This window comes from Lissotriton helveticus, chromosome 8 (genome assembly GCF_964261635.1).
Source record: "Lissotriton helveticus chromosome 8, aLisHel1.1, whole genome shotgun sequence".
NCBI lineage: Eukaryota > Metazoa > Chordata > Amphibia > Caudata > Salamandridae > Lissotriton > Lissotriton helveticus.
Genome location: NC_136069.1, coordinates 627,324,823 through 627,396,911, shown reverse-complemented (window position 1 = coordinate 627,396,911; position 72,089 = coordinate 627,324,823).

Below are 72,089 nucleotides of genomic sequence, written 5' to 3'. Positions count from 1 at the left end.
TCCAGATGAGAATAATCTTCTCTTTTTCTAATTGCACATTGAATATATATAATAACGGAGGTGATAATTTTGACATTTCCCAAGTTACAAACAAAACTGTAAGCATGTTTATGATTAAAAAGTCTAGAATAGAGGTTTTAAAAACAGTTTCCGTATATCTATATATAATTTACAAAAGAGGATAAAGTGCATAGGTATTTGCGCAGATCTTCCATCACATAGGCATTTAGGTAAAATTATTATTCCAATTTTTCATCTTTGGGAATGCTACTAAAAGATGTAATATATCAAACCTTAACCTTGTTAAGAAGAATCAGTGCTGTATATTTTTTACCGATGTTAAATATACGGGTAGACCAGACACAGCCACCCGGTCATGATAGGAAACAACACTTCCTTTGAGAATGTCAACTCTATCTCCTTTATTTTCTGCAAATTTAAGGTAACTTGTCCCCAAATTTAAGGTAACCCTTTTACTAAAATCTTGAATGTTTAAGGTATTCTTATGATCAAGATCAATTCTGCAGCAAAGTAATAGTGTTGAGATATGCTCCAGCCATGGAATTTTCCTAATACTATAAAGTTTCAGACAATATATTATAATTTCTTTTGAGAATTTGGATTCGTCCTTCGACCATATCCTTTGCCACAGGAACAAGCCAGCTAAATTTATTGTATAGCTTAAAAATGGGGCCAATAGCTCTTTATGTACTATATGATTTGCTGTACCCTGGGGGACCGCTAATAGTCTTTTAAAGAATTTATTTTCTAGAATTTGTAGTGTGGCAAAAGATGTTCTCCCCCAAATTGCGGCCCCATAGCAAACCCCAGTAATACACTTGCTCCGATAAAGAGCTAATATTTTTCTTATGGGCTTGTTACCTAGGGGTCAATTAGGATGGCGGACGGATCGCCACCGCCATGCAGGTGGTGGCGATCCGTCTGCCATCTGTGCCCGTCCGCCACCAATTTCCCCCCGCCATATTACAATGGCGGGGGGGACCGCGCAGACAGAAACACCGTCCGCTGCTTTTCCGCCACCCCAGCCGCAAGGCGACTGGGGCGGGAAAGGGTTCATATGGCTGGCGGTGTCTTCCAGACACCGCCAGCCATATTACAATGGCAGGATTCAGATGCCTTTGCACATGGGGGTACTGCGTTTCACAGTACAACATGGCAGGCACCGCGCTGTGCCTGTCATGTTGTGCTGTGAAACGCACAACATGCATTTTTTACATTGCGGCGGACGGGGCTTGTAGCACCGTCGGCCGCAATGTTAAAAATTCGGGATGCACCCGCCACTGTGGCGGGTGCATCCTAATTCAGGGCACGGTACCCCAGCCCTTGTGGCGGACGGTCCCTGCCCCAGACAGGATGGCGGATGGACTTTGTCCGTCCGCCATCCTAATCAACGTCCTAGTTTTGTGTAGCAAATCTAAAAATACTTTCTGTTGCTTTTAAAAATGTCATGCTATTTAGTTTCATGTGCAAATTCCATCGTCCTGTATTACTAAAAAGCATACCTAAATGTGAGAAAGTAGAGACTCTATTTATGACAACCCCGTCGACTTGATGTTGTTTGATCTTAGGTCTATTTTTCTCACAAGTCATCACAAAATGTTTTTAAGTTTAACTGTAAACTTTTATCAGTCATAAATTTAACGAAGTTGTCAATTAAAAGTTGCAGCCCATTTGCTGTCCTAGAAATTAGGACAGCATTGTCCGCATACAAAAGGACTGGAATCGGGCGCATACCCACTTTTGGTGAATCTGCTGGTAAGGATTGTAAAAAAGAGTCTACACTGTTAATATAGGGAGAGAATAAAAAAGGCGCTAAGAAACAACCTTGTCTTTTGCCACGTGTGACTCTAAAAGCTGATGTACATTCTCCCCTTTTCCCATAGCGTACTTTAGCAATTAAAAGTTATACATTTGGGACAGGTAGTTGATAATTTCTATAGGTGCGCCTTGATCCTTTAAATTGTTTTGCCATAGCGTTTGGTGGTTAACCAAATCGAAAGCGCTAGTTAAGTCTACAAAGCACAAATGTAACGCCCCTTCCTTTGCTAGGATGTATTTTCCTATTAATAAATCTAAATTCAGGAATTGTTCAACTGTACCAATACCTTTTCTGAATCCATACTGGGCATCCAATAGAATATTACAATCTATTGCCCAGTTTTCGAGTCTTTCTAACAGTATACGATCCATCACTTTAAAAGAGGAATCCAGAAGAGATATTGGTCGGTAACAGTTTGCCATTCTCCTGACCCCTTTTTTAAAAATAGGTATGATAATGCTCTCTATCCATGTTGCAGGTAGGGCACCTTTTAGGGTTGCATTAAAGGTGTTCTTTAAGATAGGAATCCAAAAAGCCATATTAGACTTAAAGACGTCAATTGGCACACCATCTGCACCAGACGCCTTGCCATTTGCACTTTTTTCCAATACAGTTTTTATCTCTTCCTTAGTTATTGGTGCCATTCTAACTGGTTCTATAATTGTAAACTTATCTACATTGACATTAGTACTTTTTATATCGCCTGGATTAAAAATATGCCCAAAATGTGATACCCAGGGTTCTGGGGCAATAACTGTATCGATATTTGCTACAGTATTCTCGTTACAAAAAGGGTGATTTACAGTTTTCAAAAACAGCACTTGATCGTTCATGACTGCTGCTTGGGTCAACATTGCCCACGCCCCTTTCCGTATCTCTATTTTTCTTTCTACTAGAGCCTGCCTATAATCTTTCCTCACAGTACGAATCCTTGCGTTATCTCTTGGTTTTTGTTGTAATGCCAATTTCAGGCCTCTATTTAATTTGGAACATTGTTGTTTAAACCATTTAGGGTTTGTATTACACATTTGCTTTTTCCTTTTGATATTAAGGCCCTTGGCAATAGAGGTGGTAATGTTACAAAAAGCATCAATTATAGCCGGGGCATTAGAAGTGGCTTCAAGACATGTATCGATATCACCCTACGATTTCTCAATAAATTGATCCATAAAAGTTACCGGATTTACTCCACTCCATTTAATAGATACACTGTTGCTACCATGGGTGCTAATTTCTTCATCCAGTAATTTATCTTTTGTACTAGAAACAAAATCCATCCTAATTGTAACAATTAAAGGGTTATGATCACTGAAGAGGCTATTTTCAATGTGCAAAGTAATCAACTGATTACCCCAATTAAAGGATACAATAAAATGATCTATATTAGAAGATGACCTATTACCCACAAAAGAGGGTACTGAAAGTTTTCCATCCATACCTTTTGGTTCTAAGACAGATAGGTCATACTTATGCATCACATAGTTAATTGTTTCACCATACTCATCATGTTTGAAATGTGGGATCCTATCTCCGAAAGCATCATAATACCCACAAGGGTTGCCCACTTCATAAGCACACTTAACACAATTGAAATCACCCCCCAATAAGATTATAATCCGCTTTAACACTCTTCAAAAAATTGTCCAAATCATTTTTCAATGATGTTATAACTTTACACTTTGTTTTATCAAAAATGTTGTTATAAAAGTTAATTATAACAAGTACATGACTTTCTAGTGACCGTAGTTACACAAATTGGTAACATTTGGATGTTTAGAAGGTATTACTTATGGAAAGTGGTGAAGTGACCGCAATCAAGGTAGCAATACCACCTTTTGCTCTTCTCATACTAGATGGTCTAGCATTACTGCTAATCGTCTGGAATCTGTCTATAAAGAAAGGCTCAGTGCACCATGTCTCTTGGATAAGAATGATCATATGTCCATCTATCATGTTTAACCATTCCTTGTCTTTAAGTTTACTTTTGATACCCGCCACGTTCCAAGTCATGAGTTTAAATGTATCACCAGTAGATGACAATATCCTACAACTCTCCTGTTCACCATTTTGTCGATCAATTGTTACCTGTAAAGGCGCTCTAACCCCACACTCTTGTCGTCCCGCTAGGTTCTCTTGTTCCTTAAAAATGATCAAATCATTTACTTTAGGGAAATCTTCACTAGCAGGCATGTGAACCACTTCTTCCAATCCTTCTAGTTGTGTAACAATATACACAGCAGGGGACCGAGTGTTAACATAGTCACCCCTATTTGGTTTCCTAAGGACTCCCCTTGTCCCTCTAAGTCAATCCACTTCACTACACCTGCGTAGTGGGGAAAAACTATTATACAGGGGGAGATTGAATATCGTTTGGCACCTTTGTGTTACAGGCTGTTTACCCAGAGAGGGTATATAAAAGAAACCGAGTGGAACAGCCATAATATAATCATTCCTAACTAAACTGGATCCATTATAATTATCCGCCAGGTCCTTTAAGGTGTTGCCCACCAACTTGTGGTTTTCAAAATTGACTACTACACAATCTCCATCACATGATTTCCTGGAATCACCCACCCAAATCAACTCTTCTCAGCATAATTATATTTTGATAATGAATATGCGCCCCAGCATCAGTGTTTGTGGCAAACCAATGTACCACTTGGTTTTTTAAACTATCATATCTTTCTCTCTGATTAAAATTAAGTTTTGGAACATTTTTTTAAAACGATAACATATGGTGTCGCCTGGGGTGGAAGATTAAGGGATATTTTACGGGTGGGTTAATCCTCGCCAGGTGGTGCTCTACTGGATGAGGGTAAGGTATCAGGTTCTCTTACAGTATGGGGGTTAACTTTTTTTCCCAAACTGAGTTTCGACTGGTTGTTTTATTATATCCTTAGTCAGATTTGGCATGAAAGTCTTAGTAGTCTTTGGAAGCTCTTTTTCTTTTATACAGTCCCTTTCCTCTGCAACTCTGCTAGATATATGTTGATCTAAGCCAATGGCACAGGTAATTTATTTTTAATATTTGGCTGATGATTATTTAAAACCAAATCTGTTAAGAAAGCCATGTCTTTCTGTAATAATTTAATTTCAGACATAAGTTGTTGTTCAATATTATCTAATTTTCCTTGGATTTTTTTAAACAGCTTTTTATAGTTCAGGCCATGTTCCACCTGGCTCACCTTTTTACATTCGTCCTTTCTGCGCGCAGATATAGTAGCCCCCCTCTTGTTTTTTTATAGTAGGGGTGGAAGTAGGAGTAGAAATAGACTTTTTTGCATGCCCCCCTGCCTGCTCTTTCGGTAATGGAATGCTAGCCACGACTAATTGGTTCTTTTTCTTTTTAGCCGTGGGGATATTAATGATGTGTCATTGGACAAAGTTGAAATCTCTAACATTGAGGTAGATACACAAGGGTTAAGATGTCCAATTATTTGTCCATGTGGATTTACAAGATCAGAATCAGTCCTTCTACCAGATCCAATCTCATTTTCCTTTTCACCGTCCTCATGTGTTTCAGTTTGTAGTAATGTCTCATTCTCTAATTCATTATCCCTTATCCCAGCATTTAGAGCAGATTTAGTAGCCGCCAGTTTTTCCTCCACTTGTACAATTTCGCTGTCAATGATGCCCACAGCGCTCTTTAAATAATTGGTCATTAGAACAGTTTTAGGAGTAAGTTTTCCACATAATGTAGTTAACTTCCTTTTACCCATACAGAATGTAGATAGATAATAGTCACGTACTCCAACTGAGACTTGGCTTCTTACTGGTATTTAGGTGGTGCAAACACGGGGGTGGCCCTGCCCTGCCACGACCTGGCACGGACGGGCCCGGCTTTGACCGGGCGCGTCCCGGGTATGCCCGCGCGCGTCCCGCACAGCGAGAGCCCGCGGCCACCTTTTGAAGCGCCTCCTGGCGCTTTCTGCTTACATGGGTGGCCGTGCGCCAAAAGGGAATTCTGGATGCTGTGGTTCCCCTTGGTACGAGGATGGCAGCAGGGACACCAGGAAAAACGGAAGCGGTGAATCAAAGCATTGTGGTCTCCTTGGACCGATCACAGGCAGGCAGGCAGTAGATTTAAATAAATATTCAGCATTGACGGAACCCGATGAGCGGGAGCCCGCGGCCACCTTTTGAAGCGCCTCCTGGTGCTTTCTGCTTACGTGGGTGGCTGTGTGCCAAAAGGGAATTCTCAATGCTGTGGTTCCCCTTGGTACGAGGATGGCAGCAGGGACATCAGGAAAAATGGGAGTGGTGAATCAAAGCATTGTGGTCTCCTTGGACCGATCACAGGCAGGCAGGCAGTAGATTTAAATAAATATTCAGCATTGACGGAACCCGATGAGCGGGAGCCCGCGGCCACCTTTTGAAGCGCCTCCTGGTGCTTTCTGCTTACGTGGGTGGCTGTGTGCCAAAAGGGAATTCTCAATGCTGTGGTTTCCCTTGGTGCGAGGATGGCAGCAGGGACATCAGGAAAAACGGGAGTGGTGAATCAAAGCATTGCAGTCTCCTTGGACCGATCACAGGCAGGCAGGCATTAGATTTAAATAAACTCATTGACGGAAATATATATATCAATTATGTACATTGTCTAATTGTTTTTTTTCTGATATATATATATTTTATGTTCATTTATATTGTTTGGATTACCAGTTTTATATATTTTTTATAAATTAGTAAGGTTATTCAAATATGTAGTGTGTTTGTAGTGGAGTACTTTCCCTACTGTTGCTTAGACTGGAGTGGGAACAGTAAATGTAACCCCCTAAAGTCCAACACTTTTCGCTAATACTGCACATTCTGTAGTGGGGATAGTAAATCTTTCACCCTCCGAAGTCCAGCACTTTCCCTACTTTTGCATAGACTGAAATGGGAACAGTAAATGTAACCCCTCTGAAGATAAATATGTGTTTGTGTGTTTATATAATTAGATATTTATATAAAATATTAAATATTAGTGGAATTCATTTAATTTACATTATATTAACTTTATAGATGAGAATATTTATTATTTACTACTTTTGACTCAATGTATATTAAAACATCGATATTGATGTATATTTGTTATTGATATTAGTGTCAACTATATATTTTTTCTGATATTTTTGTACTTTTCATTATAAGTATATGGACACAATATTATGGTAATCAATATTTTTGACACTATATTTGTGTCAAACGATATTGTTTACCTTTGATATTGTGTCAGAGATCCATTCATAACACTGTGGTTTGCATTCATATTTGTAGTATTGCACTAAAAAATTACCCGAACGGTTCATTTGGGTAAAAAGTCTACCTGAAATGCCGCTTGCATTAAAAAATTACCCGAACAATACACCTTGCATTAAACTTTTCCCTGAAATTACACAATGTGGGGTAATGGAGCAATCTCAGTAATTTTGAGTAGACTTTGTTATGCAAAATTACCAAAACTATGCCAACTACTTCAGCATAAAAAAATGCCTATGTCTACTTATTTGCTGTGCTGTTAGAAGGCAACCGTTACACATGCACCTGAGCTCCTTTTGCCTGTACTCTCATTCTCTGTTGTTATTCAAATTTTCATGTTCCAGCATTGCATTATTTGTACAAGTGGCCGTTGAGCACATGCTTTCTCAAATTTTTATTCTAATTGTCCATTTGCCAGCAAGGCATAAGTTCTCGCAGGGCCTGTTTGGTACATCCAATGACTTCCTGTTCTAGTTTACCTATAGCAACTGGGCATTAGTTGTCCTACTTCTTGTTGAGTACAGCTTGCTTTTGATCTCTGCTTTTCTGGCAACAATATCTATTCATGATTTTCACTATACCTACTTGCTGTCTCCCCTTAAAAGCTAGTGTCTACTGCTAATTAAGGGCCTGATTATAAGTTTGGAGGAAAGGCACCGCTGTAGTTTTTTTCAGCAGTCTTCCTACCCCCTGCCTTGGCAGTCCGACTGTCTGATTACATTCTTGGCGGGAACTTGGTTACAAGACCGCTGTTGGACCTCCGCTACCGCCGAGACTCCTGCAACTGTGTTGATGGTGGCAAAGCCAGAGGTGGGACTTGGAGGTATCCCGCATAAGGTTTCCACTGTTTGGATTATGATCAGCAGTACGTATCTATCTCTCCAGCAGCGAAACATCACTCCATCTGGACACTGCCGCCAAAAAACTACCAACCCTTCAGGAACATTGAAATATGGTGGGGGAGACCACTGAGCTGGCATTCTTCTTGGGACCACTGCTGTGGCAGTACGGCGGTAGGACCGCCAACCTCGTAATCATGCCCTTGGTTCCTGTACCTAGACTCTGTCTGTAGTTCATTACTAGCCATAGTTTTTGGTCTTCCTGTATACTGATTTTTCATTCTACTTTGGTTTTCTGTCTCGTAGGTGCTTTGTTTACTTGTTGTGTCCATGTCATTTGATGTCCAGATTGGCTCAATATTGTAGTCGGTACCTTTCCACTTTTATATTGCTTACAATGGTCATTCAAATATGGCTGATCTGTTAATCTGCAATATGAGTATTGTTATTGTTAAGACCAGCTGCCTAATCGACAAATAAATTAAAAGTATAACTAATAATGTAGGAATTGTGAAGTGAAACAGAGTATCCCAGACATTTGAAAACCAACCCATACCTCTTGAAATTCTATAAATAATATCATATGAAAAGCCTTTCATTTGGCCACGAATGTGAAATTGTTGAATTAAACACCTAAGCTTTATTCAGCCTAGAGGTAGCCATAACAACTGCAAAACAGGAGTAAATGGATCAAATGTTTTCATTAAAAATGCCAGGCATCTCGTGTGAGCTGGGCAGGGTCAGGCTTCTACCAATGAGGAATCCTGAGTTTCCTGTTATCACTTCTAAAGAACTTCTTGAGTGACGGCCCAAATCATCTTACTTTTGTGTTCTCCTGAAACATTTATTGGAACTGCAAGTCTTAAAATTAAAACATTTGTCAAGATAAAGCAGAAGGAATCATATGCTTCTATTATGCTACTTGCGTCCTCTAAAAGTTAGTTTATTTTGAATGTATTCGAATCAAGAATATATAGGTTTGTATTCAAAGCATGCTCATTGATATCTTTGCTCAGAATAGATTTGTTTCATGACTTCTCCTGCATGATATTTTGCTCTTTTGTAAGTATGGAATTATGTTTTTTTCTCACTAAGGCATTGTTGTTTGTCTCGTACACAAGTCTGCATTCTCAAGACAAGGGCTGTGCTTTAGCACTGTCTGCTGACTGAGTGTACCTATGTACTACTACCACACATGAAGCACTTACCTAACATTAGATATCAAGATGAATGAGTGAAGAGCCAGTCTTTCGATCATCAGTATATATGTTTGGCTTCTTTAAAGTAAGGTAGTCTACAGATGCTCAACACCCACAAAAAAAGATAAAAGAGGCAACTGGTCATGAAAAACAACTTTGTTTTCGTTAACCAATCAAAACTTAATTACGAGTCCTCCAGCCAAAGTGAACTCGGCACTATATTCCAAAGTGTGTGGTTGCGTACTGAAAATCAATCAGTGAAGTTGAAGCCTAACCTGTCTCAAAAGACAAACATGTTACAAATTAGCAAGGGGTGCTAGTATTATGTGATTTCTGGATCAGCCTTTGTAGGCCTGCACCAGGGGTAGAGACCTGTGAACTAGGTACAGCTACTTACACATAGGGGCCGGTTATGATGCGGTTAGAAAAGGCTCCAACAGTCAGTTAGAACCTTTCCAACCGCATCGTAATGAGCCAGCCAGATTCCTTTCCAACCGCCTAATTAGGATGGAGGCAGTCAAAAAGGAATCCAAACGGTAATTCCGACTGGCTTCCGACAGGCTCGGAGAGCCGTCCACCAGTCTGAATGCACCCAGTAATCCCAAGGTTGGCTGTCGGAACTCGGCTTTGGGGGCCCCCAGCAGGGCACCCTTGCATGCACAGCCTCCAGTTGGAGGTTTAGGGGGCACCCCCTTTGTAAAGTATAGGAAATCGACCGAACAATGTTCGGTCACATCCTAATTAGTCGGTCGGGACTGCCGACCGGGTGTCGGTCGGTCCCATGACCTAGAGGATGTCAGCGGAGAAAAATCTGCCCGGTATCGTAATCGGGCCCTTATTCTTCTTTCAACTTTGAGCGAATGGACTCTGATGCTTTGGAATCTTGCATTTGTCTTCACAAGATTTTCAAAGTTTATCTCCAGCATTTGGGGAGATTTGTGATAGATTTCCTAATTTCATAACAATTCAAAGTTAAAGAGCATTCCCTAATATATCCAACAATTGCCAATTAAGCTGGTAAAATTGTGTGAAAAATAGACGGGGTGAGATGAATCAGTTTAATTTGGTTGGTTAGCAGTTTTTTTGCTTGACATTAGGATCGCAGGACTTATACTCAAGTTCCACATCCAGGGACCAGAATGGTTAAAAGTTGGGCTTGGCATTGTGGTGATTGACAGTAATTTCTTTTTAGAGGGTTAGACAAGTTGGATGGTGCAGCACCTCAGTCTGGGATGATGGTGGGCATGAAATAGAGTTGTAATCATATGCAACCTGTTCAAAGATGGCATCCTCCTTTTTTGTGGTACTAAATAGCCTGGCCACAAAATTATCCAATATGGGGTCATGAAGAGGGATCTGTCCTTCTCCTTCCTCTTCTTGGGTGGAAGGTACAATATATTTTTCCTCAAGTTATTGCCAACAGCATTGTTTTCCTGTGCATCATGAACACTCTAAAATGGCTGCAGTTATTACCAACCACATATAGAAGAATGAAGTATGTAAATTACAGCACAATATTGGTTGATACTATATCACCAGCTTTATAATTGTGCTGTCAACTTGGTGTTTCCTGTAAGAATTCCTCATTAATCCTAATCATGAATCTATGTCTTAACACAATGGGAAGAAGAGGAGTTGCAGAAATCCATCCCTGATTTTTTTTTTATTTGTTTAATATTTTTTCAGGTTTATAACAAATTGTTCAAAGAAGATGACATACTTCAGTTACAAAGGAAGTAGAGTGCCCAGAAAGCTGAAAGCCATGACTTATTACAAATTATGCTTTACACAATAGGGTAGTAGTGAGAGAATTTAGCCATGCATGCAGGTGTCAGCCAGATTGTATGCAACAACATAGGATGTAAGATGTAATGCAAAAATAGTAGCCCGCCAATAGAGCCAATAACATATGCATCGAAAAATAGACAAACAATCCCAGTTTTAAGTAATACAGCTTTTAAAGAAAAGAAACCTGAGCCTGCCCCCCCATCCTGCTCTCACATCATGTTTAGCCAGGAGAACACATGGTTACCCTAGTCAACATACAAGGGTTGAGTCCTGGAACAAAGTGAAGAGGGAAAGTCCAGATGCCCCCAAGATGTCATATGGTTAGGTAGGGTCCCAGTCATCCGCCGCTACCTCCCAACGCACTTGTGGGCCAACTGGAGCCTCAGTGGCATGCTGTTTGGCAGTCAGGGTGGTGTCCCAATTGGTGGCAATGGGAAGTTAGTGCAGCCCTAAGTGTTCTTCCCTATATAGTGCAACACTTTCTGCCTGGACCCATATGATGGAGGATTGCATCAAGGCTGCTAGTGCTGGGGGATGAAAGTGATTTCTAACTTTTAGAAATTAGGCGTTTTGGCTGTCAGTAAATCCAGATTGAGGAAATGGGAGGTGACCCTCTGTTTTTTATCCCTGCGCTAGAAGCGTAAGAGGCATATTTCCCATGTGTGCAATGCAGGGTGCCCTGTGCAAGTGGATACATGAGATGTGACACCTCACCATTAGCGATAAAGAGATGGGCAGGCCCATAGCATGTGCAGCAGGTCTGCATCAACTAAGTGACAGCAAGGCCAGGCAGCATCCGTGCTGTGGAAATAGTGATTTCTTTTGGTTGGGGCAAGGTACGCACTGTATATGAAGTAAAATTGGATAAGTGGTAAATGAGTGTTGCATGGAATATGAACTGTGCTTTGAAAATAATGCAGCCCATTCCTTGTATCTTGGGCTGAGGAGCGCATTGTGGTTGGCATCAGTGTCCGCGATGGTGACCCCCAGCAGTGCTGTGAGATATCATTGACTCCTGTGTGGGTTGACAAGGATTTGGAAGTCCGGTTGACTCCAACCAGTCCCATGCATCTCCCAGGGATTCGAAAAAGTATGCTGCCTCCTTAGCGACAATACCCAGGAGTGCAGGAAAGAGGAGTGAATATCTTAAGTCCAGGTCGTAAAGGCGATGTTTGGTATTCATGAAGGTGTTCCTTTGCCATTGCACCACCATGGTGTAGTCCAGGAAGAACATAATACACGCATTATCAATGGTAATGTCTCAAAGTTTTAGCATTTCCCGTAAGATGGAGTCTCAGTCACAGTAGTGAAGCAGATGGAAGAGCAGTGGTCTTGGGTCGGAGCCAGGTGGGAGCTTACACGTTAGCAGTCGATGGGCCCATTCAATTGAGAAAAACTGTGAGAGGGCAGTTGGAGGGAGTAGGTTACGCAGATGCAGTTAGCGCTCCACGTAGGCGGCTCCATTTTGCGCCTTGGCGCCCTCAGGGAGTCCAACCATGTGGACATTGTTTCTCCTGGAATGGCCCTCTGTGTCTTCTGCCCTGCACACCAGAGTATGCAAATGATCCACTAGTGCCTGTAATGATGATTCCACTTCTTGGGACTTCCATTGAAATTCGGTGAGAGTTTTTTCTGCTTTATGGACCTTGTTGTCTAGTTTACGGTGGTCAGCGTGCAGCAGTAAGAGGTCTGCTGTCACATTATTAATCTTGCTTTCCAGGGACACAAGGGTGCTCACCAAGAAGGCCCTAGTTATTTCACCAGCTTCCAAGATAATGTCCAGCTTGTCCCTAATGGACGTGGGACGGCCGGGGAGATCTGAAGTGTTGGGCCGTTAGCAAAACCAAAGGGGATGATGGACGGAGTGTTGAACATTGCAAGCACTCACCCCCAGTCAACTGATATGGGTATAATCCATCACCATTCTTTAGCTCACTCTGCCACCCCAGTTCAAACATGGCCATATGCAAATCAGTCCTACCCTGTGCCTCATGGGAACAGCCCAGCCCGAACTGCCAAGCCATGTCTACCCTGGACGGAAACAAGCATCCTGGGACCGGCTTCTGGCTAATCATCTGTCATCAGCTAGGCTAGCTTGAATCCAGTGGCAAATTGTTGGGCCGCTAGCCACAATGTCCGTAGTAGCAGATGAACACAATGGTGTGCTCTGGGTGCCTGAGCATAGGTGACCCATGTTGGTTCGATATGTGTGCAGATTCTAAGAAGGGAATTCAAGGGTGCTACACCAGTGGGCCAGCCTGCTGACGCCTGCAGTCCCCCCCCCGACATCGCAGCACGAGCAGCCCAGTGTGTCCAGATGGTAATTCGCAACAGGAAGGGCACCAGTACTGGTAGCAATGAAGAGGGCAGTAATGTGAATCCACAAGCATCAGATGTGCACAGGATATGGCAAGCTCGGTGGTGTAGGCCAAGTGTAGGTGTGATACGGTGGAGACGCAGCCACAGTAAATCACTGCTCCTGTCCCAAACTACTGTGTGGAAGGGCCCTCTTGCATGCGTCTTTGAGTGCGATGGGGTAATGCAGCACAAGCAGTCTGGTGTATCCTGGTGTCTTTAGCCTAAGATCCCCCTCAAAGGTGCCCAACTAAGTGAAAGGAAGGGGATCGGCCGAGGATGTGTCTCCTAGCAGTCCTGCATGTGTATCAAGCAGACTGGGGGGGTTGCGTTGGTTATGGATAGGCAAGGGGCAAGGTGACCAATGAGGGACAGATGCAATATACTTAAGGATCCTGTGAGGCACGATGCAACCCACAACAGACTCCCCGGTGATCCCCAAACAGTTGCCCCTCGACCATAGCCACACAGGGCCAACAAGTGGGTCATGGAAGGGCCATGCAGGGGTCCAACAGGAGAGCAGCTCCCAGCTGACTGGAGAATCACAGGGAGGGGAATAATTATGGCACCAGGCAGGAGCAGAGTCTCATTGCAGCATCATCCACACTGCAATCGCCTGGTGCTAATGGCAGTGTTCTGCATTTATTTTGGAGGGAGGCAGGGTGGATGGAATGAGGAAGGGATCCCTCTGTTTCCAGCTCTCCCGGCCAGTGTGTGTGTAGATCAGGGCCAGGAGGGCTAGCCCTGCTGCATAGCGAGACAGTCAGGCCGGTTGCAATGGCCCCGTGGCTAGGCCTCGATCGGAAACAGCTTAATCAAGGCAGGGCAGCTAGTGAAGGGAGGCGCCTGCGTGGGGGCAGTGCCATCTCAATCGTCCCCGATAAACATATTTCTTACTGGGATATTGTGGAGCTGCCGGACTCGCGGTGTGGGAGCAGGCCCCTCAGTGGTAATCCACAGTGCCACCTCCCAAATATGTGTCGGGACTCCCAGATGCAAGCAGCAGCGGCATGAGCAGCGCACACAGGTGCAGGGCACTGCCAACACAGCGGGGTCCCGATGCAACGGCCAGCGCTGTGTGAAGCTTCAAGTCCTGGCATCAGGCCTGGTAGGATGATGGTGTTGTCACAGCTAGAGGGTGTGGCGTTGTGGAGGAAAAAGTAACAGTTCCATTTATGCAAGGTACATCAGAAAGGGTGAGAAACTGAGTCTGTTTTGCCAATGGCAGGCAGTATGCAGGATATGCTACGGATAAACGGGGTTGCACAGTGGAGCCTCGTTAGAGTGCATCTGCTATCTTGGCTGTGCAAGTCACGCCTCTCCCCCCAGAAATCCATCCTTAATAACATGAAGAACCGTTTTTTCAGGCACTGGGCCTCTCCAGCAGGTACTCCCATTGTTTTAATACCCAGACCACATGGTGAACTGAAACACTGCAATGAATATCATGAATTAAATGGAATAACAATTAGAAATCAATGTTTCGAAAGTAAAAGAGGGAGATAGAAGCAGTGATTCATTCAGCTTCCAAAGACAACAAACTAATAATCAGGAGGGATGGGAATAATCACATGTGTCGGTATACCAGAGTCTAAAAGAGATACCCTCAACCATATTTTCACAGTTTGGAGTATATAATTTAGCACCACGTCTGTGACTTTGTGGATAGTGTCATCATTGGGTCAGTCACTTGAGTGTTCCGTTAGTCAAGTGACTCCATCTCCCTTCACCAGGAGGGAGACTGTCTGGGGTTTGACAGCAGTGAAGAGTTAAAATTATCTCCTGTTCTGGACCGGAAACGTTATAAAACACAATCAACCATGAAAAGTACACACATGATTAATTCCCTTCCCTCGTGATTATTAGTTCATTATAAATGAAAACTGATTGCCACTCATCTCTGTTATCTTGGACCAGGTGACATCAGCAATCTGGTTTACTAAATTAGACCATGGAGCAATCTATAACTTGGTAATGAATAAGGCTTATGATGAGTTGAAGGGGGCATTCAACACCTAATATGGGCATTATAAATATCTAACCAATGATTAAGTAATGCCCCTGCCACCTTTCAGAGGCAAGTAAACAACAAAATCTGCAATATACTGGATGTACATATTGTCTGTTTTCAAGATACTTACATACTGATCTTCTCTAAGACCCTAACAATTATCGTCATCATGTGAGAAAGTCCAGTCTTGTTTAAAGGCTGAATTCTCATCATGCAAAGTTGCAAATATGCACCTTTGAGATCAATCCAGTCACCTTTTTAGGATATGTGAATTTCTTTGAAGGAGTCACTAATGACATAAGGTGAAATCTATTTTGCAATGGTCCACTTTAAACTATTAAAGACGTTCAGTTCTGCATTGATTTTCCCAACTTTTATAGGCAATTCACACAGCCCCTTCCCTCTATTGTAGCTCCTATTACATAGGTAACAAAGAAATAGAAGCTTTTCGTTGGTTCCTCAACAAGAACAAGCCTTTACAACTCTCAAGACAGCATTCACAACAGCCCCTATTTTACAAAACCTGAATGACAAATTTCCTTTCATAATCGAAACCACAGCTTTCACATCTGTAATAGATTTCATTCTCTTGCAATAGGATCCAGAAATAGAAGCTCTGCATCCTGTGACTTTCTACTCTCAAACCCTGACAACTCTGACAAAAACAGAGCAGCACTATACAATTTATGATCTGGAATTGCTGGCCATTAATGACTCCTTTGCCCACTGGCATAATCATCTTGAAGGTGTTACTCAGGAAATAACTGTCTGGGCCGATCATAAGAACCTTGTGATTTCACTCATTGAGATGTGAAAATCATCATCATGTGATATGTATGTTATTCTTTTCACGTTTTCATTTCAGATTCATTATCACAAAGGCCACAAACATGGTAAGGCAGATGTCTTCTCTAGACAATATGAAACTAAACCTTTATGCATACCAGCTCCCAGGATCTTATCTATTGCTAGTACTATTAATCAATTGGAGGTAGATTCATGTCAAATGATGGGCCATTTCTTTTATCTCCCTAGCCTACCCACAGCTACTAAACTTGCTGATATTTTCTAGAACGAAATAGTCAAGTTACATGGTCTGCCTCAAGCAATCATAACTGATAGAGATTCATAATACACATACAATGTTGGTCCACATTACTGACTTTCATTGGTACTGAAGGTAACAAATCAGTAGTTATCATCCACGGTGTAATGGGCAAAGGGAATGGGTCAATCAAGCACTAGAACAATAGTTATGATGTCCCACACACAACATCCTGAAGTGTGGTGGTGTTGTTTGCCCATTGCAGAATTGATATATAGCTATTCTCTGCATATTTCCCAGTTTTGGTCTTCATTTTTATGTCCTTATCACTTCCACCCCTGTGTGCTACTGATCTTTTTGCTACCCAGTATAGTAGTTTCAGTTTTGGCCTTCATACATTCTCTTCTTCTGATGTATAAGAAGTTCGCCTCTTAAGTCATGGCATCAAGGGTGGCATACAAATGTTTGTCAGATCCTCACTAGGTCCCAGCTCTGTCTTGCAAGGAGGGTGGTTCCGTCTGCCTCTCAACTAATTTTCATTCTCTTCCATGTACACATTCCATTCAAGCTATGTTTTGTGGGTCCCTTTTAGGGTTTGTCATTTTTAATTCTGTGGCAGTCAATTTGGCCTGTCCTGATCGTTGGCAAGTCCATATGGTTTATCACGTGTCACTTCTACATCCCTGTTCCTTAGTGTGTGCAAAACCTTCTGTGATTGTTGGGTGTATGTGATGTTTGAGTTGGGGCTATCGTTAGTTTACTTGTTTTTAGGTCTCACCTGGCGAAAGCAGCGCATGCGCTGCTCTCGCTATTGCGAGTACCTTTTGGAATCGATTCTGCCGAGGGCTTTCATGCATGCGTGTGCATGGACAAACATGGCTGCTCTTGCCATTTGTCCATAGCAAATAGCATGCGCATGTCCGTATGGACTGTGGACAGTACGACGCCATCTTGAGAAGTTTTCGTTAACATAGCAATGAAAATGCCGCTTCGAGTATGCAGCTTGCCGCGTATGGGTGTACATAATGTGCACGCACGCGCATGGCGGTGTGCTTTCGATTGCAGCTTGCCGCATATGGGTGTGCAAAATGTGCATGCGTGCGCATGGCAGTGTGCTTTCGATTTCCCTCCCTCCCACCCTTCCATTGTGTGCGTATTAGCCATATCTGTTAAAACCTTTTTGCCCGCCATGTGTGGACCAGAGAACAGGCCTGCAGGCCAGCGAGGAGGCTGATAGCCCGCCTCTATGAAACAAGAAGATTGTGTTTCAGGTTGGCCATTGTTTGATTTGTTAATGCGCTTCACATATTTAAATTGTGTTTTTTTGCAGGCACAGGAAGAACTGATGCCGAGATTTGAACCCATTTCCCACCGTAGCTGCTCGCAATCAATAATCAACTGATGTCGTTATGTGGGTTGGAACACGTTTCGAGCACATTGCTCCCTTTGTTTAATTTACAAAGGCCGCACCTCATGATAAGCTGGAATAGCTGGGGACAAAGACCGGTGTCTCTGCCTTGCCCGCTGCTTGGACTAGCACTAATCTATTCTGTGATCATCATGCATGCTGCTGAACCCTGTCATGAGCAAATATGTTCTTTGTTTAAACTGGAATGCCTAATTGCTGACTTTGCCTTTTCTCTCGAAACATCCCAAACTACAAAGTAATCTAATTAGCAAATAACATTCAGTTCGCAAGTTTCAAATGTTTGCATGGATCATCTGATCCACCCCACTATTTAAATCATCTTACGCGTTCTCCGCTTGCTTGAGGGTATACCATCACCAAGTTGTTCCCTGCATTTTGCTGTGTCTCTGCTCACTACCCCTTCATAATACTATTGCTGTCTACCACTGTGCCTTCCTGCTGCACCTTGGTCCTGGTTCCATCTAGGCCTGCCCCTGTTCTCTACTTGTCAACCTTCTTGTCTTTGCGCCCTTTCCCCAGGCCTGTCTCGTACTGATTCTCTGTTTCCTGTTCTTGGATTGCCTGCTCCTCCTTCCTGTCACTCGTGAACACTTCCTGCCTCCTTCACTGCTTGCCTTTGGTTGGACATGTTTTCCTATCTCTCCTCACACATACTCTTCCTGTGTCTGCATCCCCCCTCAGTATCTGCCCCTTTTTGAATGTCAGCCACGTTCCTTGTGTGTTCATGTTTTTTTGTTTTCAGTCTTGATTCCTATATGTCTACTTCTGTTACAATCTCCTCTGATTCTTCTTTCTGTCTGCCTCACTAAAATTCATGTCCTTACCTGGTACACGTCTGTGCTGCTGGCTTTCGTCAATTGTGCTTCTTGTCCCACGGTCTACTGTTCTTCCAATTCATCTGCCCCTCTCCTTGTGTCTCAATCACCACCTGGGTCGGTCTTCACATCTACCTTTTCACCTGCCTGCCTGCAGCATTCCATGCTTTTCTTCTATTCCTTTTCTTTTCTATCCCTCTGTGAGGCATTCTCTGTCCCCCATTCCATCTCTGGCGAGTAGAGCAACAAGGAGCAGGGCAGGCAATCTCCATGTGTCCGTGAAGTCCCCTCGTTATGGATATCTTCGTTCTTCTACTCTGTCTACCTTTGCATAACTCGTATTGACTTCTTGTTTTCCTGTCTCATTGCCGTCTCCCTACCTGGTCTATTTGCTCTTCCTGTCCCCGGTCTGCCTGCCACTATCCATCTCTCTTTTCATCTCCCCTTTCATGTGTCTGCCTCTTTCCATGCAATCTTCGGCTCTTCCTATCGTCTCCCATTCATGTCCATTTGTCTCCATCCTTGTCTCTGTCACTCTCTCATTGTCTCTTTTCATGACTGTCGGTTGCCTGGCGTGGATTTCTCCTTAACTTGCACTATACACAATGCTTGTGGTTTTTCTGTAAATAACTGTGACTGCCTGGTCGCTGGCCGCTTTTGCTGCTCCTTCACTACACACCCAAAAAGGCTGCACCTGCCCTGCTCAGAGGCTGGCACATACTAGTGAATGGGGCATTCCTTTGGTGATTTATAGTGTAATGCACCTTACCACACCTGGCGAGCACCAGAAACCACACATGTACTCTGTGGGTGGACATGCAGAGATTATGAACATGCTCTTTCACCGAATGTGTTTCTTGCATTGCAATAGTTTCACCATATAGGCAGTTTAACCCTACAACTGTGTGTTTGTGTATATGTGTGTATGATGGTGCATCTGTGTACATGTTTGTGTGTGCATGTTTCTGTGTGCGTGTTTGTGCACGCACTTGCATCTGTGTGTTTATGTGTACGTGTGTCTGTGTATATGTTTGTGTGCATGTTTGTCTGTATATGTTTAAGCTTCTGGTGTGTGTGTATAGTTCTGTGTGTGTTTGTGCACTCGTCTGTGTGTATTTGTGTGCAAGTGTCTGTTTTTATGTAGGTGTGTGTGTTTGTATATGTTTGTGTTTCAGGTGTGTGTTTGAGTGTTTTTGTTTCTGCATGTGTGAATAAATTGTGTGTTTGTGCACACCCCTGTGTCTTGTGTGTATGTATGTATGTGTGTTTGTGTGCCTATATGTGACTCTGCACTCAGCGTGACGTCATCCTTTGGCATGTGAGCTTAGGCAGCAGATAGGGGCTTTTAGCCCCCTCCGCCTGTCTCCAGCTGTATGCCAAAGCACAAGGTCACCAGCTACACCCCTGCTGCCCTTGTGCTCTTGTGTAAACTCATTTACATGGCATGCCTCCTCCATGTCTGCTGGGAGAGTGACCCACGCACTCATTCTCTTTTCGGCCAATACTTATATATTTCCCATCACCCCACACTGCCCCTCCAGTCCCTGACTACTTTTTAAAGGCAGGTCCCTTTCACTAAATGATGCAGCTTCATGCACTCTCTTCTGTTCTGTTCAAGATGCTGAATGTCTGTCAAACATTGCTCCACGTGGAGAAGCACCTTGAAGCCTGATGCGCTGGCGCTCGATTTCTCTAACGAGATGGACTTTGAGGCCTTACCTGTTCACATATGCGGAGGGATGCCGGCCTAGTCTCTCTGCCTGATGCAACAACACTGCTCATGTGAGCACCAGCTCTGTCTTTGATTTTGTGCTAGAAATTGTAAACCTGCACTTAAGACACTTCTCTGACAAGGAGAAAGTTAAACACACATACACTTCCTGTGTGACTTGCTTGTGCCAACTCCGTCCCATCAGGGCTCCCTCTCCTCTTCACAATTTAACACCCAAATTCAGCAATAAGCAACTTAAAGATGGCCAATCAACCTTTGTGAATAGTGCTCCGGTGCACAGGAACCAGAGTAGCCATATTTGTTTTTTTTAAACTTTTGATCCATTTGAGCTAGAAATGCAATAGGTCTTGTCTTTGATAAATGTAATGCCATTTCCTTTGCTATACAATGCCATTAGCAAAGCAAATGACTTTATTTTAATCAAAGGCGAGACCTATTGCATTTTCAATGCTTGTTATGGTCAGCTTCAGTATCTGATTGACTGGAAGGGCTAAAGGGCAGGGGATCACTCTTGGTAGCCTTGCTCATTTGTACACAAGCCCTCTGTTAGTTTGTAAGTTCCACACTAGATTTCCTTTTGGAACTGGAGGGATTTTTTAGGGCTGTGGCACTGTGAGTACTTACGTTTTGTGTCAGGATTCAGAAAGGTTAATATAAAAAAGTGGGACCCCCTGTAACTAGTAAAAAGTTCCTAGGTCAGGGCAACAATATTTCAAAAATAGCAAAATCCTAGGCAACTTAAGGGTCCTGAAGGATACCAGGTACAACAACACATATATAACAGATGCTACAGAGTACTCAACTAATGACGGCAAATAGAATTAAAAAATATATTGTTCATTTATTGTAAAAAAACATGAATGCACATTACAAATAAAAACCACACTTGGTGGCAATGGTACAGTAAATAGCAATTATGCCGAAATAATATAAGGTATATAATAATGTAAGACTTTTTATCGGGACCCCTTACAGCAAGACACCCTACGCTAGCGGCCATTTCATCTATATCTGACATAAGTGGCAATCCAAGCCCCTTGATATATCACGATTATCCAGTTCCAAGATTCATCCAAGGTCCCCTGGTGCTTTTAGCGGTGCACTGTACCTGGTGGTATAAAAATCCTCCCGAACTCGAAGTGCCCCACTATTCGGCCAACTTTCAAGGTCCATCCTTTTCAGACCCTGGCTTGACACCCTATCAGATTGAAAACTGTGATCTAAACCCCTTTCAACTGAAGTCGCCATTTATCATTGGCTTCATCAGTGATCTGTTTACTCTTTGTCAAGAGTGCTGTCCACACTTGAGAAATATCTCCTTTACGCTACTTTGTGCTAGTTTTTAATTGCTTCTTAGAATCTTCAAGTGGTTCTCCAGAAGAAGGCGTGTGAAATGCTGAAACATGCGTAGAGATTACCATTTAACCCACTTTGTTGTTTGGTTTTTTGGGGGGTTTTTTTTAACCACATTCTGTATCGATTTTTTTATTGTATGTGTATTGTATTTACATTATTATATGCCTTATATTATTTCGGCATAATTGCTATTTACTGTACCATTGCCACTCAGTGTGGTTTTTATTTGTAATGTGTATTCATGTTTTTTACAATAAATGAACAATATATTTTTTAATTCTATTTGCCGTCATTAGTCCAGTACTCTGTCGCATCTGTTACATATTTGTTGTTGTACCTGGTATCCTTCAGGACCCTTAAGTTGCCTAGGATTTTGCTATTTTTGAAATAGGATTCAGAAAGGTGTCATTGGTTCAACATGGACATCGAGGTTAGAGGATTAGGGAGCTGGAGGATCTGGTGCCTGGGTTTGGAATGGTAGTGGTTCAGGTGTCATTTGAAAGTGGTGTCTCTTTTTTGTAATTAAACGCCTAGATGTAGAATGATCCCAATTCAATATAGGAAACATCCTTTACAACACAACCATTACATCGCACTACACTTAAAACGCAGTCATTACATCGCAACATCCTTTACAATGCATGTCACTACAAAGCAGGCATTACAACGCATGACACTACATTGCATGACACTACATCGCATGTCACTACAATGTAGGCATTACAATGCATAACATTACAACGCATACCATTACAACGCATAGTACCCCTACACTATCCAACACTTACCCTACTGTTGCAGCCCCTGGAGTTAGAATAGTAATTTTTACCCCTACACTATCCAACACTTACCCTACTGTTGCACCCCCTGGAGTTAGAATAGTAATTTTTACTCCTATACTATCCAATACTTACCTTAAATGCAATGTAGTGGTATGCGTTGTAATGGTATGCGTTGTAAAGGTATAATGCGATGTAATGGAATGCATTGTAAAGGTAGTTTCTAAAAATGTGATGTAGTGCCATGCAATGTAGTGGAGTGCGTTGTAAAGGATGTTGCAGTGTCAAAACTGCGCTGTAAAGGCATGCTTTGTAAATGTATGTGTTGTAACTTCATACATTCATCCAATACAGCATCAACTATAACTGAACTTCTCCTTCATGTACCAGGTCATGAGTAGCAGTAAACGAATAAAAGGCCTAAGTAGAGAATCCTGCCTGGCAACATTGTGAGTTGGTGGGTTTTCTGTTCTTCTATACAGTTCATCATCTGACTCCTCCCTAGCTCTAGTTTATTGTTTGCTTCATGTCCCTTTCCTCAGCCTAGTCCTGGCTAGAAATAGTCCTCGTTTTTGGGGGATTGTGTTACATTACAATTAACAGTTGTTTGTAGTGGGGACAGTCTTCTTCACTTACTCTGGGACAGCAGTCCCCAGGCCTCACAGGAGGTCAGTAATATCCAAATGCATTTCTGTGATTAATGCAATGCTTGTTATTTATAGCTTGGTGTTTCCATCTTCTGAATGTGTTCACAGGTGCTAGAGCATCTCATCTGGTCCTGTTATATTTCTTATTTTATCATTGTTGTGTTCCTCATTATCTCATTATCGCTCTCCTAGTACATAATATATAAATATTGAGTCCTTAGGACCTGTGTCTGGTGGCAAATTGAGCGTTCTATGCAGTGTTCTCTTTGGGTAGGTCTGATTCCAGACATAAAGCCAACGATGATTACTTCTGCTCTAGCAATGTCATGGTGCTTCCAGTTTACTTTGATCCAGGCTTCTTTTTAACGGTGGCAGATGAAAAATAAGTGTAATAGTTCCTCGGGTAAGATCAAAGTGATTTGTGTACCATTATTGTTTGACTGAAATGAGTCTGTGGGTTTTGATTATGTCAAGGACAGGTTCAACATATACAGGAAAGGAACAAGGGGTAAGGGGCAAGCCCAGTGAGACTTCAGATTGTGTCCCTGTCAAGACTGGCCTAGCTACAGTCTAGTGAAGCACTAGGTTATGAATGATAACACCCAGGCTTTGATGACTATACTGTATCTTTTCTTAGGAAACTTACTTCCCTACCGATTAAAGCACAGCTCAGGTAAAGGCAATCTTGCTAAAGATTTCAAACACATCAGTGTCATAAGAAGACCCTGATGCCGAGGGACACATATTTCCAGAAGCAGCAAAGACAGACCACCAAGCTTGACTTTGACACCATATTGGCCAATAGCCTCCCTCTACACTGGCTATAATTACAAAATATACCAGCAATGACAGAGTGATACCAGCTCAACATGCAGAGAACAGGGTTAAGCTACCAAGAAAGGTGACAAGAACCCATATTCCTGACTTCACCAAAAATGCACTTCTTGTGGTAGCAGACATGACAAACTCTGTGTGAAGCTGTCTTACCATTCTGGCCAAAAGCATAAAGCCACATGTGATCGCATACCCAAACGATCCTCTGTACAGACACACCTGTACAGTAGTGCAATGGTTCTGCAGAGGTCAGAGTTTTCTTTTATCAAGGGTCTCAAGTGAATGTCTGGGGACAGGAAGGTACAAAGAAGGATATAGACACACAGGGACTTGGGCTACTAGAAGCTCACAGTGGGAGGGACAAACATAGGTTAAGTGGGATGTCCAGGTAGAATGGGTGCTAAGTGCTCTAAAAATACTGTGAGCCTTAACACAGTTTAAAGGGGCAGAATATCCTCCAAAAAGTGGTGGGTGAATTGTCTGCCATATTTTGATTGCCATTGATATCAAAGTATCCTTGATACAGCAGATGGGACTGTCCTGCATCTGTGAAAATGTAAGACTCTACCTGAGCCACAAGAGTGAAAGACATTTGCAGGAAAAATGACTGCACATTAGTTGTCAGCTCTTTAAGAGTCACTGCATGACAAAGAGCAGAAAAAAAGGAGACTATAATGTGTGCATTTCCTTACTTCCAATATTCCTTCATTTTGTTGTGTTTTTTGTTGTATATAAAACCTGCATTTGCCTGTTGGGTCAATGTGTGTTTTTCACCATGAATCACATTCAGAGTACTTATTTTTTGGTGGATGGAATATTAAACTTGGTTTTCGATTCCATGATTTTCCATATGAATTCGTCATTATTTTATTTTGTTGGTGCATTTTGTTCTAGACGTTTTTTTGCACATTGGAATGATTGCTTTCGTGCGTGCCTCTGGTCATGCAAATGTTCTCTTAATAAGGGTACTTTTTTTCTTCAGTTGGTTTTGGCAAAGTGGGTGTGATTACCATCTCCTCGCCTGTTTTCCTGGTGTACCGTGATTGCTTTGCTTAACAGTATACAGACATTTCTGTGCCTGTGTTCGCATGGCGGGTCCATCTTTGTTTTTGGTGATTTTTAACCCATGCCCGATTGTACCCACTGAATTTGTCAATATGTGTTCTAGACGTGCCCCTTCTCCTGCTTACTTTCTATGCCAGAAACATCCCCTAAGCTTCCCCGATGACAGTCTAAACAAAATACATGATCTATCATTCTAGTAAATTAATTGCACGATAGTAAGTAAATAGTTATATCAATAATATATATGTAACAAAAAAACAAGGGCTAACTGAATAAAAAACTACCTGTGCCATTAAAAAATGTAAAAACAAACAATAACGAACATATCTAAAACGATATTTTAAGTGCTTGGGTTGTTGGTCCCAGATTCCAGCCCGTGACGTGTGGAATGGTAGTGGGTCTTATGGCCTGTCTGTGCTTTGCTTTGTTGTAGGGGGACCGTGACCACGCGTATTAAGATCTTCATTGTTTGCCTTATGTTCAGACGTCTCCCCGCTGATTAGTGATCAGTCAGGTTTAGAAGGCAGACTTTTAGTTGCCCGGGGTAAGGGAAGATGGTGGTGATTTGTGCTTTGATCACCGTTTCGGATCATTTTCACTTCTGTTTATTAAGGGTGGGCAAATAGGAAAGACTAGTCAGTGGGGTGTTTCAGTTTTTCTTTTTACACTTAAAGCTGCAATATATGAGGTCAATTTGCTTCAGCGCTGCGAAAATGGAAAACAGCCGCATTCAAGTTGGCGGGTGACCCTTCCTCCCCCCGCCTTTAAGATTTATAGATTTTTATTAATGGCCTCAAAGCCCCCTCGACATCAGACTGCATTGTGATTGCTGATCCAGCTGCCAAAAAGACTGGTGAGTGCTTTGACCCTGATGAGTGTCTGTCCCCGAGGGCATTCCTTTTGGAAATCTCTCCATTGGCGTCTCCGCCTGCTCGTTTTCAGCCCGTGCAGGGGATGCTGCACACTCTTCAACTCTGGCATAAGGTTTCCTTCTGAAAAAACACACTCCTTATTTCGTAATTCTTCTATGAATGTTACTGCCTTATTTTGGTATACATGTATACATGCCAATGTCGTTTTTATGTTATTTGTTCGTTTGTTTATTTATGTATTTGTTTATTTGTTTATTTGTTTATTTATTTATTTATTTATTTATTTTATTTTTATTTATTTATAGCGAGGACGTGCACCCAAGATTGCCTTGGCGCTAGGAACCTAAAAAGTTAAACTAAGACGTGGGTAGCCATGTCAACAGCCAGGGGCTTAAAAAAGATGTAGGTTTTTAGACCATGTTTATATTGATCAAAGTTGGACAAACAGCAAAGTTGAAAAGGAGCAGCATTCCAGGGCTGGGCATATTATATTAGAATATGTTATGTCATGTTAAAATAAGTTACGCTCTTTAATCCAAGACACTTCAATCGTTTGCATACACAACATCTTGCCACAATTATTTGTGTTAGCAGAGAGACATCAGCTGTTAGTGGGGTTCACCTCTGGGTTGGCCGGTGGGGTGGGGAGGCGTGGTCATGTTTTGCGACCACTCCTCCCTCCTGTTCAAATGTAGTCATAAGAAAGTGGGCACGTACATATATATTGGTTGTTATTGGGTGCGTTTTGAGGGTTACCGTGTGTGTATGCGTGCGTGCGTGTGTGTGTGTGTGTGTCACTTGGTGTGGAGAGTTGTCTCAGTTATCAGTCGGATCTGCTGCTTGTAGGTTTCTGTATACAGGAGGTAAATATGAGAGTTAAGTCTGGCCGACAGGGACACCCCTTAAACATACATGTAAGCGGAATCTGGTTAGTGGGGTATTTCCTTTCCGCACGTGTATGTTGTGCTGGGTGATGGGGAAGAAGCTTCTTGAGTGACTTCAATACTTCAGTTTTTCTCTCTTTGTTTCTACAGGTTTGATGGGGATTGATGTAGGCCCAATTACGACTTAGTGTGCGACTGCACACCGCCCCCCCCCCCCAACGCCTCGTAGCCAAATCGCATATGACACAGGAGAAGCTGAGCAGGAAAAAAATCTACTATGTTAGTCCCAGAAGGGGGAACTCGAAAAGCAAGCTGAGAACTTAAAGTCAGGAAAAAAAAAAAACAAGGGTGCTGGTAGATATCACAAATACAGTGACAGTGAATTTTTTTTTATTGTTTCAGTTAATTAAAACCACAACAATACATTTAAAAAGAATCAACTAATGTGTTTAAAGTTTCTTAATATATAGGTGCAATCTCTGTTAATAGGTTCTAAAACATGCTCATTCTAATACAGAGTTTGTTATTTAAAACAGAATGAAGTTTAATTAAAATACAGTCTGTCTAACTTAGTTCAGAAGTTCTTGGTTTTTTTTCTCTGTTAAGTTCCGGAGAGCCCTCTCCCCGAGCTACCACTGTCGTGTTATCCTTTTGTGGACACAACTAGTAACAATTAGCAATACCAAAAGACATAAAAAAAATAGGTACTCGATATAATTTCATTCTAAAAATAACTTTTTCATTTTTTTTGCAAGCATCTGCAGCATGGGGCACCACCCTCGAACGAGTCTCAAATTCTGAAGAATGGGGTTATAGGAGGTCCTTGGGGTGCAGTTTCACTCCCCTTAATGAACCCCATGCTAGCACATCAATGGGATTTGCGACGCCATTATTCTGCCATTAACATGCAGCCCTTCCATTAGACCCTTTGAGCTGCAGAACAGCTGAAACTTTCACTCCATTCAATGGTGTCACGGCAGAGGCAGAAACAGATCGAATTGCCTTTTCTTCGGCCTTTTTGAAGGTGGTTTGATCTAGCTGTAGAGGCAATGCATATATGGCCAGAAATTATTGGCTGGGAGATGTGCGTCCCTCCCAGCTGACACCCCATAAGATCCATAGCAACTCTATTCTGCTCGCTCCAGTTACACCAGCTGTAATTAAAAACAGGCTCTGCTGGTGGGATGCTCAATAAATTACAAGTTAACGAAAATGCAATTTCTCACCACAAAAAATGACTCCCAGTCGCAAATACCTTAACAAAAAATATACTTTTTTCACCAGACTATTATAATTACCTAAAGTCATATTTTATATGAATAGTGTTTATTTCGCTTTTTCTGTTGAAAGAGTTCCATGCAAAAATATAATAACAGGGTATCAGGATTTTCAACAGAGATGTTCATTTAAGATTTGATTGAGCTTAAAGGTGATTCAAACGAAATTTATTTTCAAATGAAGAAAGGAATGTGAATGGAGCTAGGCTGTCTTTCTGTTCTTCTATGGCTACTTTGCTTCTTGACTTTCCGATTGGTGGGATTTGATCCTGAGTTGGGCGGCCATGCTGCATGAAACTTTTAGCACCTTCTTTACATCATATAAGATACCTTGTGTAAATTTCTAATTTTCACTGTTTAATGCGCTTAAAATGTTGATTGACAATTATATATCTTTATATTTCTGTATTTATTACAAGTGTTTTCAATAACAAATGTTGTCACTAAAAAATATCACAGGCAAAGACGATAGGCCTGGCTTTTTCAAGTGTATGTGTTGTATAAAGGTAATGATGGCGACACTCATAATGATACACACACAAACACCAACATGTTTTGATACACACCTACTGATGTGCAAACCACGTCACACGCCCATTAGCACATGCATAATATTAACAAACACACACACGTTTATACACTAGCAATAAAAAAAGCTACATTAACACATGTTCTGTAGAGCAATTATACTAATAAACATGCATTAACATATTTATTACTAGGGAACAAAAGTCAAATGAACATTTATCACCACGGCACAGCAAAAGTGACATGAGAAAACTAATTTTTACTGTCTCAAAGACTGCATGTAACAATTACTTCACACATAAAAATAACACTTGTTGTTTTACCTTGCTGCACAAATGTAACTAATTGCAGCTTCGGGATAATACATTTCTTAAAATAAATTGCTCTGGTATAAAACATATACACAGGGTACTGTAGGAAGCTGGCTCTGTATAAACTATACCTGTTCCAAAGTCCTCCTGTGCCGTGGGCACCCCCCCAACCTTTTGCTGAATGATGCTGGTGGTAACTGATTTTGACTGCCCCTGGGCTCTGCCTATCAGGCCCAGGGCCAGTGCTAAGCTGAAAGGAACACATTAGAATACAGTCAAAACACCTAGCATACACTAGGGTACACTATGGTATGGTGGGGTACCCATGTAATTGGCATGACCTACCCCGTAAGCCCCTAGTATATAATAGGGCAGGGGATTACTGCTTTTGACTGCCCCTGGGCTCTGCCTATCAGGCCAAGGGCCAGTGCTAAGCTGAAAGGAACACATTAGAATACAGTCAAAACACCTAGCATACACTAGGGTACACTATGGTATGGTGGGGTACCCATGTAATTGGCATGACCTACCCCGTAAGCCCCTAGTATATAATAGGGCAGGAGATTGAAACAACCTAGGAGTCCCCAGTACCATGGGGCATGGCACGTGTGAGGCCAGCAGCTTTTTCTGCACTTGCATGTGTGCCCTGCTGAAGCCTGAGGTCAGTTTAAAAACAGCCCTGGGTACCAGGACTGCTTTCAAAAAGTAAATTGTGCCCAAACTCAACTTTGGTGGTAGGGGCACTTAAAAATGGGTAACCTACAATGTTTTAGCATATTAGGGGGGCCCCCAGGGTCTCCCCTAGCTATCCTAGGGGTGGGGGGTCAGTTATCTGTAAGATACACCCTTATACAAATGAGTTTGTATATGCCTGGGTAAAGTGAAATTTCACATTTCACTCCCCACATTGTGGTAAAGTGCTGCACAAATTCGGCTTTAATGCTAGGAGCACAGTAAAAGGAGAATATGCAATATTTCTACAGATGCAAAACCCCTAAAGACTCCCCTAGTTGCACATGGAGTGGGGTTTCTGTAGATATAAGGCAAATACTTATAAAATATGTTTTTGTAAGTCCTGGGGCACATCACGGGCACAAAAGGGGCATTGTCATCGTGCCGGCTTGCCATCAGTCGCCCTTACCACGCTGCCGGTCTCCTGCTGCCGGTCTCCCTCCCGCCGCCGCAGCTCCCTGCCACCAGCGCGGCCACAGTGAGGAGGGGGACTACAGGTCCCGGGAGCACTCACGGTGGAAGCTGTCACCTCCCATCCTGCGCCCGAAGGCGCTAAAAACTGAGCAGAGCCCGGGGGGAGCGGGCACATCACGGACACAAAAGGGGACACTGTCATCGCGCCGTCTTGCCATCAGTCGCCCTTACCACGCTGCCGGTCTCCTGTTGCTGGTCTCCCTCCCGCCGCCGCAGCTCCCTGCCACCAGCGCGGCCGCAGTGAGGAGGGGGACTACAGGTCCCGGGAGCACTCGCGGCGGAAGCTGTCACCGCCCATCATGCGCCCGGAGGCGCTAAAAACCGAGCAGAGCCCCCGCGTCGCGGGACCGCGCGCGGGCAACACCGGGCTAAGCCCGGGCAAAGGGCGGGCCGTCTGTGGCCGTCCGGGGCAGACCGATGGACCCCTGGCGGCTTCGTACCAGCTGCGACCCCAAGAGCTGCGGTAAGACAACTTCTTGAGGTGGACTCATAAGAGGTCTCCAAAAATTCCTTACTCATTCAAAGACTTTTTAACCACTGATTACCTGCCATATTGTGCTTTAATTGGACCTGAGCTATTATCCATATTTTACATTTTAAATATATTTATTTTACGAGCTTTGTTTGTTAAATTGTGTATAGAGATTTGTTAGTGATGGATAAACGCAAGAGTACCGCAGGTACCCTAGATGCCTACTTGTTAAGAGCAGAATCTTTAATTAATCAAAAGATCCATTTAGCAGAGCGCAGACTTTCTCTCGATCCATCACAACCCTCCCCTTCTATGGAGGAGGAATTCAACAGCCCCACACAATTGCATAACACACCCTCCCTAATATTTTCTTCCCCGGATACGGACACCTCTTTAAAATCACCTGAATCAGAATCAGAATCAGAAAGTACTTTATTCGGTTAAAATCATTAACCCCTTCCATGCTCATGACGGAACGGTTCCGTCATCAGCGTCGGTGCTCCGGTGCTGATGACGGAACATTTCCGTCATGAGTCAATGTGATTTATGACCCTTCAGCACTGCAGCAAAATTCGCGCAGCACTGAAGGGGTTAACCATGAAAGTAACAACATGAACAACATACTATATAAAGAAGCTAACTAAAAATACACATAATCATTATATTTCATTTACACTAATAGTTTTCCTTAATTTCAAAACATGTTTAAAATAGTTTAAAAGAACCACAACAGTAAAAACAGTATCCATTCTCTGACATTCTAGGAAAGCTAAACGACATCTTTTTAAATTCATGTCTTTGAGAAAGGGGATTAAAAATTTTCGGCGAGGAATGGTATAGAATTTACAAAAGAATAAAATGTGAATGTCGGATTGGGACGAGGAATCATCACAGGGGCAGGTTGATAAAGTCTGCGACCATAAATTCATCTTTGGGAAGGACAGAAGTCTAAAAACAAGATTCAATCTAAAGCGGGTTAAAAGAAATCGATCGTGATTTGACATCAACAGGGTCAAATAGGGCTGTATTTTTACTCTAGTCGGTATCAGGTTGTGCAAAGCAACTGTCTTTTTACTGGCTTCTGCTCTTCTTCTTTTATCCTTGAGGTATTCCAGGCTCAGTTTTTTCAAGGATCTTCTGGGTATAGTTCCCATAGATGATGGATCCTCATAACATTCGCAGTGTTCAATATCAAACATAAATTGCTTAATGTATGCTAACCATTCGACATTGGCCGTATTTTCCATGTTCAAAATATCCTGTATCACAGCCCGGTTAACTACACATTCATTAGTAGTCCATACCCTGTGCCACAAGAGAATGGGCTGTATTCTAATTAAGTCTGGTTGACCCATCTCCACATGGCAAATGTAGGTTGATACACTCTGCGGTACAGATAAAACATCCCGTATAAATTTATTTTCAACAATTTGTAGTGGGTCAATATTAGAAAAGCCCCAAAGTCCCGCACCATAGAGGGCTACGGATGTACATGTGGCATTGTATATGGTCCAGATTTCTTTTATTGTTTTTTTCCCCAGCTTTTTCAAGAAAGTATTAACGGCCATTATGGTTTTTTGGAACAAAAGAGTTCTAGCCTTTATGGCACTTAACCATCCCCCCCGTTCATGAAACAAAATACCCAAATAGGGAAAAAACGAAATATTTTCTAAGGGAACGTTATTTAAAAACATACTTTTCGACTTTTTTCCAGATTTTGTGCCGCAGTTCATGGAGTATGTTTTACCACAGTTAATTTTCAGGTCTAAACTCAACATGAACTTTTCAAAGGATACTAACAGTTTCTGTAGGGCCAAGGGGGTTCGAGCCATTAGAACGGCATCGTCCGCATACATGAGCGCAGGGATCGACCTCTTCCCCACTCTAGGCATGTCCCTGCACTCTTGCAGGAGACGATGTTCAAGTCCATTAATATAAAGAAGAAATAGGAACTGGGGCCAGAACGCAGCCCTGCGTATTCCGCGACCCACTCCAAATCTTCTAGTACATTCTCCCCCGCGGCCATATCGAACTGATGCGGTGGCACCTGAGTATAAATCTCTCAGGAAACAAATTATGGCATCATCGACCCCTAACCCTTGCAAAATATCCCACAATTTAGTATGCGATACACAATCTAATGCCGAAGACAAATCAACGAACGTAAGATATAACCGTTCCCCTTTAACCCTAGTATATTTTTGTTGGATAATCATTAAGTTTAGACATTGTTCCACGGTTCCCAAACCTTTCTGGAAGCCGTACTGTATGTCACTCAAAATTTCATTTTCCTCAGCCCTGTTCTGGAGTCTTGCCAAAATTATTCTACCGAGAATTTTTACAGATGAATCAAGAAGGGAGATTGGCCTATAACATGCACAATTTTGTCTCTCACCCTTCTTGTAAATCGGCACAATTATTGAGGTAAACCAGGATGAATGCAGGCCATTAGCTAGGGCGGCATTAAAAAGCTGTATCAACATGGGACCCCAAATCTCCATGTTTGCTTTATATAAATCTGCAGGGATCCCATCTGGGCCAGCAGCCTTTCCACCCTTAGTTGCATTTAATCCGATTAAGACTTCCTCCAGGGTTATCACCAACTTTTTCTCACCCATTGCACTGTTCACATATTTAAAAACGTTAGTCGAGCAAGGAGCATCCTGCGAGCTATATAAAGTTGAAAAGTGTTCCACCCATTCCTCTTCGGTAATCACCGTCTCAATACGAGCCTTATGACTGTCAAAGAGGAAAGGGGCGTTAACTGCCCTCCAAAAAGCGGATGCATCTTTAGACTGTGCAGCCTCGCAGAGTTCTTCAAGGGCCTCCTTTTTTATGGCATTTTTCCTATTTTTCAGGGCCTTGTTATAAGTATTCCTTAACCCTCTTATTACTAAGTGATCCCGGGGTGATCTATGGATGGCATATTTCAAATCACTTAGTGCCCTAGTACAAGCGGTATCGAACCAGCTTTTAGTACGCCTAGTCTTATTTCTTAGCTCCACCCACAGACTTTTCTTAATTTCAAGGGCTATTTTATCAAAATGCTCTAAGATCTGAATGGAGCAGGCCGTCTCCCCTAGGCAAATAGAAAAACTATCTGAACAGGTATTTAACAGTTTTGCCAAAAACTTTTCTGGCGTGAGCTTGCCCCATTTTAGTGTATACCCATTTTGCCTACCCAGAATCAAATCAGAGGCTATATCTGGGGTGAGAATATGTTCAGAGTGGTCATAAAAAGGATTCTCAACCTCTAATGATAAGGGCAGATGATCACTTAGGGGTAACTCTAAGATCATTAAACTATTGATTCTATTACTATAACTATTTGATACAAGAATAAAATCAATAGTGGACATGGCTCCTCTGCCAACAAATGTCGGTTGAAAAGAAGTGGGGTTCTGAGCTATTTCATTCACAAACCCCAAGTCATACATAAATACTAGTTCATTAAGTAAATCCCCGATCAAGGAATGTTCAAAATGTGTTAGATTTATATCTTGTTCTAACATTAGGCCACAAATCCCCTTTTTCCCCCTTATACAGAGTGGACAGTTAAAATCTCCCCCCCATAAAATTACCATTTCTTTATTTGATTTTTCTGTTTCATGTTGTATGTTTTCCCTAAGTGTTCTTAAGGTATTCAGTATTTCATCTTTGGGGATATTATTGTAAAAATTAATCAAAATTACAATAAGTCCCTTTGTACATATGGTTATAAGTTGATAGTAATTTGAATTAGATTTAAAAGATACTTTCTCATATTTAAGCTTATTTGAGAGGAATGTTATTAGGCCTCCCTTCGCACGGCCATGTAGACCACCCTCAGCTGAAGTAAAGAAGGTTCTGTACCCGCTTAAATACACGGGTTCTGTGGTCCACGTTTCTTGGAGGACCACAACATCCCGCTCATTTAGGATTATCTCCAGTGATGGATTGTCTATCTTATTTTTTAAGCCTGCTACATTCCAAGATAGGAATGTACAGGAATTCCCTTTTTTGTTACTTCCTTCCTCTTCCACCGTGGAGGTATCACAAGCTATCTCCTTACATGGGGGGCTTACTCTTCCACTGTTATCCCCGGCCTCAACCTTCTGGGCTATAGCAGTACTAGAAGGAGGCTCCTCACCAGCACCAGAATTTATATTTATGGTCGGTTCTGAAAATAAGGTTATTCGGCATCCCTCCCCTAAGGAGGGCATTATAGGGTTCTTTTTAGGTACATCAACCTCTTCTAGACTCCGAGTGTTTGTCCGATCGGCAACCTTTTCATGTCAATCGACATAATCAAGGCCCGAAAATACATCAAATCTATTGTGGGTTGGAAGATTATAGGCTGGACACAAAAAATCTCTATTCTCCCGGAAAAGGTTGTTATTCCTATAATCCATTCCAGGCGTAGTTGGGAAGAATTGCCTCCGAATAAAACCAAACTGTGTCCCAGGTTGGGATAATGGATTCAAACCATATCCACGTTGGTTTGAAGAAAACCAATCTACAGGATGTCTTACTCTATCCCTATCTCCAGGGTTTTGTCCTGGACAATACGGATAGAAATAACTAAGATAGTGAGTAGAGATAGAGTCACTGCCTTTTGACTCATACCAATCTCCTATATGGCGGACTGCTCTGTGGTCTTTGAAATTTACAATAATAACATCCCCTTTCTTATCTTTGGGTCTAGAGCCCACCCAAACTGATCGCCTCACAGTCAGGATTTCTCCATTGATATGCGCTGGCAGGGGTCTGTTATTGTATAACCAATGTGTTACTTTATTTCTTAATGCATGGTGATCTTCCCTAGCATCCATAGGTAACTCGGGGACGCCTGCCATAACTATAGTGTAGGGGGCAGCTTCAGGCGGTAGGTCAACCGTTCTCTTTTGGTGCCGTTTTCTATTATAAGTATTTGCGGTGCCATTCTCCTTAATGGCCTTGGATTGGGATATCTGTGGCCTTTCTTCTACCAACATTTTTCCCTCACCTTGGCCGCCTACTCTACTCACAGGTTTAATGTCAGGCTTCTTTTTTAACAAGGTCACAGGTGGAACACTTTTGGATATAGGGCCAGTCAATTTTATCCCTTCGTGAGCAGTTTTTGTGAGGGGACTGGGCAAGGTGATGCTAATTTAGGAGCAGTCGCCATTGACACAGGTGAACCACTAGATTTCATTAGATTCACCCCCTGTATCAGATCAGATAGTAATTGTGTATTTCTCCCTACTTTTTCATCTAGCTGGTCAAATCTGATATTACACAAATTCATTTTTACCAACAGTGGCTGAATTAGGCCTTTTAACAGACTTTCTAATTTCACAAATAAACCAGTCTCACCACAAGAACAGGAATCAGTTATCGATTGAGGTAAAATTGGGAGAGATGGTAAGGTCGCCGCATCAGTCACAACTGGAGTCGAACTCCTCTTCTGTACTTTAGCTTCCCTAGTCGGCATAGGACAACCCCCTCTTTTTTTAGTAATATTAGTAGTGATTTTCAGTGGTGACATCTGGGTTAAGTTAGTAAGTGGAACAGGCGAAAACCTGGGGGAGTCAGAAAGCCCTTCGTCATCATAGGTACTACATAGACTCATGTGGTGTGGTTTCAAACTAACCGGAGTTGTTAATATGGAGATCTCAGTTGTGGAATAATCAGATACACCGATTTTATCCTCCCTTTTTCCTAAATTGAGAGACCTGGTTTCTTCCACACTGCTATGTACATGCGATCCCAATGGGGCTGACCCTATATTGCCCACACAAGTACTTTTACTTATCATATTAACAACTTGTGAGCTTTTTCTAGTTGCTTGTACTTGTACTTTGTGCATTAGCTTCCCCCTTCTCTTTCGTGTTTTTGCCTTTTTAAATATTCTTACAGGTGGAGTATGATTTTGTTTTTCCACGATATCTGGATAGTCAGAAAGTTTTATAACATGGACCTGTGCAGTCGCAGTAACTACCTTACCACAGGGAATAGGAGTTTTTTTAGGCGAGGATATATCAATTAAGAGCGCCTCCTCCTGGGTCACTGAAAAATTCCCCTGTCCAAGAGAGGCACGTCTATTAGAATTAATCTGAGTAATTTTTTGGATTAAATAATTATCCATAGGCCCTTTATCTAATTTCTCCTTATACATTTTACTAGCTTAAAATTAAACAGATTCTGAAACGATTTTACAAGTAGCTAAAATAGATAATAATATTAAAAACAAAACAGAACAACACGGCTACAACACTCAGTGTCCGCGCCTTTGTCCTAAGTAAATATAACAGATGTTGTCGATAAGAGTACCTGGCTGTCAAGAGTCCCAAGTCCCAAGAGCACCGGCGTCTAGTGCCCAGTCCAGTCTCTGCAGGCCTCTGAGGGCCTCAGAGGGCCCGCCCTTTGCCCGGGCTTCGCTCCGCGATTTGCTCCGCGCGCGTCCCGCTAGCGCGTCTAGGGCTATCTGTAAATAGTGGGAGGGGGCGGGAAGAGGACCAGCTGCGGCGAGTCAGGTAACGCAGCGCCCGCTGGTCCTCGCAGTCCCTGAAGGTGTTAACGTCCCTCGGCGGTCACCTCGTTAGGTCAGGTAATCCGGCAGAGTAAATACCTCGAGTGGCACCCGCGAAGCTGGGGCCGCAAGGCGTGAGGCAGCAAAGAGCAAATAATCCAAATGGGTCTTAACAGAGTCTCCATATGCAGCTACAGCACAGAGCACACCCAGCCCTCCACTCTTCAAATCCAGGCGGGAGGGGGCAGGAAGAGGACCAGCTGCGGCGAGTCAGCTAACGCAGCGCCCGCTGGTCCTCGCAGTCCCTGAAGGTGTTAACGTCCCTCGGCGGTCACCTCGTTAGGTCAGGTAATCCGGCAGAGTAAATGCCTCGAGCGGCTCCCGCGAAGCGGGTGCCGCGAGGCTTGAGGCAGCAAAGAGCAAAGAATCCAAATGGGTCTTAACAGAGTCTCCGTATGCAGCTACAGCACAGAGCACACCCAGCCCTCCACTCTTCAAATACAGGCGGGAGGGGGCGGGAAGAGGACCAGCTGCGGCGAGTCAGGTAACGCAGAGCCCGCTGGCCCTCGCAGTCCCTGAAGGTGTTAACGTCCCTCGGCGGTCACCTCGTTAGGTCAGGTAATCCGGCAGAGTAAATGCCTCGAGCGGCCCCCGCGAAGCGGGGGCCGCGAGGTGTGAGGCAGCAAAGAGCAAAGAATCCAAATGGGTCTTAACAGAGTCTCCGTATGCAGCTACAGCTGCAGGACAGGAGGCCTTCCCCTACTATTGTAAGTTCAAAAGGCCCCCAGACCCGAGGACAAACCAATAAAACAAAAGGTCGTGTAGTGGGTATGAAACAGAAGGGAGGCAAGCTGGTCAAAGAGGGAATGGTGACAACCAGGACTGGGAAAAGTACGATAGGAATCCAATCAGTAGAAATCCAATCTAATCCTGTAGCTCAGGTAACTGCTCCAAATGAGATGCTGGGAGTAATCTCCCTAAATCTAGAGAAACAAATGGAAGGCCTCATAAAAAACATCTTAGAACAAAAAATTGGCGAGATGACCACTCTTCTATCTTCCCTCTTTGAAGAAAAATTTGCTCGCATAGAGTACAAGCTGGCACAAATGAAAGGGGATATTGATGCAATCAGAGTTCGATTAGAAACTCCCACTTTAACCACCAGTGGTATTTCTACTGAAACTTCGCCCAGGGATTACCCCAACCATTCGAGGAAAGAGGCCCGGCCTGGTATCCCCAAGGTATCCTTACAAGTTAATCAATCTCTGGCAGAAGAAGGCACCACACTGAAGGCTATTGCCAGGGAGGAAATGATGAGCAATTACGATCAAAACATGGCGAAATCTACTCCGGTTAGTAGTATGACTCAACCAAATACTGATACTTTAAATTTACCGCCTGCTTCCTGCCCCTATGTCCTGGCCTTGATAGGTGTTCCACCGTTAAAGCAAGTAGCGACAGAGTCCTGGCTGTCCCTTAGGAACAAAGTGGTAGACTGGTTAACAAAATATAAACATTTCAATCCCAGGAACACAAATCAAATTCTTATGGTGCGCAGAGTAGGCTGGGTAGGCACATCACAAAAAACTACTCAGGGCGATTGAATTATCATCAATGTTAATTCTCAGAAATTTGTTCGATCATTATTAGCTGACAAGGAGAAAACACCCTTAATACCTACAGCAATTCAGTCTGTAGTAGTAGTAGAAAGCTTTATTCGATTTTAAGACAATATAAAATCAAAAAAGCAACGAATATTAATATACAATTTCAATGCACAATCATAAAAATAGAATAAAATAGTATCAAACATTATATGTATGTTGACAAAATAAAGACTATCATAGCTACAGATAAAAAGTTTTGATTCCACCAACAAGTTGGATAATATCAGACATAATTGCTATAAATGCTTCAGTTTTCAGCCAAGGAAATTAGTAAAACACTGGAACTACAATTGATCATGTATGCGACGAATTTTCAAGCAGTTTTTAAGAAACATAGCTATACATTTGGCATATGATACTGATTCTAGATGTTGTAACGCCATAAAGGCAGGGCGGCATCTTCGCAGACCCTGGGGTAACAGTATTGGAACAATCCAACACTTCCGTGGTAATTCATAGAATTTACAGAACAGAAATACATGGATATTGGAATGTTCAGAAGTACCATCACAAGGACACTGGATAATTGAAGTGGACCAATCTTGTCTCCTTGGGAATGTAACCAAATGGAAAAACATATTGAGCCTGAACCGTGTCAACAAATATTTTTCATTGCTGGTCAGACAAAAGGTGAGATACGGTTGGATGCCCTGAGTACATTGAATAGTTAAAATGTGTCGGTTTGAAACTTTATTAATTTCTTGGGCTATGCGTAGTTCCCTTAAATGTGACAAACATAACAGTCTCAAGGTCTTTCTTGTGAAAGACCAAATCTTTAACAAAGTTATGTACAAAGGACAGCCACGGAATGTCTGACCAATTGTCTAGGCCCAAACAGTCTGAAATTAACGCACGTGTTAAACTTCACTGCTCCGTTGACCAAATACGGTGCCATAGTAATATTGGCTGAATTTTTATATAATCAGCAATGTAATCCATGCCCAATTCGACATGGCAAGCAAACGTTGGAGAGCATTGTGGAACGGCCAACAAGTAACGGATAAAATTGTTCTCTACCCTCCGCAAAATGTCCACGGGAACGTAGCCCCACACTCCAGCACCGTAAACAGCTACGCTATGACACTTAGCATAGTATATTTGCATAAGTTCTTTTGGGGGAGGCTTCCCTATTTTACGTGCAAAGGCAATAAGGGCAGAAGTAGCTCTTAAAAATAAGAGATGCCTACTAACGATGGCCGGTTTCCAAGAAGAAGTATTATCAAACAAAATACCTAAGTATGGGTATGTCTTGGTGCAGTCCAACTTGGTTTCTTCAATAAGTATCGATTTTTTCTTGGCTGTCTTTTTACCAAAGTGCATAGCAAAGGTTTTTTTGATATTGACCATTAGGTCCAGTGAAGCCATAAATTTGCAGTAGGAGTTTAACTGGATCTGAAGTTGTAATGGGGTTCGCGCTATGATCACCGCGTCGTCCGCGTAAAGTAACGCGGGAATGGGACGGCGGGCGATTGCTGGTAGGTCCTGACTCCCCTCTAGCATGGCCTTCTCGAGACCGTTCTTGTAGAGGTTGAATAGAAAGGGAGCCAAGACACACCCCTGTCTAACTCCCTTTGTGACTGCGAAAGGGGCAGTAAGCTCACCGTTCACCCCAAATCTCACCCTGGCCGATGCTTCCGAGTACAGCTCGCGTAAGAAGGATATTATCGGTGGGTCTACACCCAGTTCTGTTAAGATTGACCACAGCCTTGAATGTGAGACACAGTCAAAAGCTGCGGTCAAATCCACATAGACCAAATGGAGATTGCCTTTCTTAGACTGGGCATATTTCCCAATAAGAAGGGAGAGATTCAGCGCCTGCTCTACAGTGCCCAGGCCCTCCTGGAAGCCATATTGCAGGTCTGTCATGATGTTGTTATCCTCAGACCAGGCTCGCAATCTATCTAGGATCAGGCGACCAGCAACTTTACCAAGAGAATCCAGGAGGGAAATGGGCCTGTAGCATGCGGGATTGTTACGGTCACCCCTCTTGAAAATGGGCAACAGGGTAGAGGTTGACCAAGATTTTACAAGACCCCCTTTTAGTGCTGCTTCAATGACTCTGGTCAGTACTGGTGACCAGAGCTCCTGAGTATGCGTGTAGATATCCAACGGTACGCCGTCCGGCCCGGGGGCTTTGCCAGGCTTCAAGGATGACAGAGCATTAATTACTTCATCATGACTAAAATATAGAAATTTGCACATTGTGAATCTCTCAGAGGAACTGCACTTAAATGTGTAATTTGCACAATTTGGTTTTTTTATTTAGAACAATTTATTACATTTGCAATTTGTTAGCTAAATCCTACTTTTACTCTTAAGAATGTACCTGGTTTGTGATGCCTTTTAAATGTTTTTAATTGTGATTGCTTATATGGTTTTGCAAAGCATACCGATCAAAAGCACATTTTGATTTGAAGTCCAGGTGCTGGAAAATTGGCCCAAGTCATTTTCCCCATTGCAAATCTCTTGTTACATAGGTTAACTTGGTAGGAAGTTATTGATTAATACCTACTGATAGGCGAGGAATAGACTAGCCATTCAAAGACTTCCCAGAATGGTAGTAGTAAATCCAACAATATCATATTGTTGAATTTCTCCTACAGTGTACATACAAGAAGTTATAAGTCTTTTTTGTTTGTAAGTCCAAATTCAGCCTTCCAGTAGACTGCCCTGATTGGTCAGAGTTAAACGAATTAGCCGGGCTGCTTTGAAGAGGTGATTAAGAGCCCCTATGTTTACAGCTCTGCTGGGAGGGCAGTGTGCTAGTCTGTAGGAATGCCAGGCCAGGGAGTGGAGTCGTAAGCCATGCTCTTCAAAGGCAGAGGGGAGGCCTGGGTGTCAGTTACACTTTTACACTTTTGACCCTGAGTCAGGGCTAGGCTTAAGGAAGGTATGTGCAGATGGTAGTGGGAGAGTCTAGGGAAATAAGCCATCCCTGGGAGTGTGTTTAGCTCGGTCTTGACTCTCTGCTGGAAAATCAGCCATTATGGATTTGGAAGATTTGATGCACTCTGGGATAAAATAATTCCACACTCTACAGGATGTGGTCATCACCTTGAGGAGTCACCCTGCTCTCATTGGTCAGGATTTACCTGCTGCTTGACCCAAAGAATTTTGAATACATATCTGAGAGAGGCAGAGCTCTCCAGATATGCTGCTTGAAACTTACTGAAGCAAAAAGTGCCCTGCTGAGAAGTTTTGCTGTGTAAAGATTTCTAAGGCCTGACCGCTGAAGACTGCACCAACTGAAACTGCAGCCCTGCGGATTACCTTGCTGCAAAAGGACTAAAGAGTGGACTCCCTGAAAGCTACAGGTTAACAGAGCTCACCTGGACATCCCCACAAAGAATTCCTAGCCTGGAGTACCAGTGGATTTGTAAGGGTTTTATTCAAGTGGATTGCAGAATCGAAGTTTCACAATTTCAAGGAACCTTTTGGAGATTCCAGAACCTTGGATTGTGTGTTGGATATTTTGGGACCCGCAAGTAGAACTTCAGGAAGGACTCCTAACTGGAGAAGGCGCACAACACGTTTGGTGAGATGCTCCAGAACAATTTCTGAAGGTGTCCCTGTCAGAGAAAACGAAATGACTAAAAGGGTCACTGGTGATTTCTAAGCACTAGAAAGTGACTAATCTTTAAAAATTCATATCTCTTGTTCCCTACAGTTGATTGTTTTTGTTTTGGTGTCAATTCAATTCATGAAGCTTTATTCGGTTCATAAATACAATGACCATAAAAGCACATAAGCAAAAATGCATGGGACAATACAATACAGTTTAAAAAAGTACATGATAAAAAACAATGCAGGTTAAAAGAATTAATATGATCACCAATAAATAATTAAAACAACATGCTATTTCTCATCTGGATTGATTTGGAGATAAAAGTGGCAATGTAAAAACATTTATCCGGAGAATTCATATTGTAAACTAACTTCATCGCATCCTCTACATTTTCAACACCATATTTTACAAAAATCGGTTTCAGGTAGGCCACCCTAACATTCAAGAAGAGGGTACAAATTAACATAAAGTGCAAAGTACTTTGCTTGGAATGCCCATCGCATGGGCACGGCCCAACAGGTTGCTTCTTAGGTTGGGGAAAGGCAACCAAAACATGGGCCGTACCAAATCTTAGTCTAGTTAGGACAAACCTGTGAGCAGGTCTAGTTACCATGCTCAGATATAGCTGTGGTAAATCGCCTTCAATGTATTTATTATAAAGACAGACTGTGGTAAGGCGGCTGTTAGCTTTCAGACGTTTCTGTGCTCTGGACTGCAAAAAGGTGTTTTTCATGTCTACTTTAGTGATGTTCCCTGCAGAACATGGTTCTGCTAGTACATTGAGCCCAAAACATCCCTAAAGCCATCTAGAACATACTTAAGCCACGGTATCTTGGTATAATTGTCTAGATCAAGGCAATCCTTAATGACGCTTTGGTTAAAAGCCGTTTCATCTTTCCCCCAAATCGCACGCCATATCATCAGGGGTCTCAACAAAATGAGGTCGCTTAAGTAGGCGACATCCAATTCTCTATGAATCAGTTTGTTTGGGGCAGAGGTCGGTAGACAAAGAAGTCTTTTGAGGAAGTTATTTTCTTCTCTTTGTACAACGTCTACATTAGTATAACCCCATATCCCAGCACCATATAATGCGATTGAGACACTCCTGGCCTTGTAAATTGACAACATATCTCTGATCCGTCTATCGCCGATCTTAGATGCGAACTTAAAGATACCGTGGGCACAGTTTACCATTTTGGACCTAACATTTGAAAGTTCTTCTAACCAGCTATTTTTGTGCGTAAAGGTAACACCCAGGTAACAGAAAGTTTCCACCTGCTGCACTTTTACCCCTTCTATAAAAAAGGCGTTCCTTTTATTACATTTAGCCCCACAAGACATGACAAGAGTTTTACTCTTATTAATCAACAGCTTTCTCTCACTGATGAAATCAGAGAACTTATCCATCAAACGCTGTAGACCTATAGGGGTCCTTGAGAGAAGCACAGCGTCATCCGCATAAAGCAGTACTGACACACTTGATCCATTGACCCGTGGGGCATCAGCTTGGACTTTGTTCAGAACAGTATCCATAGCATTAACGAAAAGGGTAAACAACAGGGGAGCGAGAACGCAACCCTGTCGGATACCACGTTTTACGCCAAAACTAGGGGTGCACTCTCCGTTTATCCCATAACGTACACACGTTTGCATCTTCTCGTAAAGTCTTGCTAAGAAAAAGATAATGGGTTCCGGTGCACCCATTTCTAATAGGACTGGCCCCAGGGTTGAATGATCAACTAGATCAAAAGCGCTACTCAAGTCGGCCAAGCAGAGGTACAAGGTACCCTGCTTTGCCGAGGTGTACTTGCCAATTAGAAGTTCTAAATTCAAGCACTGATCTAGTGTCCCTCGGCCCTTCCTTAAACCATACTGTGAGCTTGCAAGGATCCCTTCATCCTCAGCCCAGACTTCCAACCTGGACAGTAACACTCTGCTCATAACCTTCACCGACGAGTCTAACAGACTGATCGGACGATAGTTACTAGCTAGTGACCTATCTCCCTTTTTGTAGATTGGGACGATAATAGAGTCAGCCCAGGTGGACGGGATCGAAGTTACTACAGCCGCATTAAAAACCAGGGTGAGGATAGGTCCCCACATTAGTGGAACGGTTCTGTAGACATCAATGGGGACTCCATCAGGCCCTTGTGCCTTGCCCCCCTTGCTGGCCCTGATACACCCTTCGACTTCTCCCAATGTGATATCCAATGGGAGTATAGGCCAACGGTTTTGTTCTTCTATGGTGGAACCATTGGCATTAAATATAGCCGAGAAGTGAGACACCCAGGCCTCACTGCTAACATTGGATGCAAGATGTGGGGCTTTATCCTCCTTTAAAAAAGGTGAATTAACCGTCGACCAGAACAGGCAACTATCAGAGGTTTCAGCAGCACGGGATAAGTTATCCCAAGCTTCCTGTTGCAGTTCCCTCTTCGGTGTGCACAGAGTCTAGTGGAACCCCAAAGGAAGGCAGAGGTAAAAGTAGCCAGCACCATACTCTCTATTTGTGGTAGTGTGGGAGAGCAGTAAGGCTTCATCAGAGGGTAGTGTTGTAAACAATTAGGCAGCAGATGATGTGACACACTCAAAGATTGAACTCAGACCAATTTGTTTGTATTAGAAATATTATTTAGTGGAGTCGTGCGAGCGCGTCGACCAAGATGGCCGCCACCGCCGGAGCTCCGTAAGTCTCCCGGCCCAATTAGCCGGAAAACAAAGAATTTTTAGTCAGGACCCGCCAATTCATAGCGGTGCTTGTTTTCTCTCACTGTCCCCTACCTGCTGCTCTATTTCTGGGCGATTTCGTCGAGGGAAAGTGCTTCTGCTCGCTCCTTGATCCTCTCCCCTGCCTCTGCTTCAGCTTCTGGCGGCTTGCTCTGCTTGGGGGGCGGAGTTAAAATAAAGAAAGGGCCTGGCTTTGGCCTGGCCACACCCACGACCCTGTTTAGTTGCTGCACCAGTCCTTTTGCAGTACTTTTGGGGACTTTACATGCTTTTTCCCACATATTTATTAAAAATTTGGGGTGATTTTTATTTTTTGCAGTTTTCTGACGCAAAAGGTTGTTTTTTCACCTCAAGATGGAAAATAAAAATGTGCCTACTAATAAAAGGAAACAGCAGATTTCACCTCCTCCAACTAAGTCTAAGGTTATTGAATCTTCTGAACCTTCCCTTGCTTTGATATTCGAGGAAATTCAAGCGCTGCGTCTGAATACAGACACTATTGCCACTGAAGTGAAAAATGTGCGCAAAGATATGGCTTCTATCTCCAAGAAAGTGTCTGATAATACTATCAAAATTCAGGACAATAAAAATAAATTGGACGCTTTTACTCCTTTGGTGAGTCAAATAGTACCAATACATACTCAACTACTGGAATTGGAAAACCGTAATAGACAATACAATCTTCGTATTTTCAATCTTCCTGAAGAGGTTGAGGGATCTGATTGTCGATTATATCTAGAGTCCTTGCTTCCTGGCCTCCTAAATATCAAATTTCCCGAAAAATTTGAAATAGATAAGGCTCACAGAATTCCCTCACACAGGAATCCTCGCCACACTAAACCCCGGCAAATGATTTTTAAGGTTCTGCGACACCATCATTTGGTCCTTATCAGGAAAGCTGCAAGAGACATTCCCTCCCTCTTAGTAGATGGCTGTAAAATCTTTATCCATCAAGATTTTGCTAAGGAAACGGTTGCTATTCGCAAGGAATTTTCCTCTTTTCGTCCACAATTGCGAAGCCTTGGTTTTAAGTATGGTCTATTTGATCCCTCTACGATGAGAATCTGGAAAGACACCTTTTCTAAATCTTTTCATCGTCCTGAAGATTTGAGACTCTTTCTGGAACAACAAGCTTCACCGTCAATGGACACTCATGATCCTGTTACTTGAAGACGTCTACTCTGATTTCTCCTGACATCTATAACTCTCTCTCTTCACGGGCTCCAACGGTTTATATGGCCATGCTTGAGCAACGCGTGTGCGTCTCTATCTTCTTATTTATGTTTCTGTTTCTTGTTTGTTCTTTTTCCCTTCCTTTGTGTTTCTCCCTTTTGTATCCTTCCTTTTATTACTCTCTGCGTGGAGTTACTCTTTCTCTATGGCTGTTTTTCAGTTCCTCTTCCTTTGAATCTTTTCCGATCCTCTTCCTTCTAACTCCCAGTGGCTAATACTCATTCTATTAAACTTGTTTCACTCAGGGGTCGATTCCGATTCGTGAAAAAAAACGTCCGTACGATTTGTATCCGTAGCCCTCTCCGTACGAATCGTACCCGTCCGTCCGAGTCGCCAAGTACGATCCGCATTCTGTGAATCCGTCCGAATCGTCATGATCCGTATGTATTGCAAGGCTGAAACTGTGAACCGTATGACTCGTACACATGCCGTACGACCCGACGAGTACGATCTGGACCGGAGTATGAGGACGCGATTCGTACGGTCCACGTCAGGTAAGGTCGAGTCGTACGGAAAGCACACAAATATATACACACCGTACGGTCCGTACCCCCATGATCGCAGGGGTACGCACCGTATCCCTGCGATCATGGGGTGTACGAGCCGTACCCCATTGTACGATGGGTGTACGAGCCGTACCTCCATTGTACGATGGGTGTACGTGCCGTACCCCATTGTACGATGGGTGTACGTGCCGTACCCCATTGTACGATGGGTGTACGAGCCGTACTCCCATTGTACGATGGGTGTACGAGCCGTACCCCCATTGTACGATCGGTGTACGTGCCGTACCCCATTGTACGATCGGTGAACAAGCCGTACACCGATCGTACAATGGGGTACGGCACGTACACCGATCGTACAATGGGGGTACGGCTCGTACACCCATCGTACAATGGGGTATGGCACGTACACCCATCGTACAATGGGGTACGGCACGTACACCCATCGTACAATGGGAGTACGGCTCGTACACCCATCGTACAAGGGGTACGGCACGTACACCCATCGTACAATGGGGGTACGGCTCGTACACCCATCGTACAATGGGGTACGGCACGTACACCCATCGTACAATGGGGGTACGGCTAGTACACCCCATGATCGCAGGGGTACGGTGCGTACCCCTGCGATCATGGGGGGTACGAGCCGTACCCGGGGGGCCGTTCCGTACCTGTTTCGGCACGAACTCTGCTTTTACGGCTGTTTTCAGCTCCCGTAGAAAAAGGGTCGTACGGAGTGTCGGCAACACGGATCGTACTTCCTGGTTCGGAAATGGCTGCCAATTTACGTACAGACGTGGATTACAGCGTCTGCCGGAGTGAATCCGTATGTACTTTTTATTTGTACGGTGTTTGGTACGAGTCGTACGGAGTGGCGCTTTGGGTTAGGATCGTACTTGCTAGTTCGTACGGGAACGTTGTAGGTGTACGATTCGTACGGGAAAAAGGCTCCGTACAGCTAATCGGAGCGCTTTTTACCGGATCGGAATCGACCCCTTAATGTCAAGGGCCTGCGGCATCCAGTAAAACGCACGAAAATCTTCGACTACCTGGGTGCATGCAAAGCTGACATTTGTTTTCTTCAAGAAACGCATGTTGATGATAAGATTTTACAATATATGAGGAAAAAATGGGTTGATAATATTTTTTCCTCGCCTGCGCTGGGGAAGAAAAATGGGGTTGCAATTTTCTTTGCAAAAAGGTTACACTGTCAGATTCTTAGTAAGTTTAATGACACAGAAGGTAGATATGTTGTAGTTAAGGTAAAAATTTATGACTCAACCTTCTATTTGCTTAATATTTATGGCCCTACGGCTGATGACCCTTCGTTCTGGTCTGCTATAACTACTGAAGTTCTGAAGTTGGGACAAGTTCCTTTGATAGTTGGGGGGGATTTCAATGTTATTATTTATCCGTTGTTAGATAGGCTTTCCTCTGCAAAATTCCGCCCTCCTAAAGTTTTTTATGCCTTTAAATCTTTCCTTCGATCCACCAAGTTGGCTGAATACACTTTCCTACTGATAAATGGTTTTCCTTTTTCTCTAATTCCCATAATTCTCATTCACGGATTGATTACTTTTTTCTTTCGCCTTCTTTACTCCAATCAGCTGTCAATCCTGTTGTAGATAATATTGATATCTCGGACCATGCCTTAATTTCCTTTGTTCCCTCCTCTATGTTTACCAAACAAAATAGGTGGCGTATGAACACGAATGTTGTACTTAATGACACGCATAAACCTAAACTATTACAAGCTATTCAGGACTATTTTTTATTTAACCCTGAAGGTTCAACTTCACTTGTCAATAGGTGGGATGCGTTTAAGGCCTACATTAGAGGTGCCACAATTTCTATTATGGACCATGCAAACAAAAAATGTAACTCTAAAATTAAACTTTTGGACAAACAAATTACCAAATATGAACGTTTATTTATTTCTTCTAATGACCCTCAACACAAATTAACACTACAAAAGCTTCGTTATGAATTTAATGCTCTACTTAGTACTAGAGCAGGGATTCAACTCACAAAATCCAATGCTAAATTTCGCTTTAATACCAATAGGTCTGGGAAACTCCTTGCAAATTATTACGAATCAAGAAGGATAAGACCCAAATAACCTCGATACGTGGTACTAATGGCCAAGTAGCTATTTCCCATAATGATATTGTCCAAGAATTTTTAACTTTTTACTCTACCTTATATAGTAAACCTGATACCTGTGATGATTCTTTAATTGATTCCTTTTTAAATAAATGTAATTTGCCTCAAGTTTCTCCATCCGATAGATTAACTTTAGATTCCCCAATTACTTGTGATGAGATCTTACTTGCTAATAAATCACTTCCTAAGAATAAATCCCCAGGCCCGGATGGTATCCCAGCTGAATTTTATAAAGAATTTAATCCTCACCTTTTACCTTATTTAAGTGCCCTTTTTTCCCATTTTGGTTCCTCTGGTGCTATTTCAGGCTCCTTTACGGATGCTTTAACCATTGTTTTGCCAAAGCCTGATAAGGACCCCACCCTGGTTTCTAATTATCGTCCCATTTCCCTAATAAACCAGGATTGTAAACTTTATGCTAAAATCCTTGCTACTAGATTGGCTCCTATCCTTCATTCCATCACTCATCCAGATCAATCTGGTTTCATGAAAAATAGATACTCTGCGAATAATACCAGAACGCTTTTACACGTTATTGGACAGAGCTCTCACCTTACTTCTCCTGCAGGAGTGATGGCTTTAGATGCAGCAAAAGCATTTGACAAAATTCATTGGCAATTTTTATTTAAAACTTTATTGTCTTTTAATTTTGGCATCCATTTTATTCGTATGATTTCTGCTTTATATTTTGCCCCTACTGCTCGTTTGTTTATTAATGGTCAAATTTCTACTCAATTTCCACTCTTTAGAGGTACTAGGCAGGGTTGTCCCCTTTCCCCACTGTTATTTTTATTAGGAATTGAGCCTTTTCTTAATTATGTCCGCTGCGGTGATACTATTCAAGGTGTTGCGATCAATGATGTCACTGTTAAAACTTTAGCATATGCAGATGATGTGTTATTGTTTATTAGCAATCCTCTCTTCTCTGTTCCCTCCCTCTTAGACATTATTACAAATTATTCTGTAGTTTCAGGTTACAAGTTAAATGTAAGTAACTGAATTTTTTCCTTTAAATGCTTTTTGTACGCCGGATATGCTACCAAACGCAAATATTCTTTGGCAAAATATTAAGCTTAAGTACTTGGGTATTCTATTTGCCTTTTCATTGCCTGCTACATTAAAATTAAATACGGATTTTATACTTGATTACATCAAAGACAAACGTCCAAATGGTCTCCCCTTCATTTCACCTGGTGGGGGAGAATGGAGGCTATAAAATGAATATTGCACCAAAAATCTTTTATTCTTTGGCTATGATTCCCACTCAATTTCCTCTCAAATTCTATAAAGATGTTGATAAGCTGTTATCTAAATTCCTTTGGTCCAACAAAGTTCCTCGTATTGCTTACAGAAAATTAAAACTCTCCAAGTCCCAGGCGGGGTTTGCCCTTCCAGACTTTTACCTTTACCATAAAGCTTTTATCTTAAAACAAAGTTCTTTGTGGTTTTCAAATTCACCTGTGGTCAAGCCTCCAATTTGGTTAAATATTGAAACCTCAATTGTACGCCCATTTACATTGCTTTCTTTGATGTCAATGTCCTCTGCTTCTAAGGTAGTTCATCGGTCATCTATAATTAAATCTTCTAGATTAATACTTAATGACTTAGACTCTAATTTTGAATTACCCTTACTCTCTACAGTCCACTTGTCTTTATGGCATAGTGCTCTACTTAAACTAAACAGAAACATTAATTTTTGGTCCTCATGGATTTCAAAAGGAATTTTATATCTTAAAGATGTCTTTTATAACAATGCCTTTATTCCTTTTGAGCAACTACAGTTACAGTTTGATATCCCGGTTTCTGATTTTTCAAAATACCAGTCTTTATGTAACTCTATTTTAGATTCCTTCCCTGATGGTATTCCCTCTTCCACCACTAACGACCTTTTGATTTACCTTAAGGCTGTTACGTCAACCTCCAAAGCTGTCTCTGTTTTTTATAAAAAAAAATCTACTTTCCAGGGCTCTAATGTTGGTGCAATATCATCTTTTTGGAACACTGAACTTTCCACTTCCCTATCAGATGACTCATGGTCCTCAATATGGCTCAACAGCATCTTGGATGTTTGGAATGTCATTTTGAAAATTTTGCCTTTACAAGATGATATTTCTTATGCTGTGTTAATATGCAAATCGGTTGACCTCTCCGATCCTCTTAATGATTCAGAGACAAAGTTATTTAATTTTTTAATAACGGCTGCTTTAAAATCCATTGCTTTTTGTTGGAAATACGCTTCTTCTTTTTCAGTTCATGCTTGGTGGTCTTGGATTACCTTTACAAGAAGAGGAGCTCAGCTGTCTCTTAAAGGCGTTACTCACAATTCACAGTCATTTCAATCTTTTTGGTGGCCTATTGATTCGTATGTTCTGAAATGACATGATTAGTATGCTTTTATGTCTCTTGATGATTAATTTTTCTTTATTTGACATCTTTGTTATACTCAACCAACTGGTAACTCTATATGTTCTGATTTTATGATTCTATGATATGTTCATTCCCCCATTATCCCTTCCTTTTCTTCCCCTTTCCCTTCCTCTTCATTTTTGGATTATTGCATTTCCTACTTATCAATTACTCATTACGCATGTACGAATTATTCTTTCTGTACTGTACTTGTTTATTTCTTTTGTTGCATAAAACTTCAATAAACCATTTTGAACTTAAAAAAAAGAAATATTATTTAGTTATATTTATTCTCTAGAACAAGACAAGCCTGGTACAGGTAAGAGTAAATGGTACTTTTCAAGGCAGATTGGACAATACAAGCCAGCTGAATGAAAATTTCTGTTACAGAGTTGTAAATCTTTTCAATACAGTGGAAATTACTGTTAGATTACTTGACAGTGGATTACTTTTTGTACTCAGTGTGACATGCCTAGATATCACACCAGGACATTTCCTAGGGAAAAGATAAGTAAAGCAGTTTTTAGTTATTTGCAGGTTTTCAAGTTCTCATACAAAACAAACTCCACACTTAGACCAATTCTCAAGGAAAAACAGTCAATGTATTCCTACGGAGATAATGTGGTTATCAGTCAACAGGTAAGTACTTGGTTGTGGGAGTTGGTATTCTGAAGTTAGAACCATGGTTCTCCCAGAGTCAAGGATGCAGTCTTGAAACACCCTCAGCGGCACTAGGGTGGCCGGGTGTAGAGTGCTGCGGCCCATTGTTATCCAATGGGGGATAGGGGACCTCCGGTTGGTGGCTGCTCACGAGCAGGCCACAAGGTTGTGGGAGCAAAGCTCCTGGTGTTAGGCTCAGGGCAAAGGGGGATCCAAGTAAGTACCAAAATTACACCCGCAGCGGCGCAGAGGTTGCTGGGTGAAGGGTGCTGTTTTGGCTTTGGGTGTCCTGTTGATTTCAATGGGGATTCTCCAGTTGCAACAAAGACTGTAGGCTTGGGGACAAAGATCTTCTGGAGATGACCACCAGTTGGAGAGGTAAGTTGGGATTCTTTAGAATGCTGGCACACCATTGGTTGGGCCACCAGAGGCCGCGGGGCGTCGGGTACAGGGGTTTCTTTAGGCATCAGGTTTTCTTACCAGCTCTTGTCGCATTGACGATATCCTCCTGAAAGAGGATTTAGGCTTCTCTTGGAGATTTGAGGCAGGTCAGAGATCACCAGATATCAGGTCAGAATAGCTGGAAAGACCTTCTTGTGGTGCTGGGCCACTCAAACTCGGGGCCGTAGCAATCGGATGCAGAGTGGTGCAGACTCATTGTTTTGGCTGGGGCCAGAGTGTGTGGGTGAACAAATACTGTACTCACGGGGTACACCCCCTATTATGCCACCCTCCAGTGGGAGTGGGCATATGCTTCACTCTGGTTTGCTGGGTCCCCCCCATCTTCAAGATGGTGAGGACTGGGAGTTGTGCTTCAACTCGTCTCCCCACCTAAGGGGTGGGGTTGCTAAAAGGTGAGCACGAATCTATGACAGAATATCGAGAATGCAAATATCGACAGACAAAATATCGGCGCTGGAATATCGAAGGCAAGTATATCGACACCCTTTCTACAACATGGTAAGTACAAAAATATCGAAAATAAAATATCGATGTTAGAAATATCGTAATTAAAAATATCGGGTTTTTTTCAGTAAAAAAAAAAGTTACATTAAATAAATAATACTTATATATAATTTAAACTTATTTAAAAATGTGTTATAATGTTTAAAATGAATAAATAATAAATATTTAATATTAAACATTTAATTAAAATTAAACATACAATATATAATATATACTTAATTAATATATATATATATATATATATTTATTAAATTAATTAAATATTATTAACAAATACTATAAATAAAAAATATATCAACACTCATAAAATAATAACATAAATAATAATAAATAATTACATTTAATAAAAACCATCAATTAAATATACTTTCAATATTTTAAAAATTAATTAAATACAACATTATGTAACATATTAAATACATAAATAAATATAAATAATATTGGATAGCGTAAGCGTAAAAATTACTATTCAAACTCCAAAGGGTGCAACAGTAGGGAAAGCGTTGGATAGCAGGTGGGTAAAAATTACTATTCCCACTCCAGTAACTGCAATAGTAGGGAAAGCGTTGGATAGCGTAGGGGGAAAAATTACTATTCCCACTCCAGAGATTGCAAAGGTATGGAAAACGTTGGATAGCGGGTGGGTAAAAACTACTATTCCCACTCCAGTGAGTGCAACAATAGGGAAAGCGTTGGATAGCGTACGGGTAAAAATTACTATTCCAACTCCAGAGGGTGCAACAGTAGGGAAATCTTTGGATAGCATAGGGGTAAAATCACTATTTCAACTCCAAAGAGTGCAACAGTAGGGAAACAGTTGGATAGCGTAGGGTGAAAAATTACTATTCCCACTCCAGAGAGTGCAACAATAGGGAAAGCGTTGGATGGCGGGTGGGTAAAATTACTATTCCCACTCCAGTGAGTGCAACAGTAGGGAAAGCGTTGGATAGCGGGTGGGTAAAAATTACTATTCCCACTCCAGAGAGTGCAACAGTAGGGAAAGCGTTGGATAGCGTACGGGTAAAAATTACTATTCCAACTCCAGAGGGTGCAACAGTAGGGAAATCTTTGGATAGCATAGGGGTAAAATTACTATTCCAACTCCAAAGAGTGGAACAGTAGGGAAAGAGTTGGATAGCGTAGGGGGGAAAATTACTATTCCCACTTCAGTGGGTGCAACAGTAGAGAAAGCGTTGGATAGCGGGTGGGTAAAAATTACTATTCCCACTCCAGGGAGTGCAACAGTAGGGAAAGCGTTTGATAGCGTACAGGTAAAAATTACTATTCAAACTCCAGAGGGTGCAACAGTAGGGAAATCGTTGGATAGCATAGGGGTACAATTACTATTGCAACTCCAAAGAGTGCAACAGTAGGGAAAGAGTTGGATAGCGTAGGGGGGAAAATTACTATTCCCACTCCAGACAGTGCAACAGTAGGGAAAGTGTAGGATAGCAAGTGGGTAAAAATTACTATTCCCACTCCAGTGAGTGCAACAGTAGGGAAAACGTTGGATAGCTGGTGGGTAAAAATTACTATTCCCACTCTAGTGGGTGCAACAGTAGGGAAAACATTGGATAGCGTAGAGGTAAAATTACTATTCCAACTCCAAAGAGTGCAACAGTAGGGAAAGAGTTGGATAGCGTAGGGGGAAAATGACTATTCCCACTCCAGAGAGTGCAACAGTAGGGAAAGCGTTGGATAGCGGGTGGGTAAAATTTACTATTCCCACTCCAGAGAGTGCAACAGTAGGGAAAGCGTTGGATAGCGGGTGGGTAAAAATTACTATTTCCACTCCAGTGAGTGCAACAGTAGGGAAAGCGTTGGATAGCATAGGGGTAAAATTACTATTCCAACTCCAAAGAGTGCAACAGTAGGGAAACATTTGGATAGAGTAGGGGGAAAATTACTATTTCCACTCCAGAGAGTGCAACAGTAGGGAAAACGTTGGATAGCGGGTGGGTAAAAATTACTATTCCCACTCCAGAGGGTGCAACACCAGGGAAAGCATTTAATAGCGTAGAATTTTATTTTAACATACTTATAAATAATTCTTATATTTGAAATAATGTATAAATAATTTTTTTAATACATCAACATCAATAAAATACAATTACTTATTAATCAAAACCAATGAGATTTACAAAAATTAATTGACAATAAATTAACAACAAACACCATTAAATAATAATAATTAAATATTACTCACCAAATAATGAAAATAATAAAAATAACTATTTATCATATAAAAATTAAATTTAAATTACAATTAAAATTTAAGAAACAATATACAAAATATAATTTTTTTAAAAAAAGTTTACCAATTAATTATTGATTTGTTTCTAGTTATTAAAAAATAATTACGATTTAAAAATATTAATTCCCAATTAAATGAATTAATTATGTTTAAAAATAATTATTTTCCAATTAATAATTAATTAATACATTAATTATCAGTAAAAAATGTGTTTAAATAATTAAATATTTACAATTAAATTACTTCCCACCCAATACCCCTATAAAACCACCACACGCTCCAATACTAAAACATCACATTTAATAAAAATTAACAATAATTACCAATTAAATAATTAATTTATCAATTAAAATAATTAATTTCGAAATAATAAATAATTACAAAATACATTATACATCAAAACAATTAATTAATTACAAATAAATTACTTCCCACCCTATACCCCTATAAACCCACAACCCACTCTGGTACTAAAACATAACATTTAATAAAAATTAACATTAATTACCAATTAAATAAATAATTTATCAATTAAAATAATTAATTGCCAAATAATAAATAATTACAAATTTAATTATACATAAAATAATTAATTAATTACAATAAAATCACTTCCCACCCTATTCCCCTATAAACCCACAACCCGCTCTGATACTAAAACATAACATTTAATAAAAATTAACATTAATTACCAATTAAATAATTAATTTATCAATTAAAATAATTAATTGCCAATTAATAATTAAATAAAAATTTAATTACACATAAAAAAATTATTAATTATTTACAATTAAATTACTTCCCACCCTATTCCCCTATAAACCCACAACCGGCTCCGGTACTAAAACATAACATTTAATAAACATTCACATTAAATACCAATTAAATAATTAATTCATCAATTAAAATAATTAATTGCCAATTAATAATTAAAATAAAAATTAATTAACCATAAAAAAATCATTAATTATTTACAATTAAATTACTTCCCACCCTATTCCCCTATAAACCCACAACCCGCTCCGGTACTAAAACATATCATTTACTTAAAAATAAATTTATTAATATATAAAAAAAATACACATATAATATAAATTAATTTAAATACTTAACAAATACATATAACACATACATAATAAAAAACATGAAAATAATACAAATATCGATATTAGTGAAATCGAAATTAGTTACATAGATATTAGTGACATTGAAATTAGTTACATCGATATATATGCTATCGATATCACTAACTTCGATATTACTTACATCGATATAAATAAATTCGATATTACTTACCTTAGGATCGATATTCTGTCCAACAATATTCTTGACATCAATATTCATGACCTTCGAAATTTCAAACACGATATTTTGGTAGGTCGATATTTAAAACTCGATATTTTGACTGTGTACCGGTGAGCACACCTCCCTTTCTCACTTGGTTTTCCCACTGATTCTCCTGCACAATGTGGGGGTCAGAACCGGTGGGAGCCAGTTGCTGGAAGCAGGAAGGCCTTTGAAGCTTCCCCTTCGTGTACCCTGCCCATCCTGGGGGAGCAGTCTTGGCACCTCGTCACATGATGTGCATTGTTTCAGACCCCCAAGAGTAGCAGGCTCTCAACCCAGGGGTCCTGAAATATGTCTGGTGGTGGCAGCTGGCGAGCAGCCACTCAGCCTGGACACTAGTGGTAGGTCGTTTTTCAGGGGGCAGCTCTAAGATGCACTCTGAGTGCATTTTTCATTAAATTCCACACTGGCATCACTGTGGCTTTAATGTGCTGAGAAGTTTGATAACAAACTTCTCAGTTTTCAGTAATGCCATTATGGTGCTGTGGAGTTCGTAATGACATACTCCCAGCACCATAAACTCTTAATGGCATTAGCGCACTTACAATGTCTAAGAATTGGCATAGACACTGTAGGGGTACTGGTCTAGTGCACCTGTACCCTCACCACTGGTATAGTGCACCCAGCTAGAGGAGTGGCTGACCTATGCCAGGACAGCAGATTGTAGGCATGGCACAGAGGGATGTGTGCCATGTTGACCATTCACTTTGTTCTGCACCAAAACACGCTGCCTGCAATTGTAGTGTGTGAGTGTAAAGGTATAGGGCCTCTAAGGGTAACACAATAAGTGCTGCAGCCCTTAGAGGTCTTCCCTGGCCACAGTGCCCTTGATACCTATGGTACCATTTAAAAGGGACTGACCTGTGGCCTAAGAGTGCCAATTAGGTTTTGTTTTTAATGCAGTTTATGGAAAGAACATGGGTGTCACGACTAGCTCTCACCTGCAATCCTTTGTTTTGTTCCTTTCGTGATGCTGCTGATCCCCAACTCCACCTGAAACCAATCGGAGACAGCAAGAACTATGCACTTGTCACCCCAGACTGATTCCCGGGGGAAGGGGGGAATGGGATAGATAGAGAGAGACAAACACTGCGAACTTGATGGAGATTTGGGAACTACTTCTCGCTTTTGCCTCTCAGGGTTCTAGGGAGTGGGTCTGGGCTTCTCTAGTGCTTATCTTCGGTCAAACGTAGAGGAATGTGTTAAAAAAGAAACAAAACACAAATTGTTATCTTCTAAAAATAATAGATTTCCAGAATGCGTTATTATTATTACTACACACTTATAACATACCCAAAGTGAACCTTTAGATGCTCTGACACTTCTCACTAAGAATTATCTGTACTTCTAATGAACTTGAGCAAAAGAGTGAATTCGTTCTTGAGCTTTGACCTTTCCGAAACATAAAACAATAATATGCAATTGTATTCGTCAACTATTCAGTAGTAGTGCCAAAACATTAAAATACACATCAAGGATTTATAGGGCCTCATTTATGAAGCTATGCGTCACTTTTACGCCGCTGGTGCGCCACTTTTTGTGACGCACCAGTGGCGTAAAAAATGCGCCTTGTTGCGCCATATTCACAAAGTGACGCATCTAGGTAGATGCGTCACTTAGTAAACCCCTGCACCACTTTATACATACGCCAGGTATAATGTATGCAAGGGGGCGTATCGACGCAAGAAAGGGTTGTAGAAGTGACGCAGTGAAATCTAAGTGATTTCACTGCGCCACTTCTAGGACACAAATGCGTCAATTTCTTACTGACGCAGGATACATTGCTGGAGTTGCGTCACTTTTGTGACACACTCCAGCAATGCGCCACTTTTGCGCCATACAGATACGTCAGTTTGAACTAGGAAGTGATTACCAAACAAGTATGGGCTCAGCTTCTTCAGGAACCAAACCACAGCAAAGGCCACCCTCTCAATGGCACTCCAAACCTGCTCTGTGGGGAGTAACCTCCTACTTATAAAAGCAACAGGTTGGTCTTGGCCTTCATCCTTGGTCTGGGATAGGACCGCTTCTATCCCTAGCTCAGAGTGATCAGTCTGCACAATGAACTGTTTGGTATAGTCTGGAACCTTGAGAATTGGTGTTGAGCATATTGCCTCTTTCAGGGTGTCAAAATCCTTTTGACAGCTAACTGTCCAGTTTACCTTTTTGGGCATCTTCTTGGAGGTGAGTTCTGTGAGGGGAGTCACAGTGGACCCATATCCCTTCACAAACCTCCTGTGGTACCCAGTCAAGCCAAGGAATGCCCTGACTTGGGTCTGGGTTATTAGAGCTGCCCAGTACAGGATGGCCTAGATCTTGGGCTGTGAGGGTTGCACTTGGACTCCACCAACAAGGTGGCCCAAGTATACAACTGTTCCCTGCTCTATCTGGCATTCGGATGCCTTGATAGTTAGGCCTGCGGTTTGCAGGGCTTTCAAAACTGTCCCCAGGTGAATCAGGTGATCCTGTCAGGTGGAGCTAAAGACAGCAATATCATCTGAATATGCTGCACTAAAGGTCTCCAATCCAGCAAGGACTTGATTCCCCAACCTCTGGAAGGTGGCAGGGGCATTCTTTAAACCAAAAGGCATAACAGTGGACTGATAATTCCCATCAGGTGTGGAGAATGTTGTCTTTTCATTTGCTCCTTGTGCCATGCCAATCTGTCAGTACCCTGCAGTTAAGTCAAAGGTACTTAGATATTTGGCTGCACCCTATTTGTCTATCAATTCTTCTGCTCTTGGGATAGGGTGAGCATCTATCTTGGTGACAGAGTTGAGCCCTATATAGTCCACACAGAACCTAATTTCTCTGTTTCAACCCTGTGGAGGAGGTTTGGGGACTAGAACCACTGGGCTGGCCCAGGAGCTCTCAGAGGGTTCAATAACCCTAACTCCAGCATCTTGCTGACTTCAGCTCAGATGCTTTCCTTAACTTGATCAGAGTGTCGATAGATCTTTTTGACAGGTACACTGTTCCCAGTGTCCACATCATGGCTACACCAGTTTGTCTGACCAGGGTTTAAGGAAAAGAGCTTAGCATATTGCTGCATGACATGCTTGCAGTCATCCTGCGGTTGGGCAGAGAGGGTGTCTGAATAGACCACTCCATCCACTGACCCTACTTTGGGGCTGTAAGAGAGGAGGTCAGTGTCAGGTTTACTCTCTGTCTCCTGATTCTCATCAGTCACCATCAGCATGGTGATGTCAGCCATGTCATGGAAAAGCTAAGGCGGTTCACATGTCTCACCCTTTTGGGGGTCCTGCTTGTGTCCAGGTCAACCAAGTAGGTGACCTCACTTTTCTTTTTTAAGATGGGGTAAGGGCCACTCCATTTGTCCCGGGGAGCCTTTGGTGCCATCGGCTCCAAAACCCACCCCTTTTGGCCTGGTTGGTGGAACTCCACCAGTGCAGATCTTTGGTCATACCAGTGCTTCCGGAGCTCCTGGCTGGCCTCAAGATTCTTGAAGCTTCTTCCATGTACTGCAATTCTGGACCTTAGGCCTAGTACATAGTCCACACTGTCTTGTTTGGGTACTTGGAGAGGCTTCTCCCAACCTTCTTTTACAAGACAGAGTGGCTCCCTAAAAGGATGGCCAAACTGAAGTTCAAAGGGGGAAAAACCTACTCCGTATTGAGGCACCTCTCTCTAGGCAAAAAGCAAGCATGGTAAGAGGACATACCATCTCCTTTTGAGCTTCTCAGGGAGCCTCATAATCATGCTTTTCAATGTCTTGTTAAACCTCTCAACAAGATCATTGGTTTGTGGGTGATAGAGTGTAAACTTTTGCTGCACTCCACACTCTTTCCACATATGTTTTAGGTAAGCAGACATGAAGTTTGACCCTCTGTCTGAAACCACCTCCTTAGTAAACCCTACCCTGGTAAAGACACCAATGAGCGCCTTGGCTACTGCAGGAACTATAGTAGTCCTAAGGGGAATTGCTTCAGGATACCTGGTAGCATAATCCACTACCACCAGTATGAATTTGTTTCCTGATGCTAGGAGAGGTTCAAGTGGACCCACTATATCCACACATACCCTTTCAAAGGGGACCCCAACCACTGGTAGTGGAATTAAGGGGGCCTTTGGGTGTCCTCCTGTTTTGCTACTGGCTTGACAGGTGACACAGGAGCTGACACACTCCTATAACTTCTGAGACATCTGGGGCCAGTATGAATGGCTAACTAGCCGTTCCCAGGTTTTGGCATGGCCCAGATGTCCAGCTAGAGGGATATTATGAGCTAAACAGAGTATGAACTCCCTGTCCTTCTGAGGCACTACCACTCTCCTTGTGGCTCCAGGGTTAGGGTCTCTAACCTCAGTGTACAGTAGCCCCTCCTCCAAATAGACTCTGTGGGTACCACTGACATCTCCCTTTTGTGTGCAGCAGCTTGCTGCCTCAGGCTTTCAAGAGTTGGACAGGACTGCTGTCCAAGGCACAGCTCTTCCCTAGAGGGTCCCCTTGGCCTAAGAGCTCAACCTGGTAAGGGTCAAGTTCCATAGGCTCAGTTACCTCTGGGGTTTCCAAGTCCTCTCCCTGAGGAGAGGGGTCCTGATTTTTCTGTTCAGAAGCTGGTATTCCAGTTTTCTTACCTTTCCTCTTGGAAGGTTGGGCCATTCTTTCAGGCTCCAACACTTCTTTTTCACCCTACGTTCGCCTCTGTGCTCTAGTCTTGACACACACAATCTCAGGTATGTTCAGCACTGCTGCATGGGTTTTCAATTCTACCTCAGCCTATGCTGAGGTTTCTAGGCCATTACCAAGCAGACAGGCAGCTGGAAGCTTTGGAGAGACCACTACATTTTTTTCAGGCCAGTAACCACCCTCCCCCCAGTCTAATGTCACCATAGCCATAGCATGGTTAGTAGTAACACTGTCAGTGTTGCTGACTGGGTAAGTTTTCCCAATCAGGTATTGCTCTGGGTAAACCAGTGTGCCTCTCACCAAAGTGACACTGGCACCTCTATCTCTCAGGGCTTGTATTCTAGTCCCATTGATCCAGGGGTATTGCAAATACTTCTTTAAGTTGGGGAGCCACACAGCTACAGTGGCAAACTCAATTTCACCCTCTGTGACTAGAACTGCTGAAGTGTGAACACTGATTTGCTCTGGGTACACTGTTGATCCCATCTGGAGACTGTAGCTGTAGGAGGACTAGGGGAGTCTTATTAGGACAAGTAGCCTATCCAGTTAACTGTCCCAACTTCTTCCAGGTGTAACACTGGGCCCTTAGTGAATCACAGTTCTTCCCTTTGTATCGATTAATGGACTGGGAAGAGTTTTGGGACCCCCTTGCGTGTTTTTGGGGCTTTTTAAATATGCAGGCTTTTTATCTTATGGGTTCTTACCCCTTTTCCCCCGGGGAGGTTTTGTAACCCCTTTCTTTTGGTCACCCCCAGTGACAATGTTTGTTACACTTGTCTTGACCCAATGGTTTGACTTCTTTCCCAATTCTAGGGGAGAAATTAGACCTAGGTCTACCAAATGCTGATGTAACTTTTCATTAGTGCAATTAATTAAAATTTTCTTTAATAAACAAATTGTAAAGTCCATTGAAATCATGCACATTATTTCCACTTAACCAACCATCTAGTGGCTTAACTTAGTAGTAATCAAAGTCACTCCAGGACTGTTTTGGGGTTTTGTGAGCCCCCCAGAATCTAATTCGATATTTCTCGTTTGTGAGTCCCAAACCCTCAATCAGAGTGTTCTTCATGAAGTCATAAGACCCAGCATCAGCCTCTGTATGGGTCAGGAGTCTGTCTCTGAAGTCACCAGTAAACAGTTCCCAAAGGAGTGCCCCCCAGTGTGACTTCCTCACTTTTCTCATTTCACCGGCCCTCTCAAAGGCTGTGAACCATTTTGTGATTTCATCACCCTCTTCATATTTAGGGACAATCCCTTTGGGGATTTTAGGATCATAAGATTGTTCTTTATCCTTAGTTAGTAAATTGCTGCCACCATTGATGGGATCTAAGCCCATCTCTGCTCTCTCTTTCTCTAGAGCCAGAAGTCTGGTCTCCAGATCCAATCTTTTTGTCAACCTTACTAAAGGTTTGGTATCCTCATTGAGGCTGTCCTCAATGTCCTGAGAACCACCTGACCCACCTGTGTGGGATCTAGGTACTGTGAGTTGTATTCTTGGATTGAGGGGCACTGGGGCCCTTCTTTCCCTATAAGTTTAAAGGAGGGGGTTTGGTAGTTAACCTCATCACCTCCCTCTTCTTTTTCATCTGAGAAGTCTTCATCATTCCCAAAGGATGATGCTTAGCATACCCTGCCAACAGCTCCAGGAGCTTATGGTTGGAGGGCTGGGACCCCATTGTAATATTGTTAAGCTTGAATAGAGACCTTAAGTCCCTAGATTCTAATTGGAGATGAGGGATGAGTTTGAGCTCCTCAACCTGGTTCTCTATGCCATGGTTATCTTCACTAACAACTGGGTTCTTGTTAAGAGACAGTCTAACAGAAAGTTCTAACCCCTCTTTTCCCTAACTAAAATGAGCTTTTATTTTTCTAAAATTCTAAAGGGACTTAACCAAAGCCCTAACAAGACTTTTAACAATTTGGAAAAATTTGTCAATTCAAAAATCAGAATTCTAAAGACAATTTAAGAGATCTGTCGTGTGATCAGCTATTGACCAATTCAGTCCAACAAATGCAAAGTTGTATATCTGACGGCTGATCCACCAATGTAGGAAGCTGGCTCTGTATATACTACACCAAAATGAGGTATAGTGTGCACAGGGTCCAGTGGAACACCAATGGCAGGCAGAGGTAAAAGTAGATAGCACCTTACTCTCTAGTAGCGCGGGCGAGCAGTATGGGTTTATCAGAAGGTGGTGTTAAGGATGTGTTGTACTCACCCAGGAAGCAAATGATGTCACATACTCAAAGACTGAATTCAGACAGACCAATTTGTTTGTACAAAAAATAATATTTAGTTATATTTATTTTTTAGAACCTAGCAAGCCTGGTATGGGTAAGTGTAAATTGTACTTTTCAAGGCAGGTCGAACAATACAAGCAAGATGAATGAAAATGTTTTTGTTACAGGTTTGTAATTCTTTTCAATACAGTGGAAATTAATGTTAGATTACTTTTGATTACTTTATGGATTACTTTTTCTACTAAGTGCGATATGCCTAGATATCACACTGGGACATTTCCTAGAGAAAAGGTAAGTAAAGCAGTTTTTATATATTTGCAGTTTTTCAAGTTCTCATACAAAACCAACTTCTCAGTTTTCAGTAAAGCCATTATGGTGCTGTTGAGTTCGTAATGACAAACTCCCAGCCCAATATAATCTTAATGGCATTACTGCACTTACACTGTCTAAGAATTGGCTTTGACACTGTAGGGGTACAGGGCTCATGCACCTGTACCCTTACCAGTGGCATAGTGCACCCAGCTACAGTGGTTGCTGACCTATGCCAGGCTAGCAGATTGAAGGCATGGCCCACAGGGGTGTTTGCCATGTCGATTCTTCACTTTGTTGGGCACCAAGACTCGCAGCCTGCAATGGCAGTGTGTGTGTGTGTAAAGGTACAGGGCCTCTAAGGGTGGCATATTAAATGCTGCCGTCCTTATTCCCTGGCCACAGTCCTTGGTACCTATGGTACCATTTACAATGGCCAGAGAGTGCCAATTGAGTTTTGTTTTAATGCAGTTTAGGGAAAGAACATAGACCCTGGGGACCTGTTTGGCAGGAACCCAGGACACACTCAGTCAGAGTACATCAGCAGTTTAGGAAAAGTTGGGGGCAACCATGCAAAAAGAGGGCACTTTCTTACAGATATGTATAATATGCTATTTATCACCATTGTTGAGGGACGAAAGGGTCATCATGAGTCACTCAAGGCTTTACCTCTTGCGAGTTAAGGCTCCTCCTGACTTAAGAGTATTAATAAATGGTATATTACGCCGTGCACATCTGCATATCCCATACTCCAAGCACGCATATTACACTCGACGCATCTGGGTATGCTATAGGGAAAAATGGTACCAAATATACTTTCTGGTGGTTGAACACAATACAGTCTGTCTTTCTTTCAACTCCTCAATGGTCAACTATCCTTCCAATGCAGGTAGACATTAATTCTCCTCTCACTTCATAAAAGGGTAGTGAAGATTTTCCCAACCTATAACGGAGGCAGAATCAAAGTTCTTTGTGATTTATTTATTAACAATAAAAAACCTTAGGCCCAATTTAATTATTGACGGACAGAGTAGTCACCATTGGCCTCGAAGAGGACTTTACGTCCAGCAGGCCAAGACTACCCTACCTGCCAAATTTTTAAATGCCCGCCAGCAGCCAAAAATGTATAAAGACTTTGGCAGGAACCACCGTCACAGCAGTTCCTTTCAATACATGTTTCTGTTTCTTCACTGCTTGTTACAGAGCTGCATCAGAAGGACACAGCCCTGTACCAAACTGTATTTTTATCTCTTTTCAAAAAGAAAATCCCAAAACGTGATTTTCTTTTTGTAAACAAAAAAAGTACTGCTAACATGGCAAGGGGAGCATTAGAATGGCTTTACTGTTCCTGGCAGTAAGGAACAGTTAAAATGACTACATGTCCACCTATCTAAACTAGGTGGGATGACATGTAGCTATTTCTCTGATGGACCTTACTCCCGAAGGCCGTTGGAGGGTATTAATCCTGAAAGAGGCAGAGTAGTCTCTGGCGTGGTTAACCGTAAGTTCTGCCTTTGTGTAAATGCGGGCAGCAGGACCACTATATTGGAGTATAGAAACCTCCATCACCATGGCAACGGAGTACCCTCACTGCCAATGTATATATCAGGCCCTAAATGTTAATATGCTTAAGCATGGTGGGATGTAACTGCAATGCATGTGACACTAGATGAAATAATTATTTTATTGTGACATGATGATGTCTGTTATGTTTTCCTTCTTTTAACTGTTGATGGACTTCTGTGATGAAGAAACTGCTATAAAATGATGTCTCTAGAACTGGAGTCCCAGTCTTTTTTCAAACAATGTCATTTATTAGATTTGTTGTCTTGTTGTTACCTTAAGATCCACTTTGTCATAATAAGCTTACAAAAACATATTTCAAATTTTGACATGTAAGGCTAGCCTGGTCAGTAGTTTCTCCTTTGACAATGAGTTCCTCCTAGTATCTCATAAGTAACTGGATGCTCTCATTTTTACACTATATTGTGCTAAACAAACTGCATATCCTTGCTTTTTATAGTATCAGCAACAATAGTTTTGATTGTGCATTGTTTACTTATTTCTTAATCAGACAAGGTGACTCCTGAGTTCAAGGCTGGTAACAGTCAAATAGGCATGCAGAATGCTTTCAGCGGATACACCAACACCGCCAATGACTCATTGGTGATTGTGGTTGCCTTGAATGTTTTTTTAAATAAAATGTATGGTAGTAATTATTTTGTCTTAATTCAACCACTCTTGACTACTATAACTAATCTCTAAAAACACACATATCTGCCTTCCCAGTGTATAGATGATAGCCATAGGTGTGTACACAATATAAAATGACGGACAAAACACCAGGTCAACCAGATACATACAATTTATTGGATGCAACAGACTGGATATTGTGCAGAATTGTATAAGTTCAGTAAGGCACCCAAGTGTAAATGATACAAAACCAGGAATGGAGGGCCCAAGGGAAGTTTAAAGACCTGCATGAATAGTTTCCCAAGAAAAATTATAGTAAAACACCTAATTATCAGAGGGTCTCCCAGGCTTCACTGAGACCTTAAAGAGCTATGACATAGGCAAAAGAACTCTCAATCATTCATTAGGGAGAGTCCTTAAAGAAGGACGAAATCCCATCACCCACAGAGGTGGCATGCTTCATCATCTGGGATTTCTCCTCTCCGCTGCAACGCCTAGTACAGCCAAGGGCTACAACCCCCTCACTGTGAGGGAGGAGCTCAGGGATGTTTTGAGATGCTATTATTGTATTTATTTATTTATTTGAAGGTTTGTAAAGTGTGAACATGACCCAAACGGGTATGAGAGCACTTTACATGATGGTTGCGAAGGACCTAGATCAAGAGTTGTGGGAGACATTTAAGGCACTATACATCAGTAACAACAGTGACAAAGTGGTTATACTGGTCCATGAAAGCCAGTTAGCAATTGCAACAAGGTACATAAGGAATAACAGTGGAATGGTGGTGTGCGATAAAGGACTGTAGCAGAGGTCAGGTGATGACTAAGACAGTTAAAAACAGGCACAGCGCCAAAAGGAGCAAAGCTTCTAATTCAGTGTATTGTTCATCAGTAGAGCTTTCACTTCCCTTTTGAAGGCAAGGGTTGAGGGAGAGTCTTATTTCGGCAGGTAAGGAGTTCCATATTTTCGGGGCAACGCCAGAGAAAGTACGTTTGTAGGTTTTCAGTTTTTTCAATTTCTTTGGCTTGAGGAGCATACTTCTGGTGCTCCTTGAGGGCCTGGTGATACCAGATAGCTCAAGCTTGTTTTTCAGGTAGATAGGGGTATTGAAGTGTAGTGCTCTATGGGTCATGCAAGCAGTTTTTAAATGGATCCTTGCCTCAAATGGGAGCCAGTTGATAGCTTTCAGGTCAGGAGAGATGTGGTTGGATTTCTTGGAGCCAGTGATAAGTCTAGTCGCCGCATTAGAGAGATGCTCTGAGTGGGGCTCAACGGAGTTTCAGGAGACCGCATAGAGCACTACTACCGTATTCAAGCCTTGAGATGACTAATGCTTGTACCGCTGATTTGAAGTCTTCTTGTGGGTGGTAAGGTTTAAGTTTTCTAAGGATGCTCAATTCAAAGTTTGCTCCTTTGGTAGATGCTCTGATGTGGTCTTGCATGTTTAGGTTCTTGTCTAGTACAACTCCCAGTGATTTAGTGGAGTCAATGATGTGAGGTGTGCAGTTGAGAACAGTGAGGTTTGTTAGAAATTGCCCCACAGTGGGAGATTGCCTAGTTGGTGAAATGAGGAGGAATTCAGTTTTAAGGGCGTTAAGTTTGAGGTTGTTGGAGGTTAGCCAGTTTAAGGTTTTGTGCAGGGTTCAGTTGAGTGACTGGATGTCTTCAGGAGAAGATAGTTTTATGTAAAGTTGGGTATCTCGCGCATACATGTGATATTGGATGTTGGAAGCTTAGAGGAATACAGTTAGAGGTTCAATGAAAAGGTTGCAGAGCATGGGGGAGAGAGAGGATCCTTGAGGGACACCCAGAGTACAGGGACTGGAATTGGAAACAGTTTGATTGGTTTTGAGTCTTTGTGATCTGTTGTTGAGAAAAGAGGCAAACCATTTTAGGACAATGCCAGAGAGCCCCTCCTACATTCCAAGAGGTTAATAAGGTGTCATGTTTGACTATGTCAAATGCAGATGAGAGATCGAGTAGTATTAATAGGCAAGCTTCATTCTGATCGAGCAAAGAGAGGGCATTGTTCACTATATGCGTGATGGCCGTCTCAGTGATGTGCCCAGCGCGGAAGCCCGTTTGGAATTGATCGAGGAGTTGGAATTGCTCAATGTGTTTGCGCAGTTGTATTATACATATTTCTCGAGGATTTTTCCCAGGGTAGGAATGTTTGTAATTGGTCGATAGTTATTCAGGTCTCCCGGGTCAGCCGTGGGTTTTTTGAGACTAGGGAGAACTAGACCTGCCTTCAGGTAGGCCGGGATCTCCCCTTGGAGAAGGGAAGCGTTGAGGTCTTGGACCAGAGCGAGAAATGGGTTCCTACCATTTCTTTGAAGAAGTTGGAGGGGGAGGGGGGTCATTGAAGTGATTGGAGAGTTTCAGGGTCGATCGTATGCTGAGGATGGCAGCGTCATTGACTGGTGTGAATTGGTTCCAAGAGGCATTGTTTTTGGGGGAGGGACAGCACGAAGTACGAGGGGGCAGGTAATGAGGATTCAGGCGAGGGTGAGAGTTTGATTAGAGCTGATTTGAGGTCCAATACGATCTTATTCGCCTTTTCGAGGAAGAAGTCAGCAACAGCATCACAGCTCGGCTGACGGCAGGAGATGTGAGGTGATTGACCGGAATTGTTATTAGATTGTGACTTAATCAACTCAAAGAGTCTTTTCAGGTGATTTTTTGCTTTATCCAGTTGGGATTTGAAGAAGGTTGCTTTTGCCGTTCTGATGAGCGACTGGGAGGCTGCTAACAGAAGCGGGGTATATTTAATATGCTCCATTTTCCGCTCGGTACCTCCCCGACAGCTCTGAAGACCGTCAGAGGTACCGACGGATAGGTAAGAGTCAGCACGTCTGAAAGATACCTCTCGCTAACATTTATCACTTAAAAGATCTCGAACACTGTGGGCGAGCATTGCGCTATTTTGCATTGAGCTACACGATGTATTTATAAAAGTACCTACTTAATTTCGTTTAAGGAGATGTGGCTGAAATGTGGCTGCTATATTTGGGCTATGGCTAATGTACTTAAAATTATCAATAGTTATATTAGTCGTTAAAGTGTCGCAATACTCTTTGTCAATTTCTCTGAGTTGGCACACCTTACGGCTAGCGTTTTCCCCGCTTACCGTTACTATTAGAATTGCTGCAAGTTGCAGGCTGTGACCACATACTACTTTCTTGCAATTAGGATAAAGCTTATGGTCATTAATACGACACTTGTGCCCACATTACTGTCAGGTTTCGTATTGTCTGCGCCTGCATTGCTCATTGATAGGGAAAAGACTACGTTTCCCATGACCCTTAGCGGCGCTGCCAGGAAGTTACTTCAATGACTGAAGCACGCTTCCTGGTGCGTGTTATTCTGGATCCTGCCTTGTTTCCTGACGTGGGAGCGGCTGCTCCGCACGTCGAATTCTGGAGGCTGGACATATCGGATTGCTGTTTGTGCCCTGTGCCCGTTCGTAGAGGTAGGCTTACCGGGCCTGCTGCGGGGCGCTTCTCCCCAGGGACGCTGTTACCAAAGCCCAGCTGTAAGTTCTGGAAAGCCGCTAAGTACACGGAATCGTGTTGTGATATCTGCACGTTCAGGCTGGTGCGGATTCGCTCTGCTTCCGAGGTTAAAGAAGCGGAGAGACTTCTTGTGTTGTTTTCGGATTCCTTGTGTTCCTTTTTTTTGCTCGGTGGTAATGGATATTGATTAAGGAGGAGCGTCATGGTGAGAGTAACCCAGCGCTGCAGCCTTGATTAAATGCATTTCATTGAACTTTCTATCTGGGTAAATAAAGCGGAGCGCAGTGGTAACAGGTACCACGCGCTGCCGTGTTTATTACCAAACTTTTGCGCTTCAAAGGAAGGGAGCAGAACGCGGTAGTGGACGCAACTACTCGTTACTGTAGTGTCCCTCATCTTTGTTCAGACCGGTTCAGTTCTGGCTTATTGACATTCTATGGACTATTGAGGAGCGGAGTGTTGTGGTTATTGCCTCCCACGCATTACCTTATCCAACTCTTGCAAGTCGGACTAAGGGCTTGTTTCACCTTATGTTCTTTTGGCACATTCTTTTCTACAGAATCCTTTATTCATCATTACTTCGCACTGTCAGTGGTATGTCTCTAGTCAGAGATTGGTTCATTCATTTATACGTTGTTTATTCCCAATTGCCTGTGACTGTATGTTTCTTCTTTTGTGTCCCCGTAGGATTTAACTGAGACAGTTGTGGAGAGTGAAGAGTGTTTACATTTGAATGATCTGGTTTCCTTTCTTTTTATGCAGGTATACAAGGTTCTTCTTAGCGAGAATATATGAAAGTAGCCTTATTTGTTTGTAAGGTTTTTATGCAGATATCCTTTTGTCATTTCAGATGTCCCTTCCCTGCTCACCCCTTCCTTTCCCTTCCTGTTTTAAAAAAAAATTGTATTCCTATATTTTCCCTCACCTAATGGCTCGAACACATTGTTTGTAATATCAGGGTGTTGGTGACATTTGGAGGTGGAACCACTATTCGGCGGCTGGATCCTGCGGAGCAAACCGGACAATTACTGTTTGAGGAGAAATGTTTGATTTAAGAATAATATACCGTATACCCATGAGTACGGATAGCGTTGTTTTATATGGGAGAGTGTGTAGTTGCATGAGCTAGGAGTGCTCCACCATCTACTTTTGGTACTTGATCTGTTTTTAATGTTGACGGTTGTCTGTTACACCACAGAAATTTTAGTTTGGTGTACTTTTCCTCCTAGAGCGGTGCCTCTTTTGCCCTGAGCTGTATCCAGGTGGGGTGAGGCCTTTTCCTCCATACTCACAAGGTAGGATGGTGCTTATAGCTCAATTTTTGGGCGTGAGCGTGATGGTTGAATCTGTTACCACACAGTTAATAGAGAAAGAATGGAAACACTCTGTCTCACAATTCTGTTGTATGTGTTGTCACTTATTTATTTGTCTTTTTAGACGACTTGTGAGCCAATGAGGAAACTCTGGACTGTGGGTACTTTAACACACACTGTATCCTTTCTTTGTTTGCATACACTTTTGTTTTGCCTACACTTATAGCAGTAGCTGGTTTGTATATAGAGGTCCTGATGAAAGCACAAAGTTTATCTTTACCGCCAAGTGCTGAAACATGTCGACCACTTTTGTAAAGGACGGCTATTGGTTAAAACCGGTCCTGATCACTGTTTTTAACTATTGATCGCAGCAGACATCAATAAAATTCACGGTCTGTCTACGCATCAATTTTATTCTTCACTTTTTGCACTGCACTTATATACATTATTTTTGTCCCATACACTCCACACTTTACATTCTGCTCATCTTGGTATCTATACCTTTTGACATTCTAGAGCTCCGATACCAATGGAGTAATAATGTCAACCTTTACAAAAGGATACCCAAATGATGAAGCTAATCACCAGGCATGGTGAGTGATGGGAATACATTCACATAAATTGTATGTTTTTGTTATGAATCTTGGGCTTGTGTGAGCTATTCCTCATCTTTCTATACTTCTTAGACATTGGGATATATGTTGTATTTATAAGTTATTTTGGGGCTGTATATCCAGGTTAGTCTTTAAACTTTGGCCTCTGACCCTATTTGAAACTTTTTGTGTGCTTTGTTTGAAAATAATAGCCAACTCTGTCCATGTATCAGGTCTACATGTTTCGGCCATTTGACCTAAAAAGTGTCTCGGCCTTCCTCAGGACCTTCGATATTATATGCTACTGCGTGATGAAGTGGAAACAAGAAGTGCAACTCAAAATGTAATTTGAAACAGATACAACCTACAACACCAGTAATTCCCCTTGTGTCGGAATACGATGTTCTGGTGATACCTGTGGGAAAAACAGAAAAAGAGATCAAAAAGCCTGTGTCTGATTAACTAATACTGAGTGAGTCATTAGTACTCTATGGACATGTATGCCAGGCGAGGTGAGGTTTCTTACTCATACACTACGGGTAAGTCTACTTTATACAATATTCAAGAAATATCAACGGACTTATGCAGATATGTCCATAGATGAGTACTAATGACTCATTCAGTATTAGTTTATCAGGCACAGGCATTTTGATCACTTTTTCTGTTTTTCCCACAGGTATTACCAGTACATCACAAGGAAAATTACTGGTGTTGTAGGTTGTAACATCACGCAGTAGCATATAATATTGAAGGTCCTGAGGAAGGCCGAG